Raw genomic sequence first — 72,089 nt, 5'->3', positions numbered from 1 at the left:
TTTCCTTCTTACAGAGGAAACCTCTATTTTAAATTTATTTTTATTATTCCTTATATAATCCCTGAATTTTATACGCATGTATCCCTAAGTCATATGATTACATATTGTTTGATTTTGCATGTTTTTGTATTTAGTATAAATATAAGGATACTGTAGGTCTTCTTTGCTTTTCCTCCCATGTTATTATGTTCCTGAGATTTACCCTGTGGATGCATGTTGCTGCTATATGGTTTTAAAACGTGTGAATTTACCATTATTTATTTACCTATTCTACATTGCTGCATATTTGGGTAGTTTCCTTTGTTTTTTTAGGCAGTGCTGCTATAGAATATTTTGTATGTGTCTCACACTACCTCCGTGCTAGAGATGCCTTAGGGCAGTAGATCTCAAATTTCAGCATGCCTTTTAATTTCCTGGAACACCTACAAACGTCGCAGACTCATCCCTGAGAATTCTGACTCCTTCTGAGATGGAGTCCAGGAATCTGCATCTTGCAGCCTCCCTGTTGATTCTGATGCACGTGGTCCACTGACCTTCCCTTTGAGAACCACTGCTGGTGTATATACCGAGGCATACAATGCCAGACAGTAGGGTATGCGATCTGTAACTTTACTTTGAAGTTCAAAATTGTCTTTTTTTTAATTATTATTATTATTTTACTTTAAGTTTTAGGGTACATGTGCACAATGTGCAGGTTGGTTACATATGTATACATGTGCCATGCTGGTGCGCTGCACCCACTAACTCGTCATCTAGCATTAGGTATATCTCCCAATGCTATCCCTCCCCCCTCCCCCCACCCCACAACAGTCCCCAGAGTGTGATGTTCCCCTTCCTGTGTCCATGTGTTCTCATTGTTCAATTCCCACCTATGAGTGAGAATATGTGGTGTTTGGTTTTTTGTTCTTGCGATAGTTTACTGAGAATGATGATTTCCAATTTCATCCATGTCCCTACAAAGGACATGAACTCATCATTTTTTATGGCTGCATAGTATTCCATGGTGTATATGTGCCACATTTTCTTAATCCAGTCTATCATTGTTGGGCATTTGGGTTGGTTCCAAGTCTTTGCTATTGTGAATAATGCCGCAATAAATTGTCTTTTAAAGTGGCTGTACCACTTACACTCCCACCGAAAAGATATGAGTTTCCATTGTTTCACATCCTTGCCAATATCTCAAGATTTTTAATGTTTCTTAATCCTGAGAGTGTAAAGTGGTATTTCATTGAGATTTTCCTAGAGTCTGGATTCTAATCCTTTGTAAATTGCCTTTCACTTTCTTTATAGTGACTTTGATGAAAACTTTTTAATTTGAAGTGATTTAAACATATATTTTCCACTATGGAATGCATGTTTTTAGAGTTTTGTAAAAGAAATTTTTCCTGTCTCTGATTTATAAAGATCTTCCCCTGTGTTGTTTTCTAAAATAATCATAGTTTTGCCTTTCATATTTAAGTATTTAATCCACCTGGGATTCATTTTGTGTATGCTATGAAGCAAGGATTCAAATTAAATTTTTTTCCATATGGATAATCATTCATCCCACTACCTTTTTTATGAGTTACTTTTTTATTGGAATTGTATTGCATCTACACAGGTCAATTTGGGAGCATTGACATATATAATACATTAATTTTCTTATTCACATATATAGAATACCCCCATATTTATTTTAAATTGTCTTTTAATAAACTTTAATACTTTTTGGTATAAAGAGCTTACACACTTTTTGGTTGCATTCATTTCTAAAACCTTTATATCCTTGCTATTTTCACAGATTTTATCTTTTTAAAATTGTGTTTTCTAAATTTGTTGCTTGTATAGAGAAATAAAATTGACTTCTACATTGATTTGTTAGAAACCCACTATATTTTTGTTAATATTAATAATTTCTTAGATAAGCTTTTCTGTGTACAAAAACCAACACCATTTAGGAGCATTTTTTCATTCTTAAACTTTTTAGCATATCTTTCTCTTGCCTTGTTAGCTAGGAAGACCTTCAGGAACGCGTTATATAAAAATGGTACGTAAGAGGATATCACTATTTTGCTCTTGATCTTTCACAAATAAGTATGATATTTACTGTAAATTATGTATAAGTACTCCTTGTAATATTAAGGAATTTCCCACCTATACTTTGCTCTATTTTCTATTTCAGTAAAAGTATACTTATTTGAACCGTAAATAATTGTCAGAACTTCTCTGAAAAACCAATGGGCCTGGTGTTTTCTTTATATAGACCTTACCTATCAATTGAATTTCTGGAAGGTTTATAAAACTATTTAAGATGTTTTTTGAGTTTGTTTTTGGTTTTGGTAAGTTTATTTTTCTGGAAGTTTGTCCATTTTATCTAAGTTTGCAATTTTATTGGCATATATTTAATAATCAGGCTGTTCATTATCTTTTAAATTTCTGCTGCTCCTGTATTTATGTCTCCATTTTCATTCCTAATTACATTTATTTATGCCATCTATCATTTTTTAATGGTCAATGCTGCTAAAGGTTTGTCAATGTTATTAATTATCTTCAAAGAACCAATCTTTGACTTTGTTGATCCTCTTTGTTGAGTATTTATCTTCTATTTCATTAATTTTCACTAGGATCTTCAGTATTTTTTTTTCGTTTAGTTGGTGTTTATTCTGTTCTTCTTTTTCTAACATCTTGAGAGAGATAACAGTGTGAGATATTTTTAAACCTTCCTCTGACCATATAAAGCTATAAATTTGCCTCTAAGTAGTTCTTTGGCTATACTTCACAGGTTTGGGTATGGATTACTTTTATTTATTCCACTTGTAATTGATTTCTTATTTGGTCCATGAGTATGCAGAACTATATTTCTTAATTTTTAAACTTTTGGTGCTTTCTAATTATCCTTTTGTTACTTTGTAACACAATTACATTTTGCTCACAGAACATGAATTTTGTAGACGTTTATTTATGATTATGTGTGAGTACAATTTTGCACGTTCTATGTAAGTTTGGAAAGTGTGGTTGCCAGAATAATGATCTCCCAAAGATGCCTATGCCCTAATGCCTGGAATATGTAATTATGTTATAATATATACCACACATAAAAACTTTGTAGATGTGTTTAAGATTACAGACCTTGAAATGGGGAGATTATCACAGATTATCCAGATGGGCCCAATCTAAATATATGAGCCTGTGAAAATGGAGAAACGTCTTCTGCTAATCAGAGATGTGACAGAAGAGAAGACAAGAGAGATGAGTGTATGAACTCAAACACCATTGCTACCTCTGAAGACATAGGGCTCTATGAGCGAAGGGTTGTGAAGTGACCTCTAGAAGCTTAGAACAACCTCAGGCCAACAGCCAGCAGGAACAGGGACATCAGTCCTACAACTGCACGGGACTGAACTCTGCCAACAATCTACATTAGGCTAGGAGCAGATTCTCCCCCAAAGCTCTGAGTAAGAAAAACAGTCCTGGTACCTTGGTTTTAGCCTGGTGAGACCTGTACGGATTTCTGACCTATAAAACTTTGAGATAATAAGTTTGCGTTGTTTTAAGCTGCTGATTTGGTGGTATTTGTTATGGCAGCAATAAAAACTGAAACAAAAAGGATGTGTGTTTTCCAAGTATTGGATGCAGTATATTATTTATCCATTAGATAAAGTTTGTTAATTACACTTGGAAGATCAACTGCACAGTTACTTATTTTCTGTCTTATGACTAATGGAAAAAAGATAAAGGTGGATTTTTGTTTGTTTCTCTGTGTAAGTTTATCAGTTTTTGTTTTATATGTCTTGAAGCCACATTATTAAGTAAATAGTTATTAAGAATTGTTACAGCCGTCACATTTTTTTAATCCGCTCTAAAAATCTTTGTTTTTTAACTGGGTTGTTTAGTCTTGTGTACTTATTGAGATTAATGATTGGTTTGGATTTATTTATGTATTTATTTAGAGATGGGGTCTTGCTCTGTCGCCCAGGCTGGAGTGCAGTGGTGGGATCTCAGCTCACTGCAAGCTCCGCCTCCCTGGTTCACGCCATTCTCCTGCCTCAGCCTCCCGAGTAGCTAAGACTACAGGCACCCGCCACCACGCCCGGCTAATTTTTTGCATTTTTAGTAGAGTCGGGGTTTCACCATGTTAGCCAGGATGGTCTCGATCTCCTGACCTCGTGATCCACCAGCCTCGGCCTCCCAAAGTGCCGGGATTACAGGCGTGAGCCACTGTGCCCGACCCGGTTTGGATTTATTTATGCTCCCTTATTTTGTGCTTTTCATTTGTCCTTCCAATTCTGTTTCCTTTTTTTCCTCTTTCCTTGCCTTTTTTAAGGTTTTAATCATATTTCTCTTTTGCTCATTCTCTTTTTATTCTCTTCTAAGTTGGAAGTTGTATACTCTATGTATATACTTTTAGTAACCACCTGAACATTTTAATATAAATAATTATTTTTTAAAATACAAAGTTAATATTTTACCCTTCTCAAAAATAATATAAGGAACTTAGACTATTTTAATTTTGATCATTTCAACCCTAGCTTATTTCCTATTTTCTTCCTATATTTTAATTTGTTTAATTTAAAGAAAAAAATTTTTTTACTGAAAAAAAATAGGGGCAGGGTCTCATTATGTTTTCCAGGCTGGTTTTGAACTCCTGGACTCAAGCAATTCTCCTGCCTCACTTACATTTTAATTTTATCTTATTTTTTACTGATCCCACAAATTAGACAATTATTTTTTAAGTAAATTTCCACTGAGTTTTGACTGTATATTTATTAGGATTTTTTTTGCTTATCTTTTCTCCTTGAAAACTGTACTTTCATTTGGGATCATTTATTTTCTCTGCTTGAAGGATATCACTTGGAATTTTCTTTCTTAATGGTCTTTTAATAGAAAACTCTGATTTTGCTAGGATGAAAATATCTTTACTCTGCTCCTGGAAGTTAATTTTATTGGGTATACAATTCTATTTTAATATATTTTTTCCTTTCAGAGCATTAGATCATTTTGTAGTCTTCTGGATTGCATTATGGGTTGAAAAGCCAGCTGTTAATCTAAGTGTCATTCCTTTGGGAATACTTTCCATAGCTGGTTTTAATAACTCCTTGTCTTCAATGTTATGTAATTTTATTTTGTTGTCCACATATAAATTTCCTCTTGTTTATCCTGCTTGAGATTCCTTAGGCTCTTGGAATATGACAGTTGGTGTACTTTGTCAGTTCTGAAAAATTTTCAGCCGTTCTGTCTTGAATTTCTCATACATTTCTTTCACCTCTCTTGCCATAACTCTGATTAGGTATAAGTAAAATGTTTTCATCCCATATTCTGCATCACTTTCGCTTTAATATTTTCAATCCTTTAAAATCATTTTGTTCATCTGTGCTGCATTGTGAATAATTTCTTCAACTCTGTCATTGCACGAGTTCTCTCTTTAGCTGTATCTAATTTATCCATTCAGTTTTTATTTCAGTTATTTGATGTGTTACTTCTAAAAATTCCATTTGGTTCTTTTTCAAATCTACATGATCATTTTTAAGATTCCATGTGCCTTATTTTTATATTAAACATATTAAAATGCAATTATTTTTATTTGGAACCTGAAATTCCAACATTCTGTTGATCATTATTTTTCTTAGCTGTCATCCACAATATCTTGGTTTTTTTGCTTATTATTATTATTATTATCTTTTTACTGTGAGCTCAGATTTCATGGAGAGTTTGAAAGCCTTGGTTTAAGGTATGTTCTTCTACAGAGGGTTTAACATTTGCTTCATCCAGTTGCCATACACCATTTTATTTTATTCATTGTTATTATTGAGACAGGGTCTTGCTCTGTCACCCAGGTTGGAGTGCAGTGGCATGATCTTGGCTCACTGTAGTGTCGACCTCTTGGGCTCAAGAGATCCTCCTACCTTCAGCCTCCCGAATAGCCGGGACTACAAGCATGCACCACTACACCTGGCTAATTTTTATAGAGACAGGGTTTTGCCATGTTGCCCATGCTGGTCTGGAATGCCTGGGCTCAAGCGCATGTTGCCCATGCTGGTCTGGAATGCCTGGGCTCAAGCGATCCTCTTGCCTCAGCCTCCCAAAGTGCTGGGATTACAGGCATGAGCCACTGGGCCCGGAAGCCTTACACAATTTTAAATTAAATTTTAGACTTGACCTTTTTCAGAGTATTCTGAAAGTGTCATTTGGGTTGAATGTGGGCTGATTTATGGTTACGAAAGATTTTTTTTACCCTCTTTCCTGACCATTGTTAAAGTCAGGAAAGGCAACTTTCTTTTCGTCCCCCTCAGCAGGTCCTATTTGTAGTTCACTGTTTCTCTGATAATTATAACTCTTTAGGATCCCAGATTTATGCAAGGACCTCCTATTAGACTCATCCTAGGTAAGCTATAAATTTTATTTCCTGTTCCTCTTTTTCCATGCAGTAGTCAAAATGAAAGTTCAAAGTGACCAAAATACATCAGAAGCTCCCCAGAAAGAAAGGTGAGCTCATTGCTCTATGGGTTCCCACTTCCACTGTATTTGGGGCATCTGAAGTTTCCTTACTTTATTTCCAGCTCAACAATGCATTTCTAAGCAGGCTGTTTGTAATTTACACAAGGAGATCTGTTCAGGGTTTCTACTCCACCATATTGGAAAGGAAATTCCTTTGAACACAAATTATATTCATTTACAGTCTGAAGATTCATTGTTAAGCACTGGCATATAAAACAATAACAAAACCCAGTCCCTGCTTTAAAAAAGAAAATGACAATCTTGGTGGCCAGTTCCCTAGGATCTCTTTTTAGGAATACACAACATTTTTTTTTTACGCAACGTTTTATATGTTTGATTTGCCTGAGAAAATATAACCAATATTCTCTCAAAAGAGAGTGTAACAGTTACATAATGTAAGTGCATAAATGTTTTTTGAATAAATGCATGAATTAAATATTAATTGATGAATGAAACCAATTAGTGTTGGTTGTGTTATACTTGAGCCTTCTTTTACTGAGCCTAATGCAGCACAAGAAATATAGAGGAGAAGCCATCCAAGCGACTGAAAGAGAGCTGTATTTACAACCCCTGCAGTACTTCTGTTTCGTTTTGTTTTGTCCCTGCTCCATAGGTTTTGTTAGCTGTCTGTGGCACTGGTTCTGTAATGAGAACTGAGAGACATCAGTACATAACATATGTTCAACTGTTCCAGTTGGATTTAATTCATCACGTGCAGTAACAACTCTTTCCATCTCCTCCTAATCACTTCCTGATTCTATTTTATACTGCTCTGCCATGTGAAGATGAAGTCTAGTGACAGGCTGCCACACTGTGGCAGGGGTAGGGGTCGAGGGAAAGAGAAATCCTAGCGTTTCTAACCCATGCTTACAAATCCAGGGAGGAGTTAATTTCTATAAAATTCCTTAGCATGTGGAAACATCTTCAATTTAGTCTTGATGATTCTGATAGACAGGAATTGTTGGGAAGCCTGATGAATAATTAATCTACTACAATGGCAACGAGCATATTAATATTTTATATCACTGTAAAGCTATGTAAAACCCTCCTATAGTTGATAGGTAACTTGGGTTGGGCACAACTTGAAACCCAACTCGTTTCTTTACTGAAACGAGAGATTCTTCCTTTATCTCAAATATAATTATCCATTTAAATGTCATGGGTCAATTTATTAACACCTTATTCATTGGGGTGTAACCTTTATTAGGCTTTATTGTGACCAGAAATTATATCCTACACAAATACAATGGAGATTTAAACGTTCTGGAGAATGAGCTGATGGCTTCTGCCTTTATTGTGTCATACAGTAATGGACCTTGACCAGCAGAAGATTTGATAAGTATAAAATATTACTGCTCGATGCTAATTTGGTCCCTTTTTAATGACTGATAATCCTTGTCGATTTAGTGTGATTGTCACAATCCAGTACTGTTTCCCACCCCAGCTGTGACTGTAACAGGAGCCATTAAGTGTGTCTGCATAATAAAATTAGTCAGGGAAGCTGTGTACGTTCTTTCCAGGCTTTTGAATTTCCATTATAGTGGTGAGGCTTGTTGAAGTGAAAAGTCTGCTGTGAACTCAACCCAGTTCCCGGCTCCCTGGATGCTAAGCAAAACACTGGCGATGTCCGCATTAAGAAATCTGTTCTTCAAGTCCTAGAAAATTCATTGTATATAAATAGGAACCATAGATTTTGGGCTAGGAGAGATGGTTTGGTCACTGATTTGCCTAACAAAGCTTTACACAATTCCAAAGCTTAAATACATAACAGGTTTTTCACAGCCGAAATTTGTAAGGGGAAACCTCTCTTCGATGTGGAGATTTATCTCTCTATTGGGAGGTTGCTGTATTAAAGAAGTTGGAATTGCTTGACATCTTTGAAAATAATTTAAATGTGTGATTTGATCCCACTACCCCCTTGTAAGGATTTATGGAGCTTGAAGGGACAGCAGAGATAAGGACCTCATCACTATGTAACGGCAGTGAAATAAACAGGTGCCCCTGCCTCATTGCCCTTCCCATTCCCTAAGCTTATATTGGATCAAGTTCAGATTCCTTTCTCCTAAAGCTGCTCTGACACAAGTCCCCCGGGAACGATCTCCCTGGAGCCTGCCAAAAAAAAGTAGAGATTTTGTACCAGAGAAGGGTCTGTTTTGCTACTGAACTAAGTAGCGCTCATTTTAACAGCCCAGAAACGTATATTCTAAATGCTCAGAAAGTCTGGATTGAAAGCAAGAAGGTAATCAAATGTGATGGCAACTTCAGACCTTCCTAGCAGAGGACCAGTTAATGCTATTATTACGTGACATTAGCTAAAGTTTTTTTGTTGTTGTTGTTACTGTTTACTCATCCCTCTGGAGTCATTAAAACTTGGGTTATTAGAAATGAGAGTACTTTCTCAGCGTTCGACTATAGAGCAAGCAACCATTCATTTTCAACACTGTTATAGTAAACCAACAGTTCATGGTTTAAAACAGAAAAAAAGTAAATTAATTAAAAGCAAACAAAAACATGCCTGTATAATAAACTGTATGTTATCATCTCTCCTCTGCAGGCTTTCTCTATTTGATCAGAGAATATTAAGCAAAGCTGAGATTTGTTCCATGAAGGATTATAGCATGGTGGCTTGGCACCCTTTTTCCATCTGCAAGATCCATTCTTCCCCTCTGGGTTTCAGCCTCTTTCTCTCCCCCTTGTCTGATCAGTGTTGTTGCCTCTCTAGGCAGAGGCAAGAGTTTCTGCCCCCAGCCAGCGGTCTCCAGAAAGTAGAGCATTGCAGGGTCTTTTGAAGAGTGCTTTTGAAGAGTGCAGGAGGTAACCCAAGAGCAGCCTGCCCTTTCTCTATCCCATAGGATGATTGTTATGTCTGTGAGGCTTGATGAGGACACATCTTCTCAATGCCAGAGTAACCTGCAAGGGCTGCCTTAATTTCCAAGTGGTAGGTCTCTTAGCCAGACTTCTTGTGATAGTGATAACAAAGGCTACATTTTCCTAGAAACATAGCTTGTCATTTTCCCACCTTGATGCCTACTGCTACTCCCTATTTACTTGTCTATCCCCCTGTAGATTACAAACTCCTTGAAGGGACTGTCTTGTTCATCCTCATGTCTCCAACCCCTAGCACAGAGCCTGACCATGATTAAGCATGTAATAAATATTTGTTGAATAATCCATTGCTCTCTCTGGTCTTTCTACCTTTCTGAAAACTGCCCATCCTTAAAATCCCAGATTAAGTCCTCCAGCCTTTTCAGATAATTCCACCCTGGAGCAGTCCCTCAGATGCACAACACTTACTGTCTATATGGCTCTTTGAGATGTTTGTCAGGAAAGTAATTCTAGCATCTTTATTATTGGTGTTTTGTGTTGCAGATTAAGCTTTATGGGACAAGTATCTTGTCTCTAACTAAATTGCAAAATTCTTGATAATTCCGTGATCGTTTGGTGGTACCTCACAGTGGAATGGTCTCTTGGATCAGTGTTTCACCCATGAGAAGTGTTTAATAAATGTTAGGCATTAGTTCATCATGACTACCCTGACACCTCTCATTTAGTAAATATGTACGAACTGATGAACAGATTAATCATGGAAAATCTGATAAAGCATACCAGTGAAAAAGCCCTCCCCTTGATTTTAGGTAACTTGCATTAGAGCCAAACTATAAAGGTACTGTTTTATAAATGTGTACCATCCATTTTCCTGAAGAGAAGAACAGAAACTCACTCAAGCAAGTAATATGATGGAATGGGGGATGTTGGGGGGGGAGTTGGTCAGTAACTGAGAGGAGGAACTCAGGAACAATGGTCAGAGCAGGCCCTGTGGAGACAGGGAGTGGGCTCAAGGCAGCCTCAGCAGCCGAAGGTCCTGGGTCTTCTGGGGCCCTGCCAGCCGCTGTCCTGCACTCTCCTTCCATCTCCACCCTTGCATGTCTGCTTGCCTCTTTTCCACTGGCTTTCATTCTATCTCAAAGCTTCTGCTCATTCAAGCCTTTAGTTATTCATAACTTTGGCGCTTCACAGTCCCAAATGTCTCGTTGGCCTTTCTCTCCCCCAACTGTAGAAATAGAGCTATAAGCCCCAAATTATTTAATTCAGCCTTGGTTAAAATTATAATTGAGTCCATTTGTCATACCTTTCAACAGTCTTTAATAAAATACTTTAAGTGAAGAACTGTTTGACACAAGAGATTTTGAGAATGCAAAATACTAGGATAGCCATGATCTTTTGTTTAAAAAGAGAAGGAAACCCTCTCTCTACCAAAAATACAAAAATTAGCCAGGTGTGGTGGTATGCACTGGTAGTCCCACCTACTTGGGAGGCTGAGGCAGGAGGATCACCTGAGCCTGGGGAGGTGGAGGCTGCAGTGAGCTGAGATTGTGCCACTGCACTCCAGCCTGGGCAAAGGAGTGAGACCCTGTCTCAAAAAAATAAATAAATAAAAAATAAATGATAAAGAAGATTGGCCTATATTTACATACTAACTTTCACTAACCTTAAGGTAAATCCATATGTATTTTCTGTATTTTCGTCAACTGAAAAGTTTCAATCTACATTTAAACTAAGAAGACCAAAGGACTTTCGTATGATATTCAGAGATTTGCTATAACAGTTCTGAGGAGCACTGACCTGTAACCTTGAAGTTATAAATATTTGTTAGTGAAAACCACATTTATTAGAATTTTTGTTGTACAGAATTGGATTTGTTTGTCGTACAGAATGGGAGACACAAACTATGTTTACTCACCAAACCTGTGTAATTACCACTGAACAAGACCTTATTCATTTAACCATAATTCACTCAGCAAATATAAGTGGTGCAGATTTTTTCACTTAAGAACCTTTTTAGAGTCATTTGCCCTTGCAAAATTATCTTGCAAGTAAAATAAAAAGTGACTCTGGTGAATAGTCTTGTAAAATGGTTCCCGATGATCCCTGCTTCCTGGTATTCACACTCTGTGTAGTACCTTCCCTTTGAGTGTGAGTTAAACCAGTGACTTACTTCTACTGAATAACATATGGCAAAACGGAAAGGATGTTATGATGGAATTTTTTGTTGTGTCAACTTCAAACACTGGTCCAGGTGTTTCTGTGAAGGTATTCTGCAGATGTAATTAAAGTTCATAATCAGCTGACTTTAAGTAAGAGAGATGATACAACATAATTGAGGTGAATGGGATTCAATCTATTGAAAGGCCTTAAGCAGGGCTGAGGCTTCCCTGAAGGAGAAGAAATTCCACCTGTCAACAGCAGTTCAGCCCATGCTAACAGTTCCTTTCTAACGGCCTGTCCTACAGATCTCCGATGTGCCTAGCCGGCCCCCACAATCAGGTAAGCCACTTCCTTGCAGTAAATCTCTTCACATTTATCTCCTACTGCTTCTGTTCCTCTGGTTGAACCCAGGCTGATACACATGTCACTTCTGAGATAAAGTGATAAGACTGTGACTTTCAACTTGCCTGCATTCTCTCCCTGGCTTTTCTAGCACGGCTGCTCTGACGTAGAGGGCCACCTGGCAAGACACTGGGGGAAACCTCCAGCAAAGAGCCAGAAAGGAACTGAGGTCCTCCGTCCGACAGCCTGTGAAGAACTGCAGCCTGCCAATAACCACGTGAGTTTAGAACTGGATCCTACTCCAGTTAAGGCTTGAAATGACTGTAGCTTCAGCCAACACCTGACTGCAGCCTCATGAGAGACCCTAACGCAGAGGACCCTGCTGTGCATAACTGGAAACTGTGAGATAATGTTTATTGTTGTGTATAACCACTAAGTTCTGGGGTATTTTGTTATGCCACAACAGATAATTAATACAGATTGATTCAAACAAGTTGATTTTTAAATACAGTGCAAAATGTCATTCTTCCAGATAAATTTTTAGCCACTGATAATACTTCCATATTTCCCGATTCATTATCTTAAGAGAGAAAATTTAATTGGTTCAACACATTTAAATAAAAACCTAATAACAGCCTGATCATGATCCCTGGCTGTCTTTGGGTCAGGTGCCTATCCCTAGTCTAATTAGCTATGGCCAGGGTGGGAGGGTGGCTGAGACATAGAGCTCCATGATTGAACCAAAGGCTGATGTTCTGCAAAAGCTGTGAGTGAGATAGTTTCTCTTAGAAGAATCGATGAACCCCAATAGGGAATCATAATGTACATGCCTAACAAAGAGCCAGAATCACAGAACTGTAAATATGTCAGCTAACGGCGATATTCAAAATATTTAACCAACCATCCAGCAAGGACACCAACCCGAGTGGTCAGTTGGCCAATCAGAATGGATGCTAGCAGTATATCATGCTTGTGTGTGCAGATGAATACCAGTCCTGATATAAGCCCAGACACCCTCATGCACATTTATTTTCTTCAAGTATTTAGGCACCAAAAGTGCTAAGAGAATAGGACACAGGTCTGTTGAGTAAACAAAGTTTATATCAAAAAAAGAGGTAAATATTTAAAAACTGAGTTTGTCAAGTAGTGTCTCCCTTTCATTCCCCTTGCAGATAAACTTTCAAACCGTGGAATATTTCTCCACAACCTGAAGAATCAGGATCAAGCTCTCAAAATCCCCTAGTGCGTGTTTCTGACAGGTCGTAGGGGTGACCTCTTGAACATGACCAAGATTTTTTGGTTGCTCATCCTATCATGATGTCCTGGGCATCTTTCAGAAATGGAACCCATATTGATGGATTCAATGTATGCAAAATTCCACTATCTACCAGATAGCTGTGCTTTCTTCATTTTGCAGGTAGAAACAAGGTTGTAGATTAGATTATGATACAGCAACTATTCACCTCCTCTCACACTCCCACTTTCCTGGAAAGAATGTGCTTCCCTGTCCCTTTGATGCTGAGCTTGGTTCTGTGACTTGTTTTGGTCTCATAGTAAGTAGAGTGTGCTGTCCTGCCTCTTGACCTGGGCTTAGCCGTCCCTGTAAGTTGTTTTGGCCAATGGGCTGTTAGCAGACATGATGTAAGTCTTGAAGCAAGGTTGCATTAGCTTCACTATAGCAAGAACAAGCCTTGAGTAACCTCTTGTTTAAGGAGGAGGAGACAGGCAGAGAAGTACATCCTAGATCTGGCTTGGAGCCAGAGCAACTGAGTCCTAGATGACCCACAGATATGTGACAAATAAATGGTGAAAAAAAAAAAAGTTTGCTTTTTTTCATTTGTTTTTTAATCAGTGCTTCTCCAGATAAGATTTTTGTTCAGCCTTTGCTAAGTACATTCCTCCTGACTGTCGCAAGGTTATTATTATCTTTTTGGCCAAGACAATGTATTTAACTGTGGCCTTGCAGTGTAACAGAAAAACTCTTCACAGATAAACAGGAGGCAGTCGCAAGGAAATCCCGCATGGCCTGCACCACACGCCAAGCTTCAAGTAGCAAATCCACAGATGTGCCCACAGAAGTTTAAGAGGCAGCTTAACAGATGTACAAAGCTGCAGATCAGAGGGGATATAAAACAGTTAAACTTGCTTAAAGGCACAATATGTCACCATCTAACAGTTCCATGCATCCTAAACCCCACCGAGGAGAAACATGCGCGGGCCCCTGGCTGTCGGCATGCGAGGAAGATTACAAAAACGCCACGCTGTGATGTGTTGCCCTTCTGCCTGAAAAGCTACTATTAAGCTGAGTATTTACTGCACCTATTCAGACAGGAGCGGCAGAGCCGAGTGCTACCTGTCTTCTGGTTGGATAAATTAGTTGTGGGTGTCACAAGATTATATAGCTGCCTATTGTTCTGTCTCCTGAAGGTGGTAAGAGACAAAAGCCCCCGGCCTGCCCTTGTAATGTTTCGTGTGAAATGCAGGAGGCAGCCTCTTTTCTTCCTGAGTTAATGGCAAAACAAGATCTGGACTGACTATATTAGAGTTTGGGGAATAATTAAAAAGACAACACATGGTAAAGAGACGGGGGAAAGCGTTTATTTATAGCGGGAGGGCACGTAGAAAGGAACCTGGCAAAATCCAATTTGGGAATCATGAAAGGTGAGCTCCCCGTGCCACTGTACATAAATTGGTGCTGTAATCAGAACAGAAACGCTCACTAGTCAATGCAGAAATGATCCTCCATTTGTTCAACTCCTCTCAAAATATTTTTTATATAATTTGTTTTGCCCGTACATTTCCATGATATATGGAGCTATGAACTCTAAATTAGTATTAACAGAAATTGACAAGCTCTGCGTTAAAAAATATCAGCCAGCCGGCCAGCCCTACGGGCTTAATTATGAAGGGAGGGTGTGAGGAGCACAACAATCTTGCTTCGAAATTTTACCACATGCAATATAAATAAAAGATTATCTCATCCACTAGTAACCTTACAGATCAAAAGCAAAACAGAAAAGTGACTTTACTGGCATTTATAATTATTTATATTGCCTGAACAGTTTTGTTGTATTTTGACAAATCCAACATTTCTGATTTTTTGTCGTAGGGCAGAAGGGGTGGTGGCCCTACTTTGTGTATCCAGAAAATCACTCCAATTAATATAATATACACTTTAAATGGAGACAGTTTCCCCACATGTCAGACAAGACCATGTAGATTTATTCTTCAGCAGTCATCTGTTGAGCCCCTACTATGTGCAAGCATTATATGGGTGCTTTTTGAAAAGTGCCCGTTATAATACCTTTAATAGGGTTTATATTCTGTATCTATCCTGAGTTATTTGCTTATTTTTTCTTTCCAAAAATGAACCCCAGGGTGGGCATGGTGGCTTACGCCTATGATCCTAACAATTTAGGAGACCAAGACAGGACGATCCCTGGAGGCCTGGAGTTCGAGACCAGCCTGCTCAACATAGTGAGACCACATCTCTATAGAATTTTTTTTAAGCCAATTGTAATGGATATGTACTGGAATTTTTTTTTTAATGTCATGATCTCATCAACACACAAATCAGAAATGAGCTTAGACTTCAGCTTTGATGTTCAGTTCCATCGCTGAAACCCCATTTTCCCAATTGGTTGTCATAAGAAATGTCTCTGTTTTTTTATTTTTATTTTTATTTATTTATTTTTTGGGGGGAACAGAGTTTTGCTCTGCTACCCAGGCTAGAGGGCAATGGTGCCATCTTGGCTCCCTGCAACTTCTACCTCCCAGGTTGAAGCGATTCTCATGCCTCAGCCTCCCGAGTAGCTGAGACACATGCCACCACGCCCAGCTAATTTTTGTATTTTTTGTAGAAATGGGGCTTCGCCATGTTGACCAGGCTGGTCTCAAACTTCTGACCTCAGGTGATCTGCCCATCTCAGCCTCCCAAAGTGCTGGGATTACAGGCGTGAGCGACTGTGCCCGGGCTTCTATGTTTTATTTGTCATTTTGGACATTTTTTCGTGCTGCCATACAGTTACAGCTACCATATAATCAGATTAACTCAGGACATTGTTGATTTGCTTCCACTGTCCAGATTATTTATTAACAACCCTCAATAGTGTCCCAGTTTGGACAATAAATTATATTTTAACCTCCATATGATGTGCTTTTTTTCTGTAAAAGTGAGGAAGTAGTGAATGAGCGAAAGCATGAGTGAGTGAATATGTAGGTGCATAGGTGGAGACTGAGAATTAAGGCCAACACCAAAATTTGCAGGCTCAGATGATCTCCTAAAGTATGCTGCCAGAGAAAATTAACTTGAACCAAAAATGGAATCTCTTTCAGATTAAAGCAAAGGTTTTCAACCTCGAAACTATTGACATTTTTGGCCAGATAATTATTTGTTATGGAGCTGTCCTGTGCATTGTAAGATATTTAGCAATGTCCTTGGCCTCCACCACTAAATGCCAGTAGCACTCCCCACCCCAACTGTGACAACCAAAAATATCTCCAGACATCACCAAATCTCCCCTAGGGAAGGGCACAATCATTTCCAGTTGAGAACTAATGCATTAAAAAATAGTTGTAAAATACTTTCTATCTTACTAAAGACAATTAAGGAAAGGAAGACATATTGAAGAATAGAAAATATCAGGGCATTCTACAGATATCCAATATCATGCACTTTTTAAAGTCTAAAATGCAAAAAAAAAAATTATTTAAAAATTTAAAATGCATGTAAGACTGGGTGTGGTAGCTCACGCCTATAATCCCAACATTTTGGGTGGCAATGGCGAGAAGATCACTTGAGGCCAGGGATTCGAGACTAACCTGGGTAACACAGTGAGACCCCTGTCTCTATTTTTTTTTAATTGGCCATGTGTAGTGGCTTGTAGTCCTCTAGTCCTAGCTATATGGGAGGCTGAAGTAGGAGAATTGCTTGAGCCCAGAAGTTCAAGGCTACAGTGAGCTATGATTGTGCCACTGGATTACAGCCTGGGCAACAAATGAGAGCCTGACCAAAAAAAAAAAAAAAAAAAAAAGCATATAATATATGAAACTACTGAGAACTCAAAAACAATTCAGGTCCTGGGTTTAGTCCCCATTCATTTATTTTGCTTTGGGGGTCCATACATAGTAATTCCTTTGATTGCTTATATGCTGATAGACATGAATCCAATCAATTCATGTTATTTTATCGTCTCTTTTTTTTTTCTGCTAAGATATTTGAATTAGCTTTTTTTTTAATACTTTAAGTTTTAGCGTACATGTGCACAACATGCAGGTTTGTTACATATGTATATATGTGCCATCTTGGTGTGCTGCACCCATTAACTCGTCATTTAACATTACGTATATCTCCTAATGCTACTCCTCCCCCTCCCCCCACCCCACAACAGGCCCCAGTGTGTGATGTTCCCCTTCCTGTGTCCATGTGTTCTCATTGTTCAATTCCCACCTATGAGTGAGAACGAGCGGTGTTTGGTTTTTTTGTCCTTGCGATAGTTTGCTGAGAATGATGGTTTCCAGCTTCATCCATGTCCCTACAAAGGACATGAACTCATCATTTTTTATGGCTGCATAGTATTCCATGGTGTATATGTGCCACATTTTCTTGATCCAGTCTATCATTGTTGGACATTTGGGTTGGTTCCAAGTATTTGCTATTGTGAATAGTGCCGCAATAAACATACATGTGCATGTGTCTTTATAGCAGCATGATTTGTAATCCTTTGGGTATATACCCAGTAATGGGATGGCTTGGTCAAATGGTATTTCTAATTCTAGATCCCTGAGGAATCGCCACACTGACTTCCACAATGGTTGACCTAGTTTACAGTCCCACCAACAGTGTAAAAGTGTTCCTATTTCTCCATATCCTCTCCAGCACCTGTTGTTTCCTGACTTTTTAATGATCGCCATTCTGACTGGTGTGAGATGGTATCTCATTGCGATTTTCATTTGCATTTTTCTGATGGCCAATGATGATGAGCATTTTTTCATGTGTCTTTTGGCTGCATAAATGTCCTCTTTTGAGAAGTGTCTGTTCATATCCTTTGCCCACTTTTTGATGGGGTTGTTTGTTTTTTTCTTGTAAATGTGTTTGAGTTCTTTGTAGATTCTGGATATTAGCCCTTTGTCAGATGAGTAGATTGCAAAAATTTTCTCCCATTCTGTAGGTTGCCTGTTCACTCTGATGGTATTTTCTTTTGCTGTGCAGAAGCTCTTTAGTTTAATCAGATCCCATTTGTCAGTTTTGGCTTCTGTTGCCATTGCTTTTGGTGTTTTAGACATGAAGTCCTTGCCCATGCCTATGCCCTGAATGGTATTGCCTAGGTTTTCTTCTAGGGTTTTTATGGTTTTAGGTCTAACATTTAAGTCTTTAATCCATCTTGAATTAATTTTTGTATAAGGTGTAAGGAAGGGAACCAGTTTCAGCTTTCTACATATGGCTAGCCAGTTTTCCCAGCACCATTTATTAAGTGGGGAATCCTTTCTCCATTTCTTGCTTTTGTCAGGTTTGTCAAAGATCAGATAGTTGTATATATGCAGCCTTATTTCTGAGGGCTCTATTCTGTTCCATTGGTCTGTATCTCTGTTTTGGTACCAGTACCATGCTGTTTTGGTTACTATAGCCTTGTAGTATAGTTTGAAGTCAGGTAGCGTGATGCCTCCAGCTTTGTTCTTCTGGCTTAGGATTGACTTGGCAATGCCAGCTCTTTTTTGGTTCCATATGAACTTTAAAGTAGTTTTTTCCAATTCTGTGAAGAAAGTCTATTAGTAGCTTGGTGGGGATGGCATTGAATCTATAAATTACCTTGGGCAGTATGGCCATTTTCACGATATTGATTCTTCCTATCCATGAGCGTGGAATGTTCTTCCATTTGTTTATATCCTCTTTTATTTCATTGAGCAGTGGTTTGTAGTTCTCCTTGAAGAGGTCCTTCACGTCCCTTGTAAGTTGGATTCCTAGGTATTTTATTCTCTTTGAAGCAATTGTGAATGGGCGTTCACTCATGATTTGGCTCTCTGTCTGTTATTGGTGTATAAGAATGCTTGTGATTTTTGCACATTGATTTTGTATCCTGACACTTTGCTGAAGTTGCTTGTCAGCTTAAGGAGATTTTGGGCTGAGACGATGGGGTTTTCTAGATATACAATCATGTCATCTGCAAACAGGGACAATTTGACTTCCTCTTTTCCTAATTGAATACCCTTTATTTCCTTCTCCTGCCTAATTGCCCTGGCCAGAACTTCCAACACTATGTTGAATAGGAGTGGTGAGAGAGGGCATCCCTGTCTTGTGCCAGATTTCAAAGGGAATGCTTCCAGTTTTTGCCCATTCAGTATGATATTGGCTGTGGGTTTGTCATAGATACCTCTTATTATTTTGAGATACGTCCCATCAATACCTAATTTATTGAGAGTTTTTAGCATGAAGCGTTGTTGAATTTTGTCAAAGGCCTTTTCTGCATCTATTGAGATAATCATGTGGTTTTTGTCTTTGGTTCTGTTTATATGCTGGATTACATTTATTGATTTGCATATGTTGAACCAGCCTTGCATCCCCAGGGATGAAGCCCACTTGATCATGGTGGATAAGCTTTTTGATGTGCTGCTGGACTCGGTTTGCCAGTATTTTATTAAGGATTTTTGCATCAGTGTTCATCAGGAATATTGGTCTAAAGTTCTCTTTTTTGGTTGTGTCTCTGCCAGGCTTTGGTATCAGGATGATGCTGGCCTCATAAAATGAGTTGGGGAGGATTCCCTCTTTTTCTATTGATTGGAATAGTTTCAGAAGGAATGGTACCAGCTCCTCTTTGTACCTCTGGTATAGCTCGGCTGTGAATCTATCTGGTCCTGGACTCTTTTTGGTTGGTAAGCTATTAATTATTGCCTCAATTTCAGACCCTGTTGTTGGTCTATTCAGAGATTCTACTTCTTCTTGGTTTAGTCTTGGGAGGGTCTCTGTGTCTAGGAATTTATCCATTTCTTCTAGATTTTCTAGTTTATTTGTGTAGAGGTGTTTATAGTATTCTCTGATGGTAGTTTGTATTTCTGTGGGATCGGTGGTGATATCCCCTTTATCATTTTTTATTGCGTCTATTTGATTCTTCTCTCTTTTCTTCTTTATTAGTCTTGCTAGCAGTCTATCAATTTTGTTGATCTTTTCCAAAAACCAGCTCCTGGATTCATTGATTTTTTGAAGGGTTTTTTGTGTCTCTATTTCCTTCAGTTCTGCTCTGATCTTAGTTATTTCTTGCCTTCTGCTAGCTTTTGAATGTGTTTACTCTTGCTTCTCTAGTTCTTTTCATTGTGATGTTAGGATGTCAACTTTAGATCTTTCCTGGTTTCTCCTGTGGGCATTTAGTGATATAAATTTCCCTCTACACACTGCTTTGAACGTGCCTCAGAGATTCTGGTATGTTGTGTCTTTGTTCTCATTGGTTTCAAAGAACATCTTTATTTCTGCCTTCATTTCGTTATGTACCCAGTAGTCATTCAGGAGCAGGTTGTTCAGTGTCCATGTAGTTGAGTGGTTTTAAGTGAGTTTCTTAATCCTGAGTTCTAGTTTGATTGCACTGTGGTCTGAGAGATAGTTTGTTATAATTTCTGTTCTTTTACATTTGCTGAGGAGTGCTTTACTTCCAACCATGTGGTCAATTTTGGAATAGGTGTGGTGTGGTGCTGAAAAGAATGTATATTCTGTTGATTTGGGGTGGAGAGTTCTGTAGATGTCTGTTAGATCCGCTTGGTCCAGAGCTGAGTTCAATTCCTGAATATCCTTGTTAACTTTCTGTCTCGTTGATCTGTCTAATGTTGACAGTGGGGTGTTAAAGTCTCCCATTATTATTGTGTGGGAGTCTAAGTCTCTTTGTAGGTCTCTAAGGACTTGCTTTATGAATCTGGGTGCTCCTGTATTGGGTGCATATATATTTAGGATCGTTAGCTCTTCTTGTTGAATTGATCCCTTTACCATTATGTAATGGCCTTCTTTGTCTCTTTTGATCTTTGTTGGTTTAAAGTCGGTTTCATCAAAGACCAGGATTGCAACCCCTGCCTTTTTTTGTTTTCCATTTGCTTGGTAGATCTTCCTCCATCCCTTTATTTTCAGCCTATGTGTGTCTCTGCACGTGAGATGGGTTTCCTGAATACAGCACACTGATGGGTCTTGACTCTTTATCCAATTTGCCACTCTGTGTCTTTTAATTGGAGCATTTAGCCCATTTACATTTAAGGTTAATATTGTTATGTGTGAATTTGATCCTGTCATTATGATGTTAGCTGGTTATTTTGCTTGTTAGTTGATACAGTTTCTTCCTAGCCTCGATGGTCTTTACAATTTGGCATGTTTTTGCAGTGGCTGGTACCAGTTGTTCCTTTCCATGTTTAGTGCTTCCTTCAGGAGCTCTTATAGGGCAGGCCTGGTGGTGACAAAATCTCTCAGCATTTGCTTGTCTGTAAAGGATCTTATTTCTCCTTCACTTATGAAGCTTAGTTTGGCTGGATATGAAATTCTGGGTTGAAAATTCTTTTCTTTAAGAATGTTGAATATTGGCCCCCAATCTCTTCTGGCTTGTAGAGTTTCTGCTGAGAGATCAGCTGTTAGTCTGATGGGCTTCCCTTTGTGGGTCACCTGACCTTTCTCTCTGGCTGCCCTTAACATTTTTTCCTTCGTTTCAACTTTGGTGAATCTGACAATTATGTGTCTTAGACTTGCTCTTCTTGGGGAGTATCTTTGTGGCGTTCTCTGTATTTCCTGAATTTGAATGTTGGCCTGCCTTGCTAGATTGGGGAAGTTCTCCTGGATAATATCCTGCAGAGTGTTTTCCAACTTGGTTCCATTCTCCCCGTCACTTTCAGGTATGCCAATCAGACGTAGATTTGGTCTTTTCACATAGTCCCATATTTCTTGGAGGCTTTGTTCATTTCTTTTTATTCTTTTTTCTCTAAACTTCTCTTCTCGCTTCATTTCATTCATTTCATCTTTCATCACTGATACCCTTCCTTCCAGTTGATCGAATCGGCTACTGAGGCTTGTGCATTTGTCACGTAGTTCTCATGCCTTGGTTTTCAGCTCCATCAGGTCCTTTAAGGACTTCTCTGCATTAGTTATTCTAGTTTGCCATTCGTCTAATTTTTTTTCAAGGTTTTTAACTTCTTTGCCATGGGTTCGAGCTTCCTCCTTTAGCTCGGAGTAGTTTGATCATCTGAAGCCTTCTTTTCTCAACTCGTCAAAGTCATTCTCTGTCCAGCTTTGTTCCATTGCTGGTGAGGAGCTGTGTTCCTTTGGAGGAGGAGAGGCGCTCTGATTTTGAGTTTCTAGTTTTTCTGCTCTGTTTTTTCCCCATCTTTGTGGCTTTATCTACCTTTGGTCTTTGATGATGGTGACGTACAGATGGGGTTTTGGTGTGGATGTCCTTTGTTTGTTAGTTTTCCTTCTAACAGTCAGGACCCTCAGCTGCAGGTCTGTCGGAGTTTGCTGGAGGTCCACTCCAGACCCTGTTTACCTGGGTATCAGCAGCGGAGGCTGCAGAACAGTGAATATTGGTGAACAGCAAATGTTGCTGCCTGATCGTTCCTCTGGAAGTTTTGTCTCAGAGGAGTACCCAGCTGTGTGAGGTGTCAGTCTGCCCCTACTGGGGGGTGCTTCCCAGTTAGGCTACTCGGGGGTCAGGGACCCACTTGAAGAGGCTGTCTACCCGTTCTCAGATCTCCAGCTGTGTGCGGGAGAACCACTACTCTCTTCAAAGCTGTCAGTCAGGGACATTTAAGTCTGCAGAGATTTCTGCTGCCTTTTGTTTCACTATGCCCTGCCCCCAGAGGTGGAGTCCATAGAGCCAGGCAGGCCTCCTTGAGCTGCGGTGGACTCCACCCAGTTCAAGCTTCCTGACTGCTTTGTTTACCTACGCAAGCCTGAGCAATGGTGGGCACCCCTCCCCCAGCCTCGCTGCCGCCTTGCAGTTTGATCTCAGACTGCTGTGCTAGCAATGAGTGAGGCTCCGTGGGCGTAGGACCCTCCGAGTGAGGCATGGGATATAATCTGCAGCTGTGCCGTTTGCTAAGACCGTGAGAAAAGCTCAATATTAGGGTGGGAGTGACCCGATTTTCCAGGTGCCATCTATCACCCCTTTCTTTGACTAGGAAAGGGAATTCCCTGACCCCTTGCACTTCCCGGATGAGGCAATGCCTCACCCTGCTTTGGCTCATGCTCGGTGCACTGCAGCCACTGTCCTGCACCCTCTATCCAACACTCCCCAGTGAGATGAATACGGTACCTAAGTTGGAAATGCAGAAATCACCCGTCTTCTGCGCGTCGCTCACGCTTGAATGAGAACTGACGAGGGTTTGGAAATTATCCTCTTTCCTTCCCAGCTCCTCCCTAATTTCTAAATGCCAGCTTTTAAAGTGATTTTGGAAACATATTCAATTCTAATGCAGAGATTCAGCCTAATCTTTGAGTACAGTGCTGAATAAACCACCCTCACAGTGCATGTTTTCACTTCATTTCTTCTTGCGGCTTTCCTGAATAAACTAGCTTAAGCAATATCTTTACTCAAGTCCTATGTTCATTCAGTCCCTGATAGTTTAAAAGAATTAGCTTACTTCTTAGCAAAATTGTACTGATATCTGCAAAATTTTATTTAGTTCTGGTATAATTACTCAATGGGTAGGTTTGAGTTGTGGATACGGGTGTGAATAGACCATGACCTTCACTTTCCAGGAGCTCACTTGTCCAGCAAAATTACCAAGCCTGCCACTTATGTAATTTTAATATTCTAATAGTCATATTTTAAAAAGCAAAAAGAAACAAGTGAAATGAATTTTTACAATATATTTTGTTTAATCCAATGTATCCAAAGTATGTAATTGATATAAAAATTACTAAAGAGAGGTTTTTACATTCTTCATTCCTTGTTCTAAGTCTTCAATATCCAGCACATTGAACACATCTCAATTTGGATTAGTACATTCTTTCTTTCTTTCTTTCTTTCTTTTTTTTGAGACAGTCTCACTCTGCCACCCAGGCTGGAGTGCAGTGATGCAATCTCAGCTCACTGCAACCTCCACCTCCTGGGTTCAAGCAATTCTCCTGCCTCACCCTCCCAAGTAGCTAGGACTACAGGCATGCACCATCATGCCCAGCTAGTTTTTGTATTTTTAGTTTCACCATTTTGGCCAGGCTGGTCTCAAACTCCTGGCCTCAAGTGATCCGCCCAGCTCAGCCTCCCAAAGTGCTGGGATTACAGGTGTGAGCCACCATGCCCAGCCTTGGATTAGTACATTTCAAGAGCTCAATAAATCACATGTGGCTAATGGCTACTGTGTTGAACAGTACAGATCTGGGGCAGTGGTCTCCAAAGTGTGGTGCCCCTTATAGCTCATTGGAGCTTGAGAAGAAAATATATTTTTTGGGATCAGGTTAAATTTATAGGCTAACTGGGAGATAATTGACATCTTTATGATGGTAAATCTAAGACTATAACATGTCTTTCAATTTGTTTAAATATCCTTTTTGTGTCTTTGAGGTTTGTATCTTATATGTATTTTACAAATTTTGAAAGCTAATGTCTAAGTATCTTACATTTTTATTGCTATTGTAAATAAGATTTTTCTTCCTTTATTTGCTAACTGGTTGATATTTATATATACAGAAGCAACTAATTTCTGAATAGTCATACTGAATTCAGTTTTAATGGCTTTTCCATTTATCTTCTTAGGTTTTTCAAGTATCATATCAACTGCAAATGTGATGATTTTATGTTTTCCTTTTTAGATGGTTTCTTAGCAGGATGGCTGTGACTCAGGATCTCTCATAAAATTTAAGTCAATCTATTGGCTGAGGCTGCTGTCATCTGAAGGCTTGACTGGGCTGGAGGATCTACTTCCAAGAAGGTGCACTCCCATGGCTATTAGCTGGAGGCCTGCATTCCTCAAAGGCTCTTGGCTAGAGGCCTCAGTTAATTCCTGACCATACGGGCCTCTCCACAGGGCTACCTGAGTATCCTCAAGACATGGCAACTGGCCTTCCCCAGAGACAGTGATTCAAAAATGAGAAAGAGAGGCTAAGATGGAAGGCACAATACTTTTTTATAAATTAGCCTTTAACATCTTTCAGAGGTGGAACTTAATTCCTCTCCCTTTATGTGTGGGCTGGATTTAGTGAGTTGATTCTCATAGACAGAATAAAACAAAGCACAAGTGTTTATTTTTTTTCTTGTACTTCCTGTAGTTTTACCTTTGTGAATATTGATATTGTGTTATTCAGTGCTTCTATCTGCACTGTTAATTGCACTTTTTAACAAAATTGAAAGCCCATTTTGACTTATTTAATGCTTTGTCCTGTATTCAACCTTGTCTGATATTAAAATGACTAACTTGTTTTCTTTTTGTTTGCATTGTCTGGTATATTTCACTCATCCATTTGTTTTCAAACTTTCTGAATTGCTTGCTTTAGGGGTGTTTCTTATGTACAGCATAAACTTTAGATTTTCTTTGTGATGTATTCTAAAAGTTATTTTCTTTCAATGGGTGAGGTTAGTCCATGTATGGTAACTGATATGACAAGTTTTGTATTGCTTCTGTCATACAATTTTATATTGTGTTTTTCTATTTTATAGTTTTATAAAATTTTTAACATATGCTCTACTTCACACATTTTATTTTTCATGATAAATAGGAAGTTTTACATTTTTATAAATATTTACCCTTAAATTGTAAGTTTGCCTGATAATGAATCTTGGATTTATTTAGGCAACATGTATTACTTATTCCAAGAATAAAGAAATGTCTATGTATATATTTTCTCCTATTCTTTTTTCTACCATCCAATTTCTTGTTTTTAAAATAGAGATGGGGTCTCACTCCATCACCCAGGCTGGAGTGCAGTGGTATGATCATAGCTTATTGCAGCCTCGACCTCCTGGGCTCAAGTGATCCTCCTGCCTTGGCTTCCCAAAGTGCTGGGATTACAGGTGTGAGCCACAGCACCCAGCCACTACCATCTAATTTTTGTAAATTATTTTATCTTTCTTAGTGTTCTTTTTTGTACTGTTAGATTTACTCTTGCCCATATTTTTTAATATTAAGATGATATTCTTTAATGTGCAACTACTAAAGATGAGAAAATCACATCACAGTTTTATGGATATAAATTTGCTTAGCCTTTACTTTCCAGCTGATTTAACACTTACCTCCCAACTTATGTTACTTATATCTTGTCTCCTTTTTTACTGCATCTAACACTTACTTTCTGTTCTGTAATTCTAACCACACATTTGTTTTCGTCTTAGAGCTGTTACAATCAGGGATCCTGCAGGTTCCTTTCCTCTCATGGCTTGATTGGCTGAAGTTTGGCCTCTAGGATATTCCTCAAGAGGAGATTAAGAATATATTCTCTGAATTCTTGGATATTCAAAAATATTTGATTTTTTTTTTTTTTGAGACAAAGTCTTGCTTGTCACGCAGGCTGGAGTGCAGTGACGTGATCTTGGCTCACTGCAACCTCCGCCTCCTGGGTTCAAGTGATTCTCCTGCCTCAGCCTCCTGAGGAGCTAGGACTACAGGTGTGCACCACCACACCCAGCTCATTTTTGTGTTTTTAGTAGAAACAGGGTTTCACCATATTGGCCAGTCTGGTCTCGACCTCCTGACCTTGTGATCCACCCACCTCGGCTTCCTAAAGTGCTGGGATTACAGACATGAGCCACCATGCCCGGCACCTTGACTCTTTTTCTTATAGCCAAATAACATATTTAGGTTGCACATTCCTTCCCTGAAGATGTTGTAGGTGTTACTTCACTGACTTAGGCATTGATTACTGCTATGGAGCACTCTGGGGCCAGCACACTTTTGTCTTTTTTTTTTTTTTTTTTTTTTTTTTCAGATAGAGCCTTGCTCTGTTGCCCAGGCTGGAGTGCAGTGGTGCGATCTCGCTCACTGCAAGCTCCACCTCCCGGGTTCATGCCATTGTCCTGCCTCAGCCTCCCAAGTAGCTGGGACTACAGGCGCCTGCCACCACGCCCGGCTAATTTTTTGTATTTTTAGTAGAGTCGGGGTTTCACCGTGTTAGCCGGGATGGTCTCGATCTCCGGACTTCGTGATCCACCTGCTTTGGCCTCCCAAAGTGCTAGGATTACAGGCCACTTTTTTCTTTTATAAATGACTCTGCCCAGATGCCAAAAAAAATGTTGTTTAGTTGTTGTTTTGAAGTCCAGTAACTTTCCTATGATATGTCTCAGTTGGCTCTTCTGAGCCAATTTCCCTAGAATATAGTGTGCTCTTTCTTATGTAGATACAAGTCTTCTTTCATTTTGGGGAAGTTTTTAAAATTATATTTTTAAGTATTTAGTTATAATTCAACATTTTCTTCTTCAGCAACCTGAAATATGTGTATATATAATCTCCTTGTGCTTATCTTCGTATCTTCTTCCTTTTAATCCTTTTAACTCTATATTTCTTCATTTGTCTTCGATTTTTACTTCATTTGTCTTGACTTTCCCCCATTTCCTTTTCTTCTTTTTCTTTTCTTTTTTTCAGGCAGGATCTCCCTCTGTCACCCAGGCTGGAGTACATTAGTATAATCATAGCTCACTGTAAACTTGAGCTCCTGGGATCAAGCAATCCTTCTACCTCAGCCTCTCAAGTAGCTGAGATTACAGGTGTGCACTACCATGCCCGGCAATTTTTTTTTTTCTTTTTTTTGTAGAGATGGGGTTTTGCTGTGTGGCCCAGGAATGGTCTTGAACTCCTGGGCTCGAGTGATCCTCCCACCTTGGCCTCCCAAAATACTGGGATTACAGGCATGAGCCGCCGTGCCCGGCCTTTCCTTCCACTTCTATCCTTTGTGTTCCCTGCTGTGATTTTAGTGGCATCTAGTCATTTTGGTGCTTCTTCCAATTTCACTTTCATTTCTGTCATGATTTTATTTTTTTCCTTCAATCTTTCTCCCGAGTTCTGCTAGATCACATTTCACCTCCCCTCTGTTGCCTCATGAGCTCTCTCTTGAGCTTTTTTTTTAAGATAGCGTCTCACTTTGTCACCCAGGTTGGAGTGCAATGCTGTGATCACAGCTCACAGCCTTGACCTCCTGAGTTCAAGCTATCCTCCCGAGTAGCTGGGACCACAGGCACAGGTCAGCTAATTTTTTTTTTTTAATCATTTTGTAGAGATAGGATCTCACCATGTTGCCCAGGCTTGTCTCAAACTCCTGGGCTGAAGCAATTCTCTTACCTTGGTTTCCCAAAGTGCTGGGATTACAGGTGTGAGTCACTGTGCCTGGCCTCTCTTGAGTTCTTGTATCTCTGATTCTTTCTTCATAGAATCAATTGCTTCATTTTTTAGATTAATAGCAAAAGGTTTGGTCATAATTTTCATCTACTTTATGAAGATAATTTTCTGGTGCTTGCCTACCACTTGTTTTATTTTTTTCCTGTCATTATATCATCCACTATTGGTTTCTTTTTGACTTTCATCTGCGTGAGATGACTCTTCCCTGGACCGAATATTTGCAAAAGGTCATGTTGGGGAAGAACCAGAGCCAACTAGCTATTCTTATATTGCAGAGTTTGCTGTGTAAGTAAGTTTCTCTCAAGTTGATGGGGTGAAGTAGCTATGAGTTTTTTCCAAAGCAAAGTTACTTTTCTCCCCTCTCACAGAGATAGACTGTTTCCTGCAAGTATGATTTGTGTCTGTGATTTCTCTTTTAGCCTTACTTTTTATGTTTATGAAATAAAACCAGGTATAAGGGTACTCCTACTGCCAGGACGTACACTCTGTTTCTGCTATTGCACACCAGGTGTTAAGTTCTGCACCTCTCAGGGTGCACCCCTACCTTTGAGATGTGTATTTTGTCTTTTTCCAAAATCTGTTCAGCAATGTCTTCTATCTTCATGCATTCCTAAATCATCTCCACTACTTTGGTAACACTTGCATTTATTTTATAGTTTGGTGTCCTAGCTATTTTTGTTTGTTTTACCAGAAATGGAGTTCGTTTGTTTCTTTCTCATTCTCCTTACTGCTTTTGAGTAGTTTCCAAGAAGAAAAAGAAGAGCTGGCTTTATGTTTTCATCTAGAAACCCAAAACCTCTTATATCCTTTTAAATTGACTATTGTCTGGATATGTTTTATAATGCTGATAATATATTAAAATGTGTAAAATTCATATATGAATATCTGATATTTATATACAAATTTATAATATATACTCTATTAGGTTGCATGTGCCATCCAAATTTTTATTTATAATTGGTCAAAAAAGTGTAGAGAGTATTGAAGTCAAGAAAATTGAGTGTATTAAATGCTATTCTAAAAGTAGATAAGGCTATTGGTCCAGAGAAAAGTAACATCTCCCTCTTCTAATAAGCGTAGGTAATTATCACATACTATTTGAGCAGTGTGCACTGGGCGGGGTTGGGGGTGGGGAAATGGCTTGAGAAGTAATATCTGAAAGAAAAGTAATAATAACAACATACTGTTGACAGTTTTGCAATTAGATAGCATAATGTTTTGCAAAGCACTTCATATATTTGATTTGCTCTTCCAAATGACCCTTTAAAGAAGATACCATTTTGTCCTTTTCATAAGTACAAAAATTGCGGCTCACAGAGGTTAAGTGATTCACTAAAGACTACACAGCTGAATGTCAAACCCTGGTCACTGGAGTCTTCAATTGTTGCCTGAAATTCAGGGAGGGATAATGTCCCCTTGGTGGGCTGTGGACCCATACAAAAGCAAATCCTATACCTAAGAAGCTGCCAAGTCACAGAACTTTCCTGATAAAAACACATTAATCCTGATTTCTTTTTTTAATAAGACAAAAGCAGAGAAAGATATCAATTTTTTCAAATACTTGAAATAATCTTTTAAAAATTCTCAGGTTGGCTCCACAGTACAAAGAGGAGGTATATTCATCTTTTAGTTTATTTGATCAATGTATTTATTCAAGACAGGTAACTAAACCCAAAGAGGATTTTAGAATGAGATATTACATGTCTTATTTTCAACTTATTCAGTATTCAGATGACCAGTGGCTTGGGATCAAGTCAATTACTATTCGAGAGTACATCAAATAACCATCAGTTAAAATGTCAGAATAGCTTCATTCTTTTGAAATAAACTGCCCCTTCCATAATTTATTCTGATGCTTGGTGGCCAGATGCTATGCAATAAAATAATTAAAATTTCTATCACTTCTAAATGTAGCTTAGGCATAGCCAGGTGGGTGGTATTTTATTGATTTATTAGTGCAGTCAGAGTGCGTATGTGTGTGTGTGTGCATGTGTGTGTTGGGGAAGACATGAGACAGTTGTGATAGATTAGCTGTGGTCAAAGATTTCAAAAGATGTACAAAGAACATTTTTGGCTAGGCATGGTGGCTTACACCTGTAACACTTTGGGAGGCCGAGGCAGGCAGATCACCTGAGGTCAGGAATTTGAGACCAGCCTGGCCAACATGGTGAAACTCCATCTCTACTAAAAATACAAACAATTAGCCGGGCATGGTGGTACATGCCTGTCGCCCCAGCTGCTTGGGAGACTGAGGCAGGAGAATAACTTGAACCCAGGAGGTGGAGGTTGCAGTGAGCCAGATCACTCCACTGCACTCCAGCCTGGGCGACAGAGGCAGACTCTGTCTCAAAAAACAAACATACAAACAAACAAAAACAAAAAGCATTTTTGAGTTAGATACTATGTAACAACCATGACCAATTGCTTTTATAAATTTATGAACTCTTAACTATTTGAATAAGATTGTTTTTAAGATAAGTAAAAGAACTCCACTCACAGATGGCAGACAGATTTTCTCCAATAAACATTTTAGTAATAATATTCAAATTCCAGGCTTTGGAATAGTGGGATATCTCTCCCTCAGAAATGTTCCTTTCTAAAAAGTGTTCACTTTTTCCTGTTCAAAGAAAAATCAAACAAAACTACAAGAAGGAAGGAAGGAAGAGAAAGAAGGGGAAAGGAAAGAAGGAAGATTCCATTGGGAAATATATATCTATGTATTTAGGATTTCATGTGAAACTAAAAGTTGAGAAGAGGTTTTTAAATATAAAACTATCACCCAGCTATGCGCACCTAATTCTACAGGCTCCAAAATGGCTAATTAAAACTTAACTGTATTGCTTAGTTAATTCAATTGACAGTTAACCCCAGGGAATATTTTGGCAGTTAATTATATACATTGACAATTTTTATATGGCAGGTATAAATTTATAGTGATACAACTATAAAATCCCACCCCAGCAACCAAATTTTTGCAGGTCCAGATTAATCTTAATCAGTAGTAAGAAATGTAATTGGGCTAGTTTGACTAGTGATTATTCCTATAGTGCTTCAAAGAGTTTGTCATTCTTATGAATTGTTTTTCTGCAGCAATGCAATCTGCAAAAAGATGTGTATTTCTAGAGAGGACACTGGACACTGATGAATAAATACGAACTTTCTCTCTCTCCCTCTGTCTCTCTTTCTCTCTCTCTGTCTCCCTCTCTCCCTCTCTCTCTCTCTCTCACACACACACACACACACACACTTTAAAGTTAGATTTCTACGCACCTTCAAGTTTATTCAGTTTCAGACTCTTAATAAGTGATTATACTGAGCCCAAGAACTTGCTAGATTAAAAATATGATGGAGAAATTTACAGCAAATTCATATTTATTCATCACAGTGTCCTCCCTAGAAATACACATCTTTTTGCAGATTGCATTGCTGCAGAAAAACAATCCATAAGAATGACAAACTCTTTGAAGCACTATAGGAATAATCACTAATCAAACTAGCCCAATTACATTTCTTATTACTGATTAAGGAGACAAGACTTTGAAGATCTAAAACAATTACAGAAATAAGACAGAACCAAATCAGGTCCCAAAATACATTGGACTCTGGAGCCGGATTAGTGTGAGTTCTGGGGTTTCAAGGAGGAAGTTAGTCTGTGGTTATGGAAAGAATTAGACATTTGAGTGGTTACAACCTGGTGTGATGAGCACTAAGGTGAAGTCAGATACCCAGGCATGGGAAATACAAAGAAAGCAATGTGTAACTCACGCCGGGGGAGACAGGGAAGGCTTCGCTAAGAACATGACATCTGAGGTTAGTTTGAAAAGACAAAGAGTCTGTCAAGAGGAAAAAGGAGGGCACAGTGCACAAGGCAATGGCAGACAGCATTTTAAAAGGCTAAGAAGTTTGGACTTTGCTTGTAAATTACTGGGGCCATGAGAGTTGTTCAGTAAGAGGAGGACATGGTCAGAGCTGAGTTTTGGAAAGACTCTCTGATTGCAGAATCCAGAGAAGGATTATGTTACAGACAGGAGGACGACTTCAGAGGTGTCAGAAATGATAGGACCAGAACTAAAGTAGTTGCTATAGAGGCAAAGGTCAGAAGATCCCCTGGCCACTGCGTAAACCTAGACTAGGGATTTTTTTGTTTTAACTGGTTTTAAACAGTTGTTTTGGAAGGCACGGGAAGACAGATTATTAATGTTTGCTTTCTTCCAAATTATGGAAGATTATTCCCTGTCACCATCTACTTTGCAGGGTCTATGGTTTCCAAGCCAAATCAACAAATATTTATGGGGCAAAATACTTGTGCTCAGCCCTGGGAAGATTCTATTTCTGTGCTGCACAAATTCCACTCCAGCCATTTGGAATGGGAATTAGAAGTTGTCTGCACCAGTAAGCACCCTACATTGGCAAAGCAATCATTTATGTAGCCTGTGTGGGAGAGAAGAAAAAAATTAGTGTGTTTTTCATTACCAAGTGAATTCCATCCATCTGCCCCTTACCAGTGAATTAAGTGTAAATAAACAAATACAACCAAGTTCAATGGTAACCTTTAGTACCTTCCATTAATCAGAGTAAAAGGGTTTTTTTTCTGGGGTCTTCACGGATTCTATAGAAAGAAAAATGGTGACAAGAGGTCAGTTTAGCTACAACTCTATGACACTTTGTCAATATGGTATTGGCAATTCAGTAATGGTGAAAAATAAGGGCATTATTTAGGTGTTAGGAGTTAGTAAATAGATTATGTATTATGTTGTCTGTCATCAATCAGAACCCAAACCGCCAATAAGACAACAGCTGCCTGAATAATTTTCCTGCAAATGCCTAAAACAGTTTGCTTGCACACTTTCTCTCACTCTCTATCTCCCTGTGTGTGTGTGATTGTGTGTGTGTGTGTGTGTGGTATTAGAAAATGTTATACTACTTAAGGTTGATGAATGTAGGAATTTATTAACAGGAAATGAAAACTGATAGGTATTTAATATTTAATGTGAAATAATCTACTATAACATAAAAAACTCAAAATAATACTAACTGTTTTAATTGTCCATGATAATTAAACTGTCACTATGCTCATTAAAAAGATAGGTGAATAGTAAGTTATTGACACAAGCTCTTCAAATAAAATGGACTCATTTTAAACCTAAATTTAACTTAAATTGAAAGATTGCCTGCCTCTCTCTCTCTCCTCTCTCTCTCTCTTTAATTTTTCTTAGTGTCAGCATCAAAATCTGTTTTTATCTGTGTTTAACAGGGATACGCCTAAAGTCACTGAGTCAGCATGCAGTAATAAAAATTCCTGCTAATAAAATCTTTAATTTCACTACAGGGAAAGGTTTATCAAATACGGGACATAGTGAGAGACCTGTAAGTTAGCTATTTGGGAAGTGCATGTGTGGGTGTGTATGAGCTTGTTTATTTGTCTCACATCATACACTTAAATAAATTTTGGATGGATTCAAATTAAAATTTGTAGTCAAACACAGACAGAATGTTAAAAATAAATATGTATCAAATATCTTAAGGAGAAAGAAAATGCCTGGACTTCGAATTTTGTATTAATATTTATCCTCTCCTTTTCTATCCTCATTTTCCATTGCTTCCCATTGTATACTTTTCATCCGGATAATGATGGCAGCGGCAGGCCGTCTGGAGTGGCCACTGCCATCACGCCGGCTGTAGCAGGGAGGCACGGCAGGGGCTGCACTCTCCATGGAGCCACCCAGAGCCAGGGACAAGTGGGAGCCCCTCCCCTCCCAAGTCGGGGTGGGAGCTTTCTGGGTGCCGCTGGAGCCACCCAAGCCACGGCTGCAGACATGAGACTTCCTGTGCTCTTGGGACCTGGGAGCAGGCAGGAGCCCCACCCTCCCGGGCACAGCTGCAGCGGCGCAAGTTGCGGCTACAGACCCAGACATCTCTTTACTCTTGGGGACCCGGAAAGCCTCCCCCGACACCTCCCTCCCCGCCCTTGAAGGCTGGAAGTACCTGCTCCAGCTGCCTAGCTTCTCCCTGATGTCAGCGCCCACTCTGATCTCAGGGCCAAGCCCAGGCACCGTCACAGCCTTTCCAGGTGTGCACACACTCAAGGCAGTTCTGACACACCAGCCCCCTGCTGCCTTGACCCCCTAGAGAAGTTGCACGTGAGAATACAGAGGAAAGCCAAGGGGGTCCTGAGAGCAGCTGGGGGCCGGCTTGCAGGCACCCCTTGGCACCTACAACCTGGGCTCCATGAACACAGCAGGAGGTAGACAGGTTCCTGGGTGGAAGGAGGCAGAACCCTGGTGAGGCCCTACCTTCAAGGCCAGGGAGGGCCTAATGGCTGGGGGCTGGGCTGCCAGTCCCCAGGAGTAGGAACTTGTGATGCCTTTTCTAGGACCACCCATGGCCACCCATGGACCAATCAGTATGCACTTCCTCCCCTCTGAGACCCATAAAAGCCCTGGGCTCAGCCAGAACTGCAGACATCCGGAGGACCAGCTGCAGAGAGAAGCCACCCACTCCAGGCCTCCTCTCTGCTGAGATTTGCAGACATCAGGACGACCAGCTGCAGAGAGGAGCCACCCACTCCAGGGCGTCCTTTCTGCTGACAGCTGCAGAGATGACAGGACAACCTGCCTGCAGAGAGGAGCTTCCCACTCCAGGGTTTCCTCTCTGCTAGGAGCTGAACACTCATCAGGACACCCTGGCTGCAGAAGGGAACGGAGCTTCCCAAAGCAGATCTCTGAGCTTCCCACTGCGGGTCTCCTCTGAGCTGCTCTATCGCCGATAAAGCTCTTCTTCATCTTGCATAACCTCCACTTGTCTACATACCTCATTCTTCCTGGTTGCAGGACAATAATTCAGGACCCCTCAAATGGCAGGGTTAAAAAAGCTGTGAAACCAACATGCCTGAAACATGTTCCTTTCTTGCCATTTTGTGGGTGAAGAGAAGGAGAGAAGAGTTGCTGCCTTTTGGAAAGCCCAGACTGGGGAGCTCCCAGAGCCAGGGCTGTGGCTTCCTCTTTGGGGTCTTTGGTTCTTGGTGTCTCCAAGCTTCCAGGCACCACCACATTCCCCAGTGCCAGCCAGGGAAGCTGCTTACACTGAGCCTGATCCAGCTGCAGTCTCGTAGAAAGCTGGCACCCACGCCAGCACCTGGATCTGCCTGCTCCATGGCAGCAGCCAGCATGTCTAACTGCACAGTGGCCGGACCCCATGCTCGCTCACACACCCCTTGCCACTCCACACCTGACTCACAGTCTCCCTTGGAGGCTTGGGATCCAGGCCGGTAGTGTGATCCAGGCACAGCCTGCCAGACCAAGTGGGTGGAACAAGCCCAGGACTCCCAAGCAAAACTCAGGCAAAGCTGCCACCAGCTACAGGTTTCCAGCCAGAAAATGACACCCCAAAGATTCCATAACAATAACAATTTCAAATGCCCTGTGAACACCAAGCTGGTTCACAGTTCCTTGTCTCTGGAACACTTTAACCTCTTATTTGGCTAGCTAATGTGCACTCATCCTTCAAGACTTAGTTCATGCGCCATCTTCTCCAGGAAGCCATGCTTGTCATCTCCTCTAGGTCTCCATCCCACCTCTGCCTGCTGGAAGTTGAGATCAGGAGTCTGCCTTTCCTAGTTCCCTGAACCTACCACGTTACACCAAACCAGCATGATTTATTGACTAGCCCTTCCTTTCCCCACTCATCTGTCATGTCATTTCTGTAATATATTAAAGTTCTGTATGCAGGTGGGTATATTTCTGTTCCACTGGTTGATTTGCCTATCCCTGTGTTAAATACTACACTGCATGAATTGCCATAGTTTATTATAAGTATTTTTATTATTTTGAAACAGGGTCTCACTCTGTCACCCAGGCTGGAGTGCATTGGTGCAATCACGCTCACTGTAGCCTCGACTTTCCAGGTTCAGGTGATCCTCCCTCCTCAGCTTCCTAAGTAGCTGCAACTACAAGTGCACACCATCACACCCGGCTAACTTTATGTATATATTTTTGTGTGTGTGTAGAGACGGGATTTCACTATGTTGCCCAGGCTGGTCTCAAACTCCTGGCCTCAAGTGACCTGCCCACCTTGGCCTCCCAAAGTGCTGGGATTACAGGTGTGAGCCACCATGCCCAACCTAATAAGTCTTTATGGGGCAAATCCGTCTCTTTATTTTTCTTTTCAATATCTGTATTAGTCCATTCTCATGCTGCTAATAAAGACATACCTGAGACTGGGTAATTTATAAATGAAAGAGGTTTAATGGACTCACATGGCTGGGGAGGCTTCATAATCAAGGCAGAAGACAAAAGAAGAGCAAAGGAATGTCTTACATGGCAGCAGCAAGAGGGCATGTGCAGGGGAGCTCCTCTTTATAAAACCATCAGATCTCGTGATACTTATTCACTATCATGAGAACAGCATGAGAAAAGCCTGTCCCCATAATTCAATTACCTCCCACTGGGTCCCTCCCACAACACGTGGGGATTATTACAATTCAAGGTGAGATTTGGATGGGGACACAGAGCCAAACCATATTATTCCACCTCTGGCCCCTCCCAAATCTCATGTCCTCACAGTTGAAAACCAATCATGTCTTCCCAAGAGTCTGCCAAAGTCTTAACCCATTTCAGCATTAATGCAAAAGTCCAGAGTCCAAAGTCTCATCTGAGACAAGAGAAGTCCCTTCTACCATGAGCCTGTAAAATCAAAAGCAAGTTAGTTGTTTCCTAGAAACAATGGGGATACAGACATTTTTAAAACCCTAGCACTTCAACTTCCTTGAAAATTTAGCTAAGCCCGCCCCTAACTTATGTGGTTTTCAGGGAAAGCGCGAAAGTGGGATGCCTACATAACTTATGTATAAATGCTTACAAATAATAAATCAAGCTTACAAATTGACACATAAAATATGTTCTATCCTTGTACTTTTAAAGTATTCCTTCATACAACAAGGTAGAAAATTGTGTGTTAAACTATTATTTATATATGACTAAAAGTTGACAAAATACTAAAAAGAATTGAGGTTTTTTGTGTTTTGTTTTGTTTTGTTTTGTTTTTTGAGATGGATTCTCACTCTGTTGCCTAGGCTGGAGTGCAGTGGTGCAATCTCGGCTCACTGCAACCTCTGCCTCCCAGGTTCAAGCGATTCTCCTGACTCAGCCTCCTAAGTAGCTGGGACTACAGGCGTGCACCACCATCTACAGCTAATTTTTGTATTTTTACTAGAGACAGGGTTTCACCATGTTGGCCAGGCCGGTCTCGAACTCCTGACCGCAAGTGATTCACCTGCCTCAGCCTCCCAAAGTGCTGGGATTACAGGCATGAGCCACCATGTCCAGCCTGAAGTGAATTATTATTGCACATACCTGGGTATTCTTCTGATAGGCTAGTGAGGCTTGGCTGATAACTAAAATGGGGGCTTACATAATTCACAAATTATTATAGGTTTTCTATCCTAAAATTGTTTTTCTTGCCTTCCTTTCAGAAAAATTACTATGTTGTAATCAAGATGTTCACATAATTTGTCTTCTATTAACATTAATGATTAAAAATAAAATGCATTTGCAGTCACAGCGTACATGCAAATATAATCCATCAAATTAAACACTTAATTCAAAATTATTTTCAGAAACTAAAATTTTCTAATGCAATTTTTGAAAATTTTACTAAATATTATCTATTTGTATAGCATAAAATCATTTGTAATTTAGTGTTCAATGTCTCTGTAGTTTCTAATGTAAAGAATCCTTATCTATCCCATTTCATACATGGTGTATCAAACCTGCAGATCTAACACTAAAAGACTAATACAAATTGTTTAACATTGGAAAATTTTCTCTGCAGGTGAGGGCATCTGTTACAAATACTACTGCTGATTTGTGAGTCTCTTCAAAACCACAAACTGAAACAAAAAGAGAAGCAAAGAAACAAAACAAAACACATGATACTGAGCAATATTTTATTGTGTGAGAATCTATGGCATTCAGTCTGAAAAAAAGGATTTAACAAGGTGATTCATTTTTTTTTTTTATTCTAAAAGTTTCCATTCCTCAAATCCTCTCTACCTTCCAAAGCAGTATCTATCTCCAGGATCTGTGATGTCACAATCCACACCTCACCATATCTGGGCTTTATCACCCTGTGTTTAGATGCTGCTCAAACAAGCACAAGGGTTTGTTTCTCTGGGACCTTAATGGAGTTAGTCACAAAGGTGGCTACACAGGACTTGGTCATGCTATGCTGGTGCTAAGCACGTATCTTTAACATATTGTGAGTGTGTGTTGTGTGCATGTGCTTGTGATATGAGGGTCTTCTCTTACCTGGGCCTAAAACTGCCAGATAGACACACATAACATGCAGAGTTGCTGTTAGCATTTGTCCTCAGGTCACCACCCCTCCTCTTGCTGCTAACCCACTTTGGCTTCATCCCACCCCAGCTCACATTTTGTTACTTTTTCTATTTGAAAGACGGGGATCTTTACAGACTTCTACGTCTTGTATAATTAACAATATCTCCAAGAGTATTACTCTTCTAGGGCTTAAATCCAGGCCTCTTTCACTGTTCCGCAGTCAAAGGTTCCCTGGAGTACCTAGCCCACCATAATTTCAGAAGTGGAAGGCCCCCAACCCACTATGCTGAAATTTTCTATGCCATTATATCTTCATACAGATTGCGAGCTCATGGAGGCAGAGGCAGTATGTTACTTATATTTAAATCCACCACAATGTCTGCCACATCATATGCACTTAATAAATATGGAAATAAAATGACTAAGAAAGTCACAAAAGAAGGTAGACTTGATTTCATAAAAGTGAAAAGTTCCATATGTCAAGAAAATTCCCAAAAGCCTTAGGAAAATATCTGCAGTAAATATTGCAGAGGGGCTTCTTCCATCTTATGTTATAGTGAAAAGACAGACCACTGTACAGGAAGCAGGCCCTCACCAGATACCCATTCTGCCTGAGTCTTCATCTTGGACTTCCCAGCCTCCAAAACTGTGAGAAATAAATTTCTGTTGGTTATAAACTACCCAGTTTATGGTATTTTGTTATAGCAGTTCCAGTGGTCTAAGACAACTTTCCAAATCTGACTCACTGCAACAAAACTTATAAAAGATTGAGTGGTGGTTGGATCATCATGGCGGATGGGAAGCAGGACTAGACTGCAGCTCCGGAGAGAGCAGCTCGCAGAAGCTCGCATTGTGAATTTTAGCTCGAGATCGACTGCAAGAACAAACCAGCAATTCCCGAGAGGACCCACAGAACCTCTGAAGGAAGCAGACTGCTCCTGCAGGACCCAGGAGACACCCCAAATACTGTGAGTGCCCCAACTGCGAAAGTGGGAAAGGGAAACCCGCCTCTCCTCAACACGCACCCCCACTGGGGAAGCTGAAGGTCTGTTTGTGGGAGAAGTTTCTGACTTTATGTGAAGCTGAGTCAATTTAGAGAGCTGAGAAAAATACAGGGGTAGAGGAAGCAGCAGAAAGGCCCTGGGAGCTCGCTGCGTCTCATAACAGGCCAGTGCTGCTTGGCACCACAGGGATCCATTGGGAGGATGACCAGAGGAGCAGGGGGTAAAACTCTACAGGGAGAAGGAAATCTCCAGCTGAACTTTGTAACAATTTGAATGGAGCGAGAAGCCTCCTGGCCAGAATGAGGGAGTGCGCAAATCCGGTGTGCAGACTCCACAGGCCAGGGAAGAACCAAGTCCTTTGCTTTCACACCTGGGAGGCAGATAGCCCAGGGCAAGTTTTCAAGCCCAGTGCTGTTGGCTGGGGCATGATGGGAGTGAGACCAGCCCTTTGGTTTGCATGGGAGCTGGATGAGGCCTGTGACTCCCAGCTTTCCCCCACTTCCCTGACAACCTGCATAACTCAGCAGAGGCAGCCATAATCCTCCTAGGTATACAACTCCAGTGACCTGGGAATCTCACCCCCATCCCCCACAACAGCCACAGCAAGACCCACCCAAGGAGAGTCTGAGTTCAGACATGCCTAGCCCTGCCCCCACCTGATGGTCCTTCACTATCCAGCCTGGTAATCCCACTTTTTGATGGGATTGTTTGTTTTTTTCTTACTGATATGTTTGAGTTCATTGTAGATTCTGGATATTAGTCCTTTGTCAGATGCATAGATTGTGAAGATTTTCTCTCACTCTGTGGGTTGTCTGCTTACTCTGCTGACTGTTCCTTTTGCCATCCAAAAGCTCTTTAGTTTAATTAGGTCCCAGCTGTTTATCTTTGTTTTTATTGGATTTGCTTTTGAGTTCTTGGTCATGAAATCCTTGCCTAAGCCAATGTGTAAAAGGGTTTTTCCAATGTTATCTTCTAGAATTTTTATAGTTCAGGTCTTAGGTTTACGTCCTTAATCCATCTTGAGTTGATTTTTGTATAAGGTGAGAGATGAGGATCCAGTTTCATTCTCCTCCATGTGGCTGGCCAATTATCCCAGCACCATTTGTTGAAAAGGGTGTCCTTTCCCCACTTTATGTTTTTGTTTGCTTTGTCAAAGATCAGTTGGCTGTAAGTATTGGGGTTTATTTCTGGGTTCTCTATTCTGTTCCATTGGTCTATGTGCTTATTTTTATACCAGTACCATGCTTTTTTGGTGACTATGGCCGTATACTATAGTTTAAAATCAGGTAGTGTGATGCCTCTAGAATTTTTATTTTTGCTTTGGCTATGCAGGTTCTTTTTTGGTTCCATATGAATTTTAGAATTGTTTGTGAAGAATGATGTGGTATTTTGATGGGGATTGCATTGAATCTGTAGATTGCTTTTGGCAGTATGGTCATTTTCATAACGTTGATTCTACCCATGCATGAGCATAGAATGTGCTTCCGTTTGTTTGTGTTATCTATGATTTCTTTCAGCAGTGTTTTGTAGTTCTCCGTATAGAGGTCTTTCAACTCCTTGGTTAGGTATATTCCTAAGTATATGATTTTTTTTTTTTTTCACAGCTATTGTAAAAGCGGTTGAGTTCCTGATTTGATTCTCTGCTTGGTCCCTGCTGGTGTATAGAAGAGCTATTGATTTGTGTACGTTAATCTTGTATCTGGAAACCTTGCTGAATTCTTTTATCAGTAGAGTTTCTCTTTTATCTGGAGGGGTCCTTAGGGTTTTCAAGGTAAACGATCATATTGTCAGCAAGCAGTGACAGTTTGACTTCCTCTTTACTGATTTGGATGCCCTTTATTTCTTTCTCTTGTCTGATTGCTCTTTTTAGAACTTCTGGTACTATGTTGAAGAGGAGTGGTGACAGTGGGCATCCTTGTATTATTCTAGTTCTCAGAGGGAATACGTTCAAATTTTCCCCATTCAGTATTATGTTGGCTGTGGGTTTGTCATAGGTGGCTTTTATTACATTAAGGTCTGTCCTTTGCATGCCGATTTTGTTGAGAGTTTTAATCATAAAGGGATGCTGGATTTTGTCAAATGCTTTTTCTGCATGTATTGAGATAATCATGTGATTTTTGTTTTTAATTCTGTTTATGTGGTGTATCACATTTATTGACTTGTGTATGTGAAAACATCCCTACATCCCTTGTATGAAACCCAGTTGGTCATGATGGGTTATCTTTTTGATATGTTGTTGGATTCAGTTAGCTAGTATTTTGTTAAGAATTTAGCATCGGGGTCCATTCCAAGATGGCCGAATAGGAACAGCTCCAATCTGCAGCTCCCAGCATGATCAACACAGAAGATGGGTGATTTCTGCATTTCCAACTGAGGTATCTGGTTCATCTCATTGGGACTGGTTGGACAGAGGGTGCAGCCCACAGAAGGTGATCCAAAGCAGGGAGGTGCGTTACCTCACCCGGGAAGCGCAAGGGGTCGGGGGATTTCCCTTTCCTAGCCAAGGGAAGCCGTGACAGACTGTACCTGGAAAAATGGGACACTCCTGCCCAAATACTGCGCTTTTCCTATGGTCTTAGCAACTGGCAGACTAGGAGATTCTCTCCTGTGCCTGACTCCACAGGTCCCATGCCCGAGGAGCCTCGCTCACTGCTAGCACAGCAGTCTGAGATTGACTTGTGAGGCAGCAGCCTGACAGGGAGAGGGGCATCCACCATGGCTGAGGCTTGAGTAGGTAAACAAAGTAGCCAGGAAGCTCGAACTGGGTGGAGCCCACCACAGCTCAACAAGGCCTACTGCCTCTATAGACTCCACCTCTGTGGGCAGGGCAGCTGAACAAAAGGCAGCAGAAACTTCTGCAGACTTAAACGTCCCTGTCTGACAGCTCTGAAGACAGCAATGGTTCCCCCAGCACAGCGTTTGAGCTCTGAGAATGGACAGACTGCCTCTTCAAGTGGGTCCCTGACCCCTGTGTGGCCTAACTGGGAGACACCTCCCAGTAGGGGCTGACAGACACCTCATATGGGTGGGTGCCCCTCTGAGATGAAGCTCCCAGAGGAAGGATCAGGCAGCAATATTTGCTGTTCTGCAATATTTGCTCTTCTGCAGCCTCCGCTGGTGATACCCGAGCAAACAGTGTCTGGAGTTGACCTCCAGCAAACTCCAACAGACCTGCAGCTGAGTGACCTGACGGTTAGAAGGAAAACTAACAAACAGAAAGGAATAGCATCAACATCAAGAAAAAGGACATCCACACCAAAACCCCATCTGTAGGTCACCAATATCAAAGACCAAAGATAAACAAAACCACAAAGATGGGGAGAAACCAGAGCAGAAAACCTGAAAATTCTAAAAATCAGAGTGCCTCTTCTCCAAAGGATCACAGTCCCTTGCCAGCAACAGGACAAAGCTGGATAGAGAATGACTGACAAGTTGTCAGAAGCAGACTTCAGAAGGTCAGTAATAACAAACTTCTCCAAGCTAAAGGAGCATGTTCTAACCCATCACAAGGAAGCTAAAAACCTTGAAAAAGGGGTAGACGAATGGCTAACTAGAATAAACAGCGTAGGGAATAACTTAAATGACCTGATGGAGCTGAAAACCATGGTACGAGAAGTTCGTGATGCATGCACAAGCTTCAATAGCCAATTTGATCAAGTGGAAGAAAGGATATCAGTGATTGAAGATCAAATTAATGAAATAAAGCGAAACGACAAGTTTAGAGAAAAAAGAGTAAAAGGAAACAAAGCCTCCAAGAAATATGGGAGTATATGAAAAGACCAAATCTACATTTGATTTGTGTACCTGAAAGTGATGGAGAGAATGCAACCAAGTTGAAAAACACTCTTCAGGATATTATCCAGGAGAACTTCCTCAACCTAGCAAGGCAGGCTGACATTCAAATTCAGGAAATACAGAGAACACCACAAAGATAGTCCTTGAGAAGAGCAACCCCAAGACACATAATTTTCAGATTCACAAGGTTGAAATGAAGGAAAAAATGGTAAGGGCAGCCAGAGAGAAAGGTCAGGTTACCCACAAAGGGAAGCCCATCAGACTAACAGCTGATCTCTCAGCAGAAACCTTACAAGCCAGAAGAGAGTGGGGGCCAATATTCAACATTCTTAAAGAAAAGAATTTTCAACCCAGAATTTCATATCCAGCCAAACTAAGCTTCATAAGTGAAGGAGAAATAAAAATCCTTTACAGACAAGCAAATGTTGAGAGATTTTGTCACCACCAGGCCTGCCTTACAAGAGCTCCTGAAGGAAGCACTAAACATGGAAAGGAACAACCGGTACCAGCCACTGCAAAAACATGCCAAACCGTAAAGACCATGGATGCTATGAAGAAACTGCAACAATTAAAGGGCAAAATAACCAGCTGACATCATAATGATAGGATCAAATTCACAAATAACAATATTAACCTTAAATGTAAGTGGGCTAAATGCCACAATTAAAAGACACAGACTGGCAAATTGGGTAAAGAGTCAAGACCCATCAGTGTGCTGTATTCAGGAAACCCATTTCACATGCAGAGACACACATAGGCTGAAAATAAAGGGATGGAGGAAGATCTACCAAGCAAATGGAAAGCAAAAAAAAAGCAGGGGTTGCAATCCTAGTCTCTGATAAAACAGACTTTAAACCAACAAAGATCAAAAGAGACAAAGAAGGCCATTACGTAATGGTAAAGGGATCAATTCAACAAGAAGAGCTAATTATCCTAAATATATATGCACCCAATACAGGAGCACCCAGATTCATAAAGCAAGTCCTTAGAGACCTACAAAGAGACTTAGACTCCCACACAATAATAATGGGAGACTTTAACACCCCACTGTCAACATTAGACAGATCAACGAGACAGAAAGTTAACAAGGATATCCAGGAATTGAACTCAGTTCTGGACCAAGCGGACATAATAGACATCTACAGAGCTCTCCACCCAAAATCAACAGAATATACATTCTTCTCAGCACCACATCACATTTATTCTAAAATTGACCACATACTTGGAAGTAAAGCACTCCTCAGCAAATGAAAAAGAACAGAAATCACAACAAACTGTCTCTCAGACCTCAGTGCAATCAAGTTAGAACTCAGGATTAAGAAACTATTTCAAAACCACACAACTACATGGACACTGAATAACCTGCTCCTGAATGACTACTGGGTAAATAACAACATGAAGGTAGAAATAAAGATGTTCTTTGAAACCAATGAGAACAAAGACACAACTTACCAGAATCTCTGGGACACATTTAAAGCAGTGTGTAGAGGGAAATTTATAGCACTAAATGCCCACAAGAGAAAGCAGAAAGGATCTAAAATCGACACCCTAACATTACAAAAGAACTAGAGAAGCAAGAGCAAACAAATTCAAAAGCTAGCAGAAGGCAAGAAATAACTAAGATCAGAGCAGAACTGAAGGAAATAGAGACACAAAAAACCCTTCAAAAAATCAATGAATCCAGGAGCTGGTTTTTGGAAAAGATCAACAAAATTGATAGACTGCTAGCAAGACTAATAAAGAAGAAAAGAGAGAAGAATCAAATAGATGCAATAAAAAATGATAAAGGGGATATCACCACCGATCCCACAGAAATACAAACTACCATCAGAGAATACTATAAACGCCTCTATGCAAATAAACTAGAAAATCTAGAAGAAATGGATAAATTCCTAGACACAGAGACCCTCCCAAGACTAAACCAGGAAGAAGTTGAATCTCTGAATAGACCAATAACAGGCTCTGAAATTGAGGCAATAATTAATAGCTTACCAACCAAAAAAAGTCCAGGACCAGATGGATTCACAGCCAAATTCTACCAGAGGTACAAAGAGGAGCTGGTACCATTCCTTCTGAAACTATTCCAATCAATAGAAAAAGAGGGAATCCTCCCTAACTCATTGTATGAATACAGGATCATCCTGATCCCAAAGCCTGGCAGAGACACAACAAAAGAATAGACAATTCTCAAAAAAAAACATACAAATGGCCAACAAACATGAAAAAATGCTCAACATCACTAATGACCAGGGAAACTCAAATAAAAACCACAGTGTGGTACCACCTTACTCCTGCAAGAATGGCCGTAATCAAAAAATCAAAAGACAGTAGATGTTGGCATGGATGCTGTGAACAGGGAACACTTCTACACTGCTGGTGGGATTGTAATCTAGTATAGCCACTATGGAAAACAGTGTGGAGATTCCTTAAAGAACTACAAGTAGAACAGCCATTTGATCCAGCAATCCCACTACTGGGTATCTACCTAGAAGAAAAGAAGTCGTTATTCAAAAAAGATACTTGCACGTGCATGTTTATAGTGGCACAATTTACAATAGCAAAGTTGTGGAACCAACCGAAATGCCCATCAATCAACGAGTGGATAAAGAAACTGTGATAATACTATGCAGCCATAAAAAGGGATGAATTAACAGCATTTGCATCGACCTAGATGAGATTGGAGACTATTATTCTAAGTGAAGTAACTCAGGAACGGAAAACCAAACATCATATGTTCTCACTGATTCTGAGTTTTGAGGACACAAAGCATAAGAATGATACAGTGGACTTTGGGGACTTGTGTGGAAGAGTGGGAGAGGAGAGGGGGATAAACTACAAATATTACAAATATGGTGCAGTATATACAGCCCGGGTGATGGGTGCACCAGAATCTCACAGATCATCACTAAACAACTTACTCATGTAACCAAATACCACCTATACCCCAATAACTTACGGAAAAATAAAAAATAAAAATAAACAAATAAATAAATAAAACTTTTTAATATTGCAGAGGGCCATCATCTTTAGGCTTTAAGGATTTCGCACAAATAGGAGAGAAAAAAGCTAAAACTCATGTAGGTTAAACTGACAAAGTTCCCAAAAGACAATTTTCAAAGGAGGAAATCCAACTAGAAATAAACTCTAATACTGATACAATACTTTGGAACCAATTTTTGATAGTCAAAAGAGTCATTTTATTTCACGTAATAATTTTGCTGCTAAAAATCTATCTAAAAGAATCATAAATTTTGGAGGAGAAATTTTTATTATCTAACTCAAGAATAGGAAGGCCTTTCTTTTTCTAACTCAAGATGTTCTTGGTATCCTTGCTGGGAACTAACTAAAGTGAGAGAAACTGGGCAGAGAGACAGAACCCACAATTCAAGCATTCAGAGTTAACAAGAAGAGTACTAGAGAATTACAGAACACAAGATGTTTGCCTGCTGTTTTGTTTCATGATTCCCAGTGATTGTGAGGGAGCCTGCAGCCCTGCAGCAGTAGTCCATATCTGGGCCTGATCAGAACACAGAAAGAAAATCTCAGATGATCCACAGATTGGAATGCAAAACATCTTTATTCTAATCCTACACAAATTGAGAGCTCTGCCCATGAACATTTAATAGTAACGTTGCAGGAACACTTAATGGTACCATTTTAACTCAGAAATAGTTACTCCTGTACAGTCTTGGTTCCAAGTGGCCTTGAGCCACTTGGAAATGTGAGGCTTCAATTCAAGCCAAATGTGGGGCTTCAATTCAAGCCAAATGGCCAGTAGGGGTTATTAACAGAAGGGTCAAAATACCTCAGTTTACCTATGCAGGTGTCCAGGCCACCTTACAAAACAGCAGCTCTCTGCCAGGGTAGCTTCTCCTTGGTGATAGTTAATACAAATTATTTTCTAGAACCATGGTGACACAGAACCTGGAAACTGACATTGAATCCCTAGCTGTCCATCAAGAAGCACTAATGCACCATGCCGCCACCTGCCATTAGGATAGCTTTTACCACCACCAGGCCACTTGTCATTTCTCTGCAGAATGCACTTGACTGGATCAGCCTGTAATACACTGACATGATTTCAGCTAAACTACAAGGGCTAAATACCAGAGGAGTAGGGCACTTGGAGCAGAGAAGAAAGAGAATGAAATAACTATCATTAACTCCCTAAATTTCAACAAGCATGAAAGTGTCCTCTTCCCAAGAAGTCCACATCCCCAATTTCAGACAGTGTAATGGCAGCTGGCTTTGCAGGGCAGAAGTACAGACACTTATCTGCTGATGAGATGTCTTTCTTCTCCCCCAGAACAGGTGGAGATGATCTTCCGGCATCAGTCCCAGTCCAAGGTTTGGGCCCCTGACCTCATAATCGATTTGATAATAAAGCAGTGGTTTGTAGACTCCATTTAGAATCTCACTGACAATCAGTAACTATAGACTTTTATTCTAGAGAAATGTGCATATGCACAGGCTTCTGCCACATACCAGTGAACCATATCAGTGAACCACACAGACTTACAGAGGCCCCTCCATGGAGCCCCTTTAGCTATCAGCCAGTTCTCTCTCCACTCGTGCCATCACTCCCCATCTTGTGTCTGTAACAGGTCTCATTAATGGTGCATGGAGCTCTATTCTGTTGAACTAGGAAGCAATGTTACAACCTTTGCTGGCACAGGGCTCCTAGAAGCCTCTCAGAATTAATTTCAGCAAGCCTGTGGATAAAACATATTTGTCACTCTGTCCATAAACATCAGTGGTACAAAAAAAAATCTGTTTCAGATAAACCCTTCTTAGTCTGACTTCCTCCTGGCTGGATTTATGTATGGTTCTCTAATGATGTGGAAAAGCAGTTTGGTTCTAAGGAAAAACAAAACCACCTATGGTGAGAAATTAAGAGCAAAATTACATAAGAGTTTTTTTTTTTTAAATTGGTATTCTGGCTGCATTTTTCAACTAAGAGTCATAAAATCATTTCCCAAGCCAGAAATATCATTATCCTCATTTCACAGGTGGAAAACCGAGAATTACAGAGAGGTTAATGGCTGTGTCTAAAAGCACACAGCACGCCCTCATCAGAAGGAGCTGGAAATTCAGGTATGGGCAAGGGCTCATACTGTTCTGTCATAAACCAAACTTTCCTGAGAAGTTTGGCTTGGCTCTAATTGGCATTCAATTTTAAAAAATGTCTTTCATTAAAAAATATAATTTGAAGAACTGGGTAATTGACTCACATTTGATTAAGGCAGATTCTATTGGATTAACATGATTAATAGGTAAAATTATAATCAAACAGAAAGCAGTACAAAAGGTGACTAAGTCATGGATCATATTAAGATACTAAATTTGAAAATGATGGATATGCTGGGGTTTTTTTTTACATCAGTAATATTCATTTCACAGTGGATCTCACACTGTTCAGTTATCACTAGTAGGGTAATTAGGATGAAGTTTGTGTTCAGGATTAAAAGAAGTACTTGGAAGTTGTTTTGATTTCACAGCAAGGGAAATCCCAGATGTCGTCTTTCTGATTCTCCCCAAATCATTTGGTTCAAGCTGGGTGGTAAATTTCTCAAACTAATAGTGAAGTAGGCCACTCTGGTGGCTATCCCTGCTCAGACCTAGATATAGTTAGTGCCACATCAAACCTCAAAGCACCTTTCGGAACTGTAATGTTCACCAGGCTGTGTAGGGATAACATAGTCCACAGTTTTCTCTATTGGTGCAAAATTGTATCCCCAATAGGAACTAAGTTAATTGATATGAAACTACTCCAGCATCAGCCACCTCCAGGTAGCCAGGCCTGGAACTAAAATGAAAAATAGAATGCTTGGGTGTTTTTGACGCTCCATCTTAAATCTTTTTGTCCAGAAATGGGAGCTACTATGGTATGAATAGAGGCAGATCTAGGTTATTCTTTTCATCACCAAGACTTTCTATTTTAGAGGACTGATGGACATGGTGGCAGGCTCCCTCCTAAAACTACCATGTCTGCCTAAGTGGAAGGAGAATGGAAAGTGGGGGAGGCTTGAACCATTCCAGAATCTTCATCAATGTACCCAAAGCCAACTCACAAAACATACAATATAAAGAACAAACTTGCCTCCTAGCAAGCACAGCTCTAGTGCCGCCTCCTTGCCACAAACCCATCCCAGCTAGCTTGACACTTCTAAGAGTTTCCTATATAGGAAACCCTAGGCCACCGCAGCAATCCCTGTTCTTACCATGTTATTACTTATAAAAATATGCTCTGATCAAGCAAATGACTAAGAACTGTTACTGAAAGATGGTGCTGCAACAATGCATTGGCTTTCTTTGCCTGTAAAAATGACAATAAAGATTGATAATATTTCAGCTTGACAAGGGTTTCGAGAACAAGTAATCTCATACGCAGCTTGTTACCCTTTAAGTGAAAAGGCAGTTTGGTAGTATCTACTGAGTACTATAAAATATGCAAGCCCAGGCCAGGCACCATGGCTCCCTCCTGTAATTCCAGCACTTTGGGAGGCTGAGACAAGAGGATCACTTGAGCTCAGGAGTTTGAGACCAGCCTGGGCAACATAGTGAGACCCCTCCCATCTCTACAAAAAATACAAAAATTAGCCAGGCAGTGGTACGTGCCTATAGTACCAGCTACTTGGGGGGCTGAGGTGAGAGGATTCCTTGAGCCCAAGGAGGTCAAGGCTGCAGTGAGCCGTGATCACTCCACTGCACTCCAGCCTGAGCAAGAGAGCAAGATCCTGTCTCAAAAAGAAAAAAAAAATTTTGCTTGTCTTTTGACCAAGACATTCCATGTATACCTAGGCACAATTATTTAGATTCAAAGTTGTTTATTGGAGCAATTTTTGTATTTTGTATTTATAGCCCAAACTATTAGTAACAACCTAATAGTTCATCAGTAGGAAAGTGGTCATGTAAATCACGGTACAGTTACACTATGGAATACATATAGATCTCTTTTACAAAATGTAGGTCCAACCACAATGTCAAAGAATGATTTTTATGATACATTTTTAAGTGAAAAAAGCAAGTGGTAGAAATATTTATATAATATCCCTATTTACATATTTTTAAAAATTATATATGTATATATTCTATGTTTTTAAGTGAATAGAAAAATATTAGATTGGACAAATCCCCAGTTGTTAACAGGACTTACCTCTGGAGAAGAGAAATGAGCTGGGAGATGAAGGTGTTTCATTTTCTACTAAGTGTACTTCAGTAATTTATTCTAATAAGTACATGATTTTCTTATTAAAAAAATAAAATAGTATATCACTGGCATTTCCTCACAAGGCAGTATTCAACTGTGATGAAACAGAAATTTCACTACATCCGTCCAAGAGCAGTGAGACAGGCCACTTAAGTTCTCTAAGCTTCAGTTTGCCCATCTGTAAAATGAGGACAACGTATGGCTCACAGTGTTGTTGGAAAGGATCACATGAGAGAATGCTTGTAAAAGCCCTGTTTACTGTTAAACACAAGTGATTATAAAATGTTAAACAAGAATTATTCCAAGGTGAAGAATAAAGAGTTGGTATAATAAAACCACAGACACCACTAAATTCCCTTTGGGAAATGATCAGCCTAGTTGTGATCGTTTTAGAATCTAATTAAAGAAATCAAGGCCACGTGGTTGGGCATGGAGTCTACCCTGAAAGGGATGGGCGCTCTAAGTTATCCTGGGAAAAATAATCCTGGAAAGAGTTTAAACCTGAAGCAGGGAATGAGCACTAAAGAAAAGTTCTCCTCTTGCCGGGTGCGGTCGCTCATGCCTGTAATCCCAGCACTTTGGAAGGCTAAGGCGGGAGGATCACTTGAGGTCAGGAGTTCAAGACCAGCCTGGCCAACATGGCAAAACCCCATCTCTACTAAAAATACAAAAATTAGCCAGCCATGGTGGTGGGCACCTGGAATCCCAGCTACTTGGGAAGCTGAGAAAGGAGGATTGCTTGAGCCCTGGAGGCGGAGGTTGCAGTGAGCCAAGATCATGCCACTGCACTTCAGCCTGGGTGACAGAGTGAGACTACGTCTGAAAAAAAAAAAAAAAATTCACCTCTTTCTAGGGCGGGGAGGTAGTATGGCTGAATCTCCAAGGGTTCCAAAAGCTGAAAGAAGCCCCATTAGAGGATCAGCTTCCATAGCCACATGGCAGGCTGGGAATGAGGTTGGAAGTGAGCCCCACCTAGTCATCTAAGGCAGGTTTGAGCCTATGTAGTAGTGTAAGTGATTTTCTGTGTTAAATGCTTCTTCTATCATCACTGAACCTTCAAATAAAGTCTCATTAAAAATTTGGTACCTGGTCTTAATTGCTCAGTGCAGAATTAGCAAAGAGCCTGGCCTACTGCTCTATGTCTAAGATTCCTTTCCTGGAATGAATATGTTTAGGGGGAGCTAAAGGCACCCCCATATTCATGATTTGGGCCTACTTGTCTATGGCTGCATTGCAGAATAGACTGGCCATGTGAAGAGGAAGCTGAATGTCTCATCATCTCCTTCCATCTCAGGGGACCACTACGAAGTTCCCCAGCTCATATGTCTGGAAGTACTGCTTCCTACACCTGATTTCGTTCTCAGACACATGGCTTGGATTATCTCAATACTTATATTCTATTTGGCATATACTGTCTGGTTGGACACAGGTATACTTTGGTGATCTCTTAATATTTATGGAGTCTGCCTTCTCCATGGTGGTGTTAATTGTCTCTGAGGACCTAAATCCCAGGAATAGTGACAGAGTCAATGGGGTTCTGTTTGGAACTTTTATGCAATGTGCAGATGGCTTCTCTCAGGGCCGTTCTTGTAAACACAGACATATTAACTTAAATAGAAAATGCCTTGCAAGACGCATTTATGAGCAGAAATTGGTGGTGCTGAATGGTAAGATGTGGGAAAAACATAGAGAGAATCTTCTCTGTATTTTAACTCTAGCGCTCAGAATCTTATATCACATTAGACTCTGTGATTATTTTGGTAAGCTGCCTTAAATCCTCTCTGGAATCATGGTAGGCATATACATGTACAAGCAAATAAACAAATCCATACATAAACAAACAGGTAGAATGTATTGAGTCTCACTATTTGGCAGTTAATGTGCTGGGTGTTTTTCACATAACTGTTTCCTTTAATCCTCACAACAAACTGTTGGTCATACATCCTAACCCCAGTGATTTGTCAGATATTTACTGGAAGAGATAGGGCCATGTGGGCCTTCTACTTTTCATGCCTCTGCAGCAAGCAATACCAAGGAAACCAGCAAGGTGAGAGGGAATGACACAGCCGCTAGGAGAACCTCTAAACAAGGCAGAGGAGGTGTGTACTTGAGAGTTAAGGCTTGATTTTCCTGATTGCTAAAATTGCTAAAGAAAATGGCCCTGCTTCTATTTTCTTCCTGGTGGCTTTTCCTGTATATACTTTAAATGGAAAATATCACTAAAAGGATGACTGGCCAAACGGGGCAAATAGGGAGAAAAACTTTCACTTCCCTTTCCGCTTGAACCCCAGGTCCTTGTATTTCAGCATGTGTCTACAGTGAGATTCCATCCTGTTCATTTGTTTTTGTTTTTGTTTCTGTTTTGAGACAAAGTCTCACTCTGTCACCCAGTCTGGAGTACAGTGGCATGATCTCAGCTCACTGCAACCTCCGCCTCTGGGTTCAAGCGATTCTCCTGCCTCAGCCCCCCAAGTAGCTGGGATTATGGTGCACACCACCATGCCTGGCTAATTTTTGCATTTTTAGTAGAGACAGTTTTCACCATGTTGGCTAGACTGGTCTCGAACGCCTGACCTCAGGTGATTCACCCGCCTTAGCTTCCCAAAGTGCTGGGATTGCAGGCTTGAGCCACCGCTCCCCACCAGCCTCTTCATTTGGTATCACGGGCACTGTGTTTTTCATAATTCTTCCACAAACCTCAAAGAATTAAAAGGTTGTCCTTTTAGGATGTAACAGATCTTTCATTTGCATGATTAAGTCTCACGCAAATGTGAAGATGGTAGGAAACCCATTTTCGCATTTGTAGGCTGTGTGACATAGTGAGGACTAAAATGCATGTCGATGTCTGATCTTCCTCTCTGAGGTAGTCAGAAGCTCGGGTCTCTGATTTGGCTCTGAGACCCTGATCTGGTAGGGCAAGGAGTGAGCTTCTGAGAAACCACATCCCAAAATAAGTGTCGGTCATGTACCGAAAAGACAATGCAAACAGAGTGATAGAAAGGCAGCAACAAAAGGGAATTAGAACCAGCACAGAGAAATATGAGTGGCTCAGATTCCCTCTGGAGAGATTCACCATGGAGTCAGAATGAAGAGGTTGAATGAGGTGTTTTACAGAGCCCATTGGGTGGGGTGGAAGCTGTTAACAGCACTGTTGCAGGCACAGGAAACTAGGTCTCCCTATGCACCAGGCAGAAACTCCATAGATATTAAACAAAAGATTTAATTTTTTTCAAGCAAAACAGCCTGTCCTAATGGCTATTAAAGCAATGAACAGTCAGAACTCTGTTGTACAGGTAAATTGCAGCTGACTGTTTCAGTTATTGGCTGTCAGAGAAACTAGATGTCAGAAAAGTTCTGTTGTCATTTAGATTCTCAGAAAGTTTACGTTGTGTGTGTGTGTGTGTGTGTGTGCAGTCCTGCACACAGATACACACAGTTCTAAGAAGCATACAGTAGGCAAACAAGAAAAAAATTAAGCCAGGTATGGTAGTGTGTACCTGTAGTCCCAGCTACTCTGGAGGCTGATGCAGAAGGATCATTTGAACCCAGGAGGTCGAACCCCCAGTGAGCTATGAGCATGCACTCCAGCCTGAGCAACAGAGGCTCAAAAAAGAAAAGAAAAGAAGAGAAAAAATAAAAGAGTCTGCATTGTACCAAAACCACCAGTTCCCTCTGTGTGTTCATTGAATTCACTGAACAAAAATAGTAATATAATGTATTCTGCTGAACCAGACAGAAAGTAGTTCTTTTCAACCTAACAAGTAACATGTCATTTATGTTGTGTCTCACACAGCGTCTGGTGCGATAGTACATACAGCAGGAATGCATAAAATAGTCTTTAATCCTTTGTGAAAGCTAACATTTAGTCACATCAAACAGATCACTTCTCAAAACAATGGTAACCTTTCCCAAGTGCCAAATTACTTTTGCCATAACATTCCATTTCCATTGTTCCTTAGCGTAGTCAATTCCATGGCTTAGAAGATGTCAGGGGGTTCAGTTTCCTCTCCTTTGGCAGAGTTTGACATACAGTATCATGTTCTTCACTGTAAGCCCTCCTTAACGCAACCAATAAGGTCCAGTGCACCAGGGCCTGTTATGGGCTGAGGAAGAAGGGGTGAGGCAGATGAAGAAGAAGATTCCATGCAAATGCATGGATCTTCACAACATAAAGAGAAACCTGAATGCAGAAGAAGCTGGTTATAAGGAAGAGATTTCTGTAACACGACTCCCCAGGAGATGCAGTCACCCTCACATCAGCTCTGGAGTACAGAAGGAAAGATATTTCTATTTAATAGGTTTGGGGGGCTTTGGGGAAGCTGGGCAGGTTGGTTGTTGTTTTAAAGGAATTAACTCAAGTGTAGACACTGCTGCTCCAGTGTCTTATAACACTGCTGCTACATCCATGCCTCTAAGTGAGACGCTCATGGGTCGTCAGGCTCTACAGTATAACAATTTGTCAGCACAGGACACAGCATGGACCAATTTAATACTTGCTTCGGGGTTTACAATTTCCACAGCCTTTCATCAGAATTTTTTTTTAGGTCAGTAACATTTAGAGGAAGATAAAAAATATTGAGTAATTGGTGAGAAAGTAGGTGGTTAATGGCTAATTTGCAAAAGTACAGATTATATTGTTATTGAAATTTTATCCACTTAATGAACAAGCTGTGAGATTTTTGGGAAGGACACATTAATGTGGATACCATGATAGGCTGGTAAGCAATCCACTCTCACAAGTGCCAACATCTGCCGCCTTTCCTCCCTGACACGCCCTCGCACTCGCTCCCGGGAGCTTCTGAATCTACACTGGCTTGCGTGTTGGGCCAGGTAATAAGATTACAGGTGATGCTCTTAGCTCTTTTCCTGCCCCACTTTATTACAAAAATGGAAAATGAAACCCTCTGTTCTTTCCTTAACTTAGAATGGAGGAAGATAAACAAAGCTGAAGTCTGATATATAATCACTAAAATGCCTATCTGTTACTTTAAAATTTAAAAAGAATTTCTAAGGGAATCTTAGTGGTGAAAGAGAATGCCAAATGTGTTGAGTATAATTACTTGGAGACACAATTCCATCTCCACCACACCAGCCCACATATTGTTTCTGAAAGAGTCTTCACAGACCTTGCTAATCTCCTCTGAAGGGCCAACGACCTCCTTTTAAAATCAGGCACCAATACCCCAGATGTAGGGAAGCCACACATGGGTGGCCCACCTTGGGCATGTGCTCCACCAGAAGCATTAGGACTTGTTCTCATGGCCTGCCATCTATCACCTATAAACAGCAGAAATTTATTTTCTCCCAGTTCTGGAGCCCAGAAAGCTTAACATCAAGGTTCCAACCAATTGAGTTCCTGTTGAGGGTTATTTTCCTGGTTTGCAAATGGCCACCTTCTTTTTTTTTTTTTTTCTTTTTTTGAGATGGAGTCTGTTGCCCAGGCTGGAGTGCAGTGGTGTGATCTCTGCTCACTGCAACCTCCGCCTCCTGGGTTGAAGTGATTCTCCTGCCTCAGCCTCCCAAGTAGCTGGGACTACAGGCATGTGCCACCACGCCTGGCTAACTTTTTGTATTTTTAGTAGAGATGGGATTTCACCATGTTAGCCAGGATGGTCTCGATCTCCTGACCTTGTGATCCACCCACCTCAGCATCCCAAAGTGCTGGGATTACAGGTGTGAGCCACCCTGCCTGGCCACCACCTTCTTGATGTGTCCTCACCTGGCCTTTCCTCAGTGCATCCACACAGAAAGGGAGGAAGAGCAAGTTATCTGGTGTCTTGTCCAATAAGGACACTCACTCTATTTGATGAAGTTTCCACCAGAATGATCTCACTTAACCTTAATTACTTCCAAAGGCCCCCGTCTCCACAAGCACACTGGACATGAGAACTTCAACATATGAATTTTGGGGGAACACAAATTTTCCATCTATATATTGAGGGTACCTCTCTAATTCTGTCTTCGACTTTCTCATTCATCATGCATGATCTTCATGTTGTTGCACAGTCTTCATAACCAACTTTTCACTTTTCCAACTCTATTTCTTTCAATTCTTATTGTTTTAAAGTTTGGGAAAACTCAGGGAGGTATAGTGAAGAAAATTTAAAATCACCTAGGTATAATCACTACTAAATTTTACTGCATTTTCTTTCAAAATTTTTCAATGCATTTCTGTACATTATATGTAGAATATACACTTACAGAATATTATACCAATATTGTTGCCAACTTTTATCTCTTAGCATTGTATCATATTTCCCCAATGATGTTAAAATTATTTGACAACATCTTTTAACAACTGCCTAATATATTATAGCATGATAGCACCATTATTTATTTAACCAAACTGATGATGTTGAAAATTTGCGTTGTTTCCAGTTTTTCACTATTACAAATAATAGTTTAAGTAATATTGTGGCTTTTAAACATTTGTATACATATCATATTTGTTTTAGGCCAGGTTGCTGCAAGATCAACTAATTAAAATGTTAAATATTAAAATATTTTCATATTTTTATATTCATATATAGTACTAAATTATTTTCAGAATCTCAGTAATGATTATTCATTGCTTTAAAAAATAATATTTAAAAAATAAAAATAAGTACAGTACAAAGAAATTCTATTCAACCACCTAAAGTAAAGGCATTATTAATTTTTTAAATAAAATTATATTATTTTAAAGCCTGTTTTTTCATTATAAAATTTGTGAAATTTTTAATGAAATTATATAATTTTCTGTAATATTTTAAAGGCTGCATTGTGTTCTAGTGCATGGACAAGTTATAATTTAATTAACTAATTATTTATTTACAAACTTTTATTCGCTTCTGTTTTATAAATTAGACAAAACTAAACAGGCAGAATTCTTATGCCGAAATGCTGGGATTTTTTTTTTTTTTTTTTTTTACAAATAGCACGTTTTATTTGCCACTATTTGAAGTCTGAACTTTAAACAGATTCTTGGACTGGTGGTTCATATCCATCAGCTCGTTCAACTTTAGCACCTGTCTCGTCCCCAGTGGCTTTTCCAGAACTACTGCCTTCACCATGAAGCTCCATGAGCTTTCCCAATTCAAACTTGGGCTTCTTCAGCATTTTTACTTTTCTAACGAAGACATCATGGAGAGGATAAATAGATTGGCAAGCCTTTTCTATGTCTTTTCCAATGCTGTCTGGAATCAATTTATTGACCACTTCTTTCAAGTCATTTGTCTGCACCTCTCGGATCATGATTTCCATCATCTTCTTCCGGATTTGGCGGACCTGTTGGTGCTGAGCATAAGAGGTCTTCCGTATCTGATTTTTGCGTTTTTTAGTAAAACCAACACAGAACAGACGAAGCAAGTAACCATCGGTAGTCTTGACATCAACGTGAGCTTCAATCATTGTCTGCCATTTTTTGACCATGGAACACATTTTGTCACGGGTAAGATCCATGCCATGGAAGTTAGTCAGGCAGTTTTTACCCTGAACATCTTCAGTAATCAGCTTGAATTTTCTAAATGCAACTTCATCATTCTGCAAATCAGCAAGACTCACTTCAAACACACGACCCTTGAGACCATCAGACGCAATTTTGGTTCCTTGGGTCCTGGTGACGAGCGTCTTTCCAATATTTCTTATATTGAACATAGCAGGTGCTTTCACATCATACCAATCTTTCTTAGAAAATGGATCAACCACTTTCTTCTTGGCTCCCTTTTTGCCGCCTTTCGTAAGGCGCTTGTTCTTGCCAACAGCCATGGTGCTGGTGAGAGAGCCAAAAAGCGATTCATACTTTCATTAACATGTAAAAGCATGTACCTTTGCTGGTGGAGAGAGTAACACACAATCATTGTACATTTAATAAGTAAAAAAAAAAAAAATTAAAAATTTCGATTTAATGTTTATCTTCACTGGATAATAAGGTGAATATTTTTCATATGTTTATCTTTATTGACCAATTTAATTTTTTTTCAGTAACTACCTGTTGGTGTTCTTTGACCACTTTTCCACTGTAATACCCATCATTCTCTTGTTAATTTATGAGATCTTCCAATATATTTAAATGGCATTGCTTAAACTACATTCTACAGAGAATTAATGTCCCATAAAATGGTAGTAAATTTTCATTAAAAATGAAAAAAAATCGATACTAATGATATGATTTACTAAAATATTTAAATATATATGCATTTAAATATAAATGCAAGAAAAATATTAGGCATGTATAAATAGTAGTTATTATTTGAGATTTACTTTGAAGATATAATCTGCTATACTTGAGAATGCCAGGAAGTAACATGAGTGCATACCAAATGCTTGTACGTTTAGTGTTGCCACTGACCATTCACTGAGCATCACCTGTGAATGATCTACTCAATGGTCACATGAAGGGCTTGTATCTTATAATGTCCACATACATTTGAAATATATTTAACTTTTACATATAAATAAATCATAAATCAAATTTTAAGTTTTTCATCAACTGATTTGCCTTTGAGACTATCTATTCTTATCTACTTATTTTTGTCATTTGCGAAAATATACTCAGCTGATCTCACTTATTATATTTACAGATCAACTTTAGGTTAAGATTGTTGAGATCTCCCAAAATTCCCATAGGATTTTTACTGTAATTGCAATACTTTCGTTGCTTTATTTGGAAAAAATCTTCCTTTGTACAAGGTGAAATATTTCCATTCAGCAACATGGTATTTCTCTTCAGTTTTTCAAATCTTACTTTAACTTGCTTTAAGGAACTCTATTTTTTAAAGAAAAGTTATCTTAATGGATACAACTGTGCTTTCTTCTATTCTCTTGTCTTATTTGGCTTTTTAATTTTCCTTGATTTTTCTTTTGTAATGGTGTCTTTTTCTTTATGTTTGTTTCTATAACTACATCTTTAAATTTTCGAAAATGTATTTGACTGTGTATCTGTTTATCAATGTCATTAAACCTTTCTGTTAACTTCTTCCTATGAAACTGGTGAAATTTATCATAATTTTGCTTCCTTTCTCTCCATCTTGCTTCTTTTCTTGGTATGATCAGAGATTTTTAACCTAGATCCTTATTACTAATACTTTTACATTGTGATGCTGTTAACTCTTTTAACATTTGCATCGTCTCTATTTATTCTACCATTTCTACTACATCTTATCTATTATCAAGTTCTTAATTTTGACTCACTTTTTAATCAAAATATTTTTATTTTTAAAATAGAGATATGTCATTGGTAGTTTCAAAATGCTTGCATTTCAATTCAGTAATCCCGCTACTGGGTATACATTCAAAAGAAATGAAATCAGTATGTCAAAGAGATGTCTGCACTTTTATAGTTTATTGCGGCACTATTCACAATAGCCAAAATATGAAGTCATCATAAGTGTGCACCAATGGATGAAAGGATAAAGAAAATGTGGTATATATATACATCGTATACAAATTGGTGTATGGATATACAGAGACACCATTCTGCCATTAAAAAAGAAGGAAATCCTGCCGTTTGCAACAACATGGATGAACTTGAAGGACATCATATTAAGTGAAATAAGTCAGGCACAGAAGGATAAATATCACATGATCTCACATATAGTGGGATCCAAAAAAGTCAAACTGAGAAATACAAAGAATGGTGGTGACAAGGGGCTCAGGGGCAGGGGCTTGGAAGAGATATTGATCAAAGGATGTGAAATTTCAGTTAGATAGGAGGAATAAGTTCAAGAGATCTATAGTATAACGGAGTTACTATTGTTAATAGCTGTATATTATATTCCTGATAATTGCTACAAGAGTAGCTTTTGCATTCTCACCACAAAAAAAAATTATGTGAGGTAATGAGTATGTGAATTAGCCTGATTTAGCCATGTGCTACCTGATAAATATGTACGACTTGTATTTGTCAGCATAAAAATAATTTTAAAAGACTTGCATTTCTGAGTATTTCATTCGGAAGATTTTACACTGGATACAGATTCTCAGGTCACCGTCTTTTCCATTCAACCCTCTGGTAGCAAATGGTCCATTGTCTCCTCAAATGTATTGTCCTAGTGCAGAAATGCCAAAATGAACATCTTTGTGCATAAAACTACATCCTTAATTTAGATTTTTCCTTCGGACCCGGTCCTAGAATTGAAATTATATAGTAAACTCTTCTTCCTTTTCTTCCTCTGTCTCTGTCTCTTTCTTTGTTTCCTTTTCCTTTCTCTTTTTCTAAAAGTCATTATAGAAACTGGTGATGATATCTTATTGTTTCTTCATTAGTTAACAAGTTAAATAAAATCTTTGACACATGTTCATTTATGTTTGTATAGGAGTCATGATTTTACTTCTTTTTAATTGCCTTTTCACAGTTTGGGAGATCATCTACCACAATGTCCTCACAGAGCCAAACTGCACTGCTAGAGAACTATACCTACTCGGGAGAGTGACGGGAGATCAGGGGTGGCTTAAGATGAGGCATGTTTTTTTCTTGGCTTCTGAAAGTCATTCTCAGGCAGCACGAGAACTTTAACTTTTCTGTCTGTATGTTTCTCTTGGTATTTTTTTCTCTCTTCGCTAATTTTGCATTTTGCTTTTGTTTCTGGTTTATGCATGAAGGATAAGTTATGGGGGCATCAATAATTAGTGGAATTTGACTTTATGTTCATACTATTTGGTAATTTAGATAAGTGAATTAAAGGACCAAAGAGGTCTATTCTCTATTGGGCAAAAGGATAGAGAATTCAGATTGTTAGTCTCATTTGTTTGTCCATTTTGAGCTCAAATCAATTGAAAATTTTATCCTCATCAGGAGAGCATACGGGTCTACGATATCTGGCCCTGTGAGTTTTTGTGTTGCTGTCTTTACTTTTAAACTATGAATAAAACTGTACAACTGAAGCTATAAACTCTGTCTATATGTCTGTAATTCAGAAAGTCCTTTACCTCTCACATCATGAATGTAGTAAACACGCTTACAAAGTCTTTTAAATTAAAATAAGCTCTGTTTTGATTGGCTTATATAAGGTTCTATACACCAAATATTTCTATGAGTCCCAGAAAATAAGGAATTTGAATTTGAAATCCATTAATCATGCTAGGCATAAAAGCTATGACATGAAGCCAAGCACTATAATACATGCGGTAGGGGGAGCCCTAGAAGCTGAGAGAAGGACAGTAAGGGTGTCCTGGGGGGAAGGAGGGTGATAGCAGTGACTTGAGATTGGTTATATACAAGTGGGTTAATCAGTAAGTAAATATATTAATAACAGGAGCCAGGTTTCTTATTGTCAGAGAAGGGGATTACTGAAAGGAAGAAAGCTGCAATCAACCATGAGGTGTTGGATTCAAATAGAAAGAATCAGTTTATACTCATGGTTTAACATAAAGATATAAATACCTTTATGCATATCTCTATCTATAGAGATAGAGATATATATTCATTCCCTAGCTCTGTCTACTGAAAAAAACAGGAAGTCATACTCAGTGTCTCTGTGCAATGAACAAATTTAGCCCCGAGATTTTGGTTTCTAAATATCATTCTCCACTAAAAGAAACTGGGAGTTCTTTAAACAATGGAAGATTCCAGTGCTGGTGCAGGGAAAGCACAAGATGAGCCTGAAACATCTTGGGCCAGAAGGAGAGAAAATGCACAAAGAATGATGGGGGCATGTCAAAGCCAAAACACAAAAACCAACTTGAAGGACTTCCCGCTGGCCAAATCTGAGACAATTTGAGCAGCAACATAAATTATGAGATAATAGCTTAAAATTCACTGAATAAAATCTTTCATGCTAATCTAAATAAAGACATGATACAAATAAATAAATAACTGAAAGTTTGGTGAAATACAGAATATTTACAGCATCTCAAAGTTAACTCCTTACACAATGGCTACTAACTAAAAAGAGAAAAAGAATAACTTCACAGTAAAGAAATCTCATGTTTACCACCTTAATGAAGTGAATACTGTTAATATAATCAGTAATAGGGCTAATCAAAATTGTGTGTCACCTGATAGGATTCAATGAGAAGAACATAGCATCACTTCTGTGATATTCTTACTGCAGACATGCAACCTGGATTGCATCCTCAAACAAACCCAAATGGAAGGACCATCTACAAAATAACTGGTCAGTAATCTTCAAAAGTGGCATGAGTGTGAAAAGCCAGGCAACAAGGAGAAACCATTCCATATTGAAGGAAACTAAAGAAACATGACAAGTAAATGCAACATGTAACTCTTAGCTGGATCCTTTTACTATAAAGATGTTATTGAGGCATTGGTGAAACCTGAATAGAGTGTGAGGACAAGATGGTAGTAATGTATCCATGTTAATTTTCATTGTTTGTATTGTAGTTATATAGGGAAACTTATTCGTTTGTGGAAAATACACCCTGGAGTATTCAGGGATAAGAGCATCCTATCAGCAACTTACTCTCAAATGGTATGGAAAACGTTCTTTGTACTCCAATTGCAATTTTTGGAAATTGGTTATTGTTTATAAAAAAATTTACATGGTACAAAGGTGTGAAAATTTTAATGATTCTTAATACAAATTGCTAAGTTGCTTTCCAAAAGAGTGGTACCTCATCTTATAATTATGCACTTCTATTTTTTCCTATTACATTTTTGTCATGTAAGCCATGTACTCACTGTATTCAAAGACTTTATTTTCAGTCCTACCTGTCACACTTTATAATAGAAGTGCTGATTTTCATGAACTCACTTATTATCTCAATGTGAGGGTAATCACTCATTGTATCATTAGCTGATAATGACTAGATGAGTTGATTGAGCTGTAAATGACTATGGTTAGAGATTGCAGCTCTAGCTGATTAGATAAATATGCCACATATTTCATTTTGATCGTATCAATTCCACTATCATTTCACTGAAATGTCTTCCTTCAACCTAAAGTTCTCATTAAGGCATGGTAATTTCTCTGAAATATGACCCTATGCATGACTTCTGTCAGCCAAAACCAATAGTTATAGAAAAGGAAGGTTATTTTACGTTTTAGCATCTGCCTGTCTATATGATTTTATGCAAGTCTCGAAATTCAAAAATCCTTTGTGAGAAAGTGAAGAATATCTGTATTGCACTTGCAGTAGTAGCATATGTAGTAGGACAGAGAGGCCAGTGCTTTGAAAAATGTGTCTAGTTTAAGAATTTTGGTGAAAAGATTTGCAAACTTTGTCCCCAATAAATCCTAAAGAATGACTCCCTTTGGCACCAGGTATCAGGCATTATTTAGACTTTCTAGCCCAGTGCTTCTTGAAAACTTTAAAATGCACATGAATCACCAGGGGATCTTGTTAAATGCAGATCTGATTCAGTCATTCTGGGTGGGGCCTGAGAGTCTGCACTTCCAACCAGCTCCCAGGTGATGCTGATGCTGCTGGTGCACAAACCACACACAAAATGAAAGCAAAGGCTGGGCGCAGTGGCTTACGTCTGTAATCCCAGCACTTTGGAAGGCCGAGGCAGGTGGATCACCTGAGGTCAGGAGTTCAAGACCACTAGCCTGGCCAACATGGTGAAACCCTGTCTCTACTAAAAATACAAAAAAATAGCAGGGCATGGTGGAAGATGCCTGTAATCGCAGCTACTTGGGAGGCTGAAGCGGGAAAATCACTTGAGCCTGGGAGGCGGAGGTTGCAGTGAGCCAAGATCAGGCCACTGCACTCCAGCCTGGGTGACAGAGTAATAGTCTGTCTCAAAATAATAATAATAAATAAATAAATAAATAAATAAATAAATAAAGCAAAGGGCTAGCAAACAGCTCACTTTTGCTGTTTTGTGAAGAACGGAACACAGAGATTGTGTGTGAGGGGAAGCTTAGTCAACTGGTAAATCTGTATGCCTGGCTCATGGACCATCCACTCATTCTAGAGAAGAGTTAATCCTGTGGCCAACTGACTGGAACATGACAGTGACCACAGGGAGCAATTTTATTAGGCCAGGATTCTGTGTTTAAGAAAACAGCTAAAAATTTGAGTATCAGCTGGGTGCAGTGGCTCACACCTGTAATCCCAGAACTTTGTGGGGATGAGGCAGGAGGATCACTTGAGTCCGGGAGCTCAAGACCAGCCTGGGCAACATAGCAAAACTCATCCTTATAAAAAATAAAATATTAGCCAGACATGGTGGCATGCACCTGTAGTCTCAGCTACTGGGGAGGCTGAGGCAGGAAGGTCACTTAAGCCCAGGAGCTGGAGGCTGCAGTGAACTATAATCATGCCAGTGCACTCCAGCCTGGGCAACAGAGCAAGAAGCTGAAAAAAGAAAAGAAAGAAAGGGAAAGTAAAGAAAAGAAGAGAAGAGAGAAAGAGAAAGAGGGAAGGAAGGAAGGAAGGACGGGAGGGAGGGAAGGAAGGAAGGAAAGAGGAAAGAAAGAAAGAAAGGAAAGAAAGAAAGAAAGAAAGAAAGAAAGAAAGAAAGAAAGAAAGAGAAAGAAGAGAGAAAGAGAAAGAAGAAAGAAAGAAAGAAGAAAAGAAAGAGGGAGGGAGGGAGAGAGGAAAGAAAGAATGAAAGAAAAAGAAAGAAAGAAACAAAGGAAGGAAGGAAGGAAAGAAACATGAGTATCTTGTCCATGTAGTGCTATAATCTCTATTGGAATGTGACCCATATCTCTTATTTTTCTCCTGAAATTTCTTGTATAAACTTGGGGAACACAAATGATTGTTGTTCCATGGAAAGAAAGAAAAAGGAAGATGAGGACCCTTGGGGGTCTCATGAGCTGCCTTAGATACCTCCAGTTAAGTAGGAATCTGGTCTGGTGTGAGGAGTGACAAATTGACCTGAGGTTTAGGTTTAAATGTACTGTCTTTCAAAGAACAGAGAGAAAAATAAAATTAATTAATTAATTAAAATTAAAAATAGAAAAAATAAGTTTACCCAGTCATTTTCTCTATGCTGGGATAAGGGACATGTCCTTTTCTAAGTAGCTGAGTGTTGGTGAGGCTTTTCCATGAATAGCTTGGAATTTTTAGGGATGAAGTATGCTGTGTGGTAAACAGATATGGCAGCATTTCAGAGGTGTAATAAGTCAGCACATTTTTTTAAGAGACAGTACCTTGCTCTGTCACCCAGGCTGAAGTACAGTGACATGATTGTTACTGGAAAGGGGTCCCTATCCAGACCCCAAGAGAGGGTTCTTGGATCTCACAAAAGAAAGAATTTGAGGCAAAACCATAGAGTAAAGAAAGAGCAAGTTTATTAAGAAAGTAAAGGAATAAAAGAATGGCTACTCCATACGCACAGCAGCAGCCTGAGCTGCTGGTTGGCCATTTTTATGGTTATTTCTTGATTATATACTAAATAATATAATCAATATATTATATTATTGATTATATATTATATATAATCAATATATAATCCACCAAGGGGTGGATTATTCATGAGTTTTTCCAAAAAGGGGCAGGCAATTCCAGAACTGAAGTTTCCTCCTCTTTTGAGACCATAAGTGTAACTTCCTGATGTTGTCATGGCATTTGTAAACTGTCTTGGAGCTGGTGGGAGTGTCTTTTAGCATGCTAATGCATTATAATTAGCATACAATGAGCAGTAAGGATGACCAGAGGTCCCTCTCGTCGCCATCTTGGTTTTGGTGGACTTTGGCCAGCTTCCTTACAACCTGTTTTATCAGCAAGGTCTTTATGACCTGTATCTTGTGCCAACCTCCTATCTCATCCTGTGACTTAGAGTATCTAACTTACTGAGAATGCAGCCCAGCAGGTCTCAGCCTCATTTTACCCAGCCCCTATTCAAGATTGAGTCACTCTGGTTTAAACACCTCTGATATGATCATAGCTCACTGCAGCCTCAGCCTCCCAGGCTCAAGTGATCCTCCCAAGTCAGCCCCCCAACCAGTTGGAACTATAGGGGTGTGCCACTACGCCTGGAAATTTTTTTTAATTTTTTTTTTTTTTTTTGAGACAGGATCTTGCAATATTGCCTAGGCTGGTCTCGAAGTCCTGGGCTCAAGCCATCCTCCTGTCTCAGCTTCTCAAAGTGCTGGGATTACTGGTGTGAATCACGATGCCCCACCAAGTCAGCACTTTCTACTTCAAGTAGTCTTTTAACTTTGAAAAACTGGGTAGTACTGTTCCCATTATACTGAGTTATATTGAGCTAGAAATTGGGACTCCAGGAAGTTAATTAACTTACCCAAGTTCACACACCTAACAAGTGATGGAGGTGAGATTTGAACTCTACCTGCACGACTTCAAAGCTTGGTAGCCTTCTTGTGTGCCAGACTTCTTCTCTAAGAACATTTGTAAATATATATATATATATATATATATATATATATATATATATATATATATATATACACACACACACACACATACACATATATATAATTTAGAAATCATAGTTTAAATTTAAATTGGTGGGAGATTAGTAATATGCTGGGATTTTGTTGCTTGATCAAAATTATGCAACTATTAAGTGATGGAGAAAGAATTCAAACCCAGGTCTAATAAAGGGTTTCACATTAACCTACCCCCTCTAATGATCCAAGAATTGTGATGCTAACAGCAGTAACATGAATATCACATACATTTTGTATGGCACTTTAAAGGTCTCAGAGTTGTCATTTTGGCCCCACAATACTGGGCGGTTCTGGCAGGGCAGAGCTTCCACGCAGTTCACAAGTTAGGAAACCAAGACTGTGAAAGTTAAACCTAAGGGCTCACAGGCAGGAAATGGTCCTAAAATCTAGGTCTTGGGCAGCAAATTCTGAGTCCACAGCCTTCACTGTCATCAAAAGACCTCAGAGCAATTTTAAATGGACATATCCCCAGCTGTGAATAGAGAGATTTATCTCCTTTTTTTTTTTTTCCCTTTGAGACAGAGTCTCACTCTGTTGCCCAGGCTGGAGTGCAATGGCTTACAGCAACCCCCACCTCCCGGGTTCAAGCGATTCTGCTGCCTCAGCCTCCTGAGTAGCTGGGATTACAGGCACGCGCCACCACACCCAGCTAATTTTTGTATTTTTAGTAGAGACGGGGTTTCACCATGTTGGACAAGCTGGTCTCAAACTCCTCACCTCAGGTGATCTGCCCACCTCGGCCTCTCAAAGTGCTGGGATTACAGATGTGAACCACCGCACCTGGCCTCATTATCTCCTTTTTAAAGCAATTATTTAGAAGTTAGCCAAAGCCTTAATCAGCCATTAGATTCCTAAAATAATGACAGCTGCTGAGTGGGAATTTATTGAGTACTTACAATGCATAACATTGCAAATGACATGGGCCCTGTCTTCAAGGAGCTTACAAACCAGTACACATGCAAAGACATAAACATAACTGACTTGTATACAATGAAAAATTCTTTTGAGTCTATATGCACAGAAGCACGAACTGAAGCAATGATTTTAAGAGTAAGGAATATAAATACCCCTTTTGGAAAGAGGAGAGCTACTTTATGCTTTGCAGGCAAATTCTCCATAAGGGACAACTACTTTGAGTCCACAGCAGTTTGATTATTTATTCTCTTTTCTGTGTCCAAGAGCCCAAATAAACCTGTCAAAACTCTTTGGTGTCTTATTCCTGAAGAGCAATCACTATTAGTCCTATTGTGACCAGTTCTCCAGTGGCTCTGTTGGACTGCTATACTCTGGTTGGAAAAAAAAGAAAAAAAAAAAAAAAACTTCTTGCCTAAACATAAGGAATTCTCATCCTGCTCCAAGCCTTTGCGTGTACCTTTACCTCTGGAAAGCTGTTTCTTTCAACTCTTTACCTGGACAGCACTTATTCATCCTTCAGGTCCCAGTTACACTTCATGCCCACTGGGAACCTTCTGTAATTCTACAAGTCTGGAATAAAGCCTGTAGTGGTCCTTATAGGTTAGGCAATAATAAATGTCCTCCAATTCTCTCTGGCTTGAAAAAAAATAAAGGTTTCTCTCTCACACACACTACATATCCATTGCAGATTAGCTGGGGGCTGCGCTCCCTGTTATCCTCCCTCAGGGTCCTAGCCCGAAGGAGCCTCCCCCATCTGGAGTATTGATAGTCACCATGAAGGAAAAAGACTTCCACCTATATGTGACTTGTGTTGCCTCCACTTATATTCCATTAGTCAAAATAGGTGATGCCTAACTATAAAGAGGTGAAGAAGTGAAATGTCGTGCTATGTGCCAAGGAGAAGATGCAGAGTATCAGTGAAAGCCACTAAGAACCAGCACAGAGATCTTTCAGTTTGCTGCTATCACAGAATCCCAGTACTTACCACAATTGCAGGACTTATTGAACGGTATTCCAGTTACCTGATTATTAGTCAGTGTGCCCCCATAGGACCCCAAGCTTCTGAAGGGTAAGCACTCAACCTTACTTTTATATCTCATACCTGCCACAGTGTGTGGCACGTATATAAACTCAGAGGAAAAACTTGAATGAAGAGGACAATGCCTTTTTTTTTTTTTTTTTTTTTGAGACAGGGTCTCGCTCTGTCACCCAGGCTGGAGTGCAGTGGCACGATCTCGTCTCACTGCAACCTTTGTGTCCCCGGTTCAAGAGATTCTTCCACCTCAGCCTCCCCAGTAGCTGGGACCACAGGCGTGCGCCACCACGCCCAGCTAATTTTTGTATTTTTTGGTAGAGACGGGGTTTCACCATGTTGACCAGGCAGTTTCAAACTCCTGACCTCAGGTGAGCCACCTACCTCAGCCTCCCAAAGTGCTGGGATTACAGGCATAAGCAACCACACCCGGACCTATTTTTTAAAAAGGCAGGTCTGTATCTTTAAATGTATGATTTCAAAATAGTTATAATTCAAAATGCTACTTGTGTGTTATATTCCTCAGGAAAGATATACATATAGCCTTGAGCTACAATTCTGACTTTGCTTGTGAATGCAAATATTTTAACAAGTGTAACACACAGAAGCTTGAACTATCAATTATTTCTAGAGGTGTGTGTAAAATATCTTATTTATCCCAGCGATCTTAAATTAGACTGAAGAAAAGAACTCTACCTTTAAAAATACATCTCAGACTTTGCATTTGTCCTCAACTTGTCTAGCAGATTAATCAAAAGTTAGAGTTGTTTAACATGTAAGAGAGAAATGTAATATTTATTTAGTTTTCTTAGTTATGAGTGGATTTTGATGGCTAAATATGACAAGTAAATGCGAAAGATGAATTAACTGTCATAAGTTTCCATATTTATAATTAGGAATTAATTTTCCTATACACTTCAGGGCTTAAAAACATATCAGTTGAATTTTTTTCCAAACAAATTGGTTTAGAAAATAATTCACCAGTTCACTGTTGAATTCTGCCAAAATGGTAAATTCTTTGAAAACATTTAGCTACTAACAAGTAGCTTGAATAAATTAAATGGCAGTGTGAATAAATATACCCATAAGGTACCTTTGGAGAAAAACACAATGTATAAGTTTGTCATAAAAATTACAGTCCACTGAAATGTCACCTTTTCTTAAGTACAAATTTATTTTCAGAGGAACCATGTCATTTTTTAAGTGTGAGTATTGGATTTAGCAATCATTAGACTTAACATGAAGAATATACTTACCAATTTTAGCTTCTTTCACTTTGAAATCTTTTTATTGGATTGGCCCTAAGGACAATCCATGGGATGTTTTATATTTGTATAATATTTTCATATCATTATAATATTTTTATTTTGATCATCACGGTAATTCTCTGTGGTAGATGAGTCATATACATTTAGCCCCATCTAACTTGGCTATTTTCCTACTTCTACACAGTTTCCTTCTTCTCAATCCACTTTCCAGTAGTGACATTTTAACAGGCAGATTTTCATGAATACTCTCTCAGCAGCACAGAGTCAACTCTGCTCTGATTAAAATTTGGGCAAGAAAATTCGTCTTTTCCATCAAGGGCTTCTACCTATGGAATTTCCTCCTCTTCCTGATGACAAAACCCCAACTCGGTATCTTATGGAATATATCTGGATGCCTTCTTAAGAGAGATATGAGCTCCAATAAACAGATGTTTATTTTTAGGGTTATCTCACCTTGTTTTTACATTTAAAAACAACTACGAGATTTGTTTAATGCCATTAAAGTGTAACCAAACTAGAATTTATTCCTTAAAACCCCTGAAGTATGACATATCATACACTCCCTGCAAAACTATAGCACGGTTTGAACTAGGTAAAATAGTAATACATGAAGTTGCTCTTGCTATTCCTTTTTCACCATTCAGTCTCTCAACAAATATTTTTTGAGCGCTTGTTATATGCCAGGCCTTATGTAGTTAGTATTAAAATGTCGAGCAAAAGCCAAGCTTAGAATGTAAGGGGGGAGATAGACATTAATCAAATAATCATGTCAAGGAATGTGTAGTGAGCACTCTGAAGCATAGGGCTATGGTTTCAATATGGTTTGCTTGTCCCCACCAAAACTCATGCTGAAATTTGATTCTCAATGTGTTGGTGTTGAAAAGTAGGGCCCCCGGCCGGGCGCGGTGGCTCACACCTGTAATCCCAGCACTTTGGGAGGCCGAGGCGGGTGGATCACGAGGTCAGGAGTTCAAGACCAGCCTGGCCAAGATGGTGAAATCCCGTCTCTACTAAAAATACAAAAATTAGCCAGGTGCAGTGGCGGGTGCCTGTAATCCCAGCTACTCGGAAGGCTGAGGCAGGATAATTGCTTGAACCCGGGAGGCAGAGGTTGCAGTGAGCTGAGATCACACCATTGCACTCCAGCCTGGGCGATAAGAGTGAGACTCCGTCTCAAAAAAAAAAAAAAAAAGAAAAAGAAGAAGGAAAAGAAAAAGAAAAGACAAGTAGGGCCCAGGAGGAGGTGTTTGGATCATGGAGGTGGATCCCTCAAATGGCTTGGTGCTGTTCTCTCAGTAGAAAGTGAGTTTTCGCTTTAGACACACCGGGTTAGTTCTTGTGGGCATGGATTATCTCCCATGAGAGTGGGTTGTTATAAAGTCAGGACACCCTTCAGGTTTTGCCTCTTCGAAACATGTCCACTTCTTTGACCTTTTGCTGTGTTGTCACAAAGCACGAAAGATTTTACCAGAAGCTGAGCAGAGGCCAGCGTCATGCTTCTTGTACTTCCTAGCCTGCAGCACCGTGCGCTAAATAAACTTTTCTTACAAATTATCCAGCCTCAGGTATTCTGTTATAGTAACACAAAATGAACTGGGACAAGTGATAACCATTATTTCAAAGTGGATAATACCAAAGGAACTTTACTTAGGAGAGAAGAGGTCAGGGAAGCCTTGCCTGAGAAGATGACCCCTAATCTCAGATCTGACAGACAAAAAGTTAAGGATTGGGGCTTGGGATTAAGCTAGAATAAATAGAGAGTTGAAATACATACCAAAGGGCTGGGCGTGGTGGCTCATGCCTGTAATCCCAGCACTTTGGGAGGCTGAGGCGGGCAGATCACCTGAGGCCAGGAGTTCAAGACCAGCCTGGGCAGCATGGAGAAACCCCGTCTCTACTAAAAATATAAAAAAAAAAAAAAATAGCTGGGCATAGTGGCATGTGCCTGTAATCCCAGCTATTCGGGAGGCTGAGACAGAAGAATCGCTTGAACCCGGGAGGCAGAGGTTGCAGTGAGCCGAGATGACGCCACTCCAGAGGGACTCTGTCTCAAAAAAGAAAGAGAGAGACAGAGAAGGAAAGAAACAAGGAAGGAAGGAAGGAAGGAAGGAAGGAAGGAAGGAAGGAAGGAAAAGTTGGGGTC

General features: G+C 39.7%; 1 pseudogene, besides 3 other annotated features; it reads right to left on the bottom strand.

The window, feature by feature from the left end:
* Positions 11,888–12,088: a silencer, noted in NCBI's record as "peak2359 fragment used in MPRA reporter construct". NCBI's record gives its function as "represses an SCP1 promoter by STARR-seq MPRAs in K562 erythroleukemia cells {active_cell/tissue: K562}" and the evidence as "EXISTENCE:reporter gene assay evidence [ECO:0000049][PMID:32103011]".
* Positions 22,374–22,902: an enhancer, noted in NCBI's record as "H3K27ac hESC enhancer chr15:60095821-60096349 (GRCh37/hg19 assembly coordinates)". NCBI's record gives its function as "activates a minimal SCP1, AML or CMV promoter by ChIP-STARR-seq in naive H9 embryonic stem cells {active_cell/tissue: H9 hESC(naive)}" and the evidence as "EXISTENCE:reporter gene assay evidence [ECO:0000049][PMID:30033119]".
* Positions 22,592–22,641: a silencer, noted in NCBI's record as "silent region_6493". NCBI's record gives its function as "represses an Ori minimal core promoter by ATAC-STARR-seq in GM12878 lymphoblastoid cells {active_cell/tissue: GM12878}" and the evidence as "EXISTENCE:reporter gene assay evidence [ECO:0000049][PMID:35858748]".
* On the bottom strand, positions 57,336–58,194 carry RPS3AP6 (RPS3A pseudogene 6; annotated as a pseudogene).

This window comes from Homo sapiens, chromosome 15 (assembly GCF_000001405.40).
Source record: "Homo sapiens chromosome 15, GRCh38.p14 Primary Assembly".
NCBI lineage: Eukaryota > Metazoa > Chordata > Mammalia > Primates > Hominidae > Homo > Homo sapiens.
The sequence above is the reverse complement of the archived record's forward strand: the minus strand, read 5'-3'. Positions and strand labels throughout refer to the sequence as shown.